Source organism: Danio aesculapii, chromosome 7 (genome assembly GCF_903798145.1).
Source record: "Danio aesculapii chromosome 7, fDanAes4.1, whole genome shotgun sequence".
In the NCBI taxonomy this organism is placed as follows: domain Eukaryota; kingdom Metazoa; phylum Chordata; class Actinopteri; order Cypriniformes; family Danionidae; genus Danio; species Danio aesculapii.
The window spans coordinates 12,272,478-12,344,566 of record NC_079441.1 but is presented as its reverse complement, the minus strand read 5'-3'; the positions used below and the strand labels follow the sequence as shown (position 1 = coordinate 12,344,566).

The window sequence follows — 72,089 nt, the reverse complement described above, 5'->3', positions numbered from 1 at the left end:
TCCGGTGAGCGCGTCAACTATAAAAACCTTCACAGTTCTGTGCACACGCACTCAGCGGAGCCTCGGAGAAGGGTATAAACGGAGGTCCGAGCCAGCTCCAAGTGGGTAGGACTTGAGCTCCAAGTGGGCTGTGAAAACCTGGATTTTTTATTTATTTTATTTATTGAGTCCTATTTAGAGTTCAATATTGTGCTTCATGAATGTCTACACCTAAACCCAACCCTAAACCCAACCTCACAGTAACCTGATGTGTTTTATTAACGTCTACACCTAAACCCAACCTCACAGTAACCTGATGTGTTTTATTAACGTCTACACCTAAACCCAACCTCACAGTAACCTGATGTGTTTTATTAACGTCTACACCTAAACCCAACCTCACAGTAACCTGATGTGTTTTATTAACGTCTACACCTAAACCCAACCTCACAGTAACCTGATGTGTTTTATTAACGTCTACACCAAAACCCAACCTCACAGTAACCTGATGTGTTTTATTAACGTCTACACCTAAACCCAACCTCACAGTAACCTGATGTGTTTTATTAACGTCTACACCTAAACCCAACCTCACAGTAACCTGATGTGTTTTATTAACGTCTACACCTAAACCCAACCTCACAGTAACCTGATGTGTTTTATTAACGTCTACACCTAAACCCAACCTCACAGTAACCTGATGTGTTTTATTAACGTCTACACCTAAACCCAACTTCACAGTAACCTGATGTGTTTTATTAACGTCTACACCTAAACCCAACCTCACAGTAACCTGATGTGTTTTATTAACGTCTACACCTAAACCCAACCTCACAGTAACCTGATGTGTTTTATTAACGTCTACACCTAAACCCAACCTCACAATAACCTGATGTGTTTTATTAACGTCTACACCTAAACCCAACCTCACAGTAACCTGATGTGTTTTATTAACGTCTACACCTAAACCCAACCCTAAACCCAACCTCACAGTAACCTGATGTGTTTTATTAACGTCTACACCTAAACCCAACCCTAAACCCAACCTCACAGTAACCTGATGTGTTTTATTAACGTCTACACCTAAACCCAACCCTAAACCCAACCTCACAGTAACCTGATGTGTTTTATTAACGTCTACACCTAAACCCAACCCTAAACCCAACTTCACAGTAACCTGATGTGTTTTATTAACGTCTACACCTAAACCCAACCCTAAACCCAACCTCACAGTAACCTGATGTGTTTTATTAACGTCTACACCTAAACCCAACCCTAAACCCAACCTCACAGTAACCTGATGTGTTTTATTAACGTCTACACCTAAACCCAACCCTAAACCCAACCTCACAATAACCTGATGTGTTTTATTAACGTCTACACCTAAACCCAACCTCACAATAACCTGATGTGTTTTATTAACGTCTACACCTAAACCCAACCCTAAACCCAACCTCACAGTAACCTGATGTGTTTTATTAACGTCTACACCTAAACCCAACCCTAAACCCAACCTCACAATAACCTGATGTGTTTTATTAACGTCTACACCTAAACCCAACCCTAAACCCAACCTCACAATAACCTGATGTGTTTTATTAACGTCTACACCTAAACCCAACCCTAAACCCAACCTCACAGTAACCTGATGTGTTTTATTAATGTCTACTCCACCAGTTAAACCCAACCTACTTGTGGTTTAAGTCCCTCCCACTTGGAGGTCACCCAACCTACTTGCGTTGTAATCCCTCCCACTTGGAGGTCTCCGTGCTGCAGCGATACCTACCTGGAGGCTTGTGCTAAGCGCACACACATAGCTCGCGACACAGACTCGCGGACACACAGCTCGTAAGCTTGCAGAGTGGCGGAGAGAACCAAACATGTTGCATTTCCCGAGTGGACACCGACAATGCCCATTGCAACAAATGCAACAGCAGAAAGACAAAGAAAAAGTTTTCGACTGCCTAGCTAAAGGTGCATCACCCACATCGTTATGCTGCTAGCAGTCAATCACATAAGGTCTCTCTTAATTAGTATACTAGTTTAATAAACACATACATTGAACATAAATAAATCTTAATCATTAAAAATGCTTTTACATTACTGTATTTACAAATATAGCCAATGAATAGCCTAATAATAAACTATGCTTATTAAGAAATTATTAAAAACAGCTTAACTCCCAAAACACTGTTAACTCATTTATCTGAATGCATTAATGAAAAATCTTAAACATTACCTGATTATTTAACTGCATTTTGCAACTCAAAGAGGGTATTTTTAACTGCAGGGAGCACAACAAACCAAGAAAGATCCTGACTTCTGCCAGAAAAAGGCAAACATGTTGATTTTATCCAGAAGAATGGTAAAGAAGAATGGAGTCGTTTTCCTTCAAACCATTATACATTCTTTTACAGGAAAATTATGGGTTTTTTTTTTCATTAAAACGTAATAATAAAATATAGTGTTGTTTTTCATTTACAACACACTAATAAAAGTACCAATAAGAGAACCGTTAAAGTACCGAACCAATAAGTGATATCGATTAAAGTAGTAATATTGTTAAAACCTTAATGATACCCATCCCCGGCCTCCAATAAAGAATCTGTGGCACATTTTGAAGCACAAAATGCAACAACGAAGACCTCATACTGCACTGTAAAAAATGGCCGTGATTTCAACGGTAAAAAACTGTAAAAATGCTACAGTTAAAAATCCGTAGCCTGGTTAACAGTATGTTTCTTTAATATATACAGTGAATAACAATAAATTGACTTTCCCAGAATTCCCTGCATGGCACATCACTTTTTATGCTTTTTGTTGACATTACTATGGATCTCTTTAGTTGTTTCCCCATCAGTTATGTACATAAGAGATTTATGTTAGATCTAATGTTAATAAACAATGTTTGTTTCATGACTTTAATTTTATGCATGTTACCATACTGGTGTTTAGTAGCTGTGTGAATGACACTGAGCACCTTCTACACACTGATTCACTTTTCTGCTTGTGAGAAAAGTTGTTTGTCATGAGCTTTGATTCATTATGTAACTTTCTCATCACCATCAGCATATGGCTCTGTTAATGTGTCTGTCTGTGTAACATAAGATGTAAAGATGTTGAATGTGAAGAATTACAGACATATTACATCTATAAATGAATGAAAAACGGTAGTTTACTGTAAAAATTTGAAATTGTTTGTACCGTATTTGTAATGGTGAAATACTGGCAACCACAGCTGCCGTTTTTTTACCGTAAATTTTACGTATTTATTTTTTACAGTCTGTTGCTCACTTTAATACTTGTTTGAAGGAAGAATGAGACAAAATTACATCTAAAACACTTCATTACTTGGTGTCTTAAGGCTCGTCTTTAAGGTGTTGTAAAAAATAATGGCACTTTCCTGTAACATTACACAGTGGTAAATGCTTTACTGTTTTAACTATTTTTAAAATGTGTTGCAAGAACCAAAATTCGTCGAATTCGTGTTTATATTGATCTAACAAACAATAAAAATCATGAGGAACATGTTAAATAATGCTTGTTGTATTGTCGGCAATGAAATACAAATCAAAGTAAATGTATAAATCAACTATTTATTTGCGTTTTTCATATTGTCCCACCTTTTTCTGATTTGGGGTTGTATATACTTTTGTTATGTATAGACTAAGACTATATATTTTTATATATAGTTTAGGGAAACTGCAGCAAGGTGCCATAACCCAGGTGAAGTTCCATGTACACATTAACAAAATATTACCACACAACATACAATACATGATTTTGTAGGTGCATCTCCCTCCCCCCTGGACTCATTTAATGACCTAATGTCTGCCATTATAAAAGAATTTCTAGTTTGATTTGTCCTGCAAATAGGAACTCTAAAACGACGTCCTGATGGCAGCAGCTGACACACAGAGTAGCTCTCTTTAAAACATAATTATGGTAAATTACCATTGGACCAGTTTGATTAAAACAGATGATCTTGCCTGCCACCTTCACCAGGCTACTCAACCTGTTCTTATTTGGCAAACTCAGATTACCGTACCAAGCTACAATGCAGAAAGATAAAACAGATTCAATAAATTCTGTCATCATAGAGGTACAAACCTGAAACCATCTAAGTTTCAAACTGTCTTTGTTGATCATTTTTATAGACCGTCTGGGTGTTCGGTTGAAATGTCAACATATTGTCAATAACGACCCCTAGATATTTATGTGTGTCAACAATTTCAATGTCCAAGCCTTTCATTTTTGTTAGGTTGGGTGTAGGAGAAGCCTTCCTGTAATCTATCACCATGTGTTTTGTTTTATTTACATTCAACTGGATAGAAAATCTATCACATCAGGAAGTGAATATTTTAAAGACGGTGACACTTTACAGTAAGGTAATGGCTGTTTTTACTCACATGAACAAAAGAACGAACAATACATTGATTACAGTATTTCTTCATCGTTAGTCAATGTAAATAAAGTTGTTCGTTGTTAGCTCATGTTAATTCATTAACTAATTCATTTTAACTAATGTTAACAAGCATGATAGTGAATAATGATAATGTAATAGTGAATGTTGAACTATGGTTAATAAATGCTTTAAATAAAAGTATTGTTCGTCATTAGTTCATGTTAGTAAATACATTGACTAATAATGAAACCTTTTCTAAAGTGTGACCATAAATACAAATAAACATTTTCTATACATACTGCACATGTGTGTATTTATATAAACATCAGAAATATACACAGTACACACAATATTATTATGTAAAAACAAACTTTTACTTTGTATATTAGTCAAGATTATTCATTAAACAGCATTTCTTACAGTAATTATTTATCTTTGTCAACATTACTTAATGAAAATTTTGTCAATCATTGTTAGGTGATTAAAGTTCACCCAAAATTAATATTTTCTCCCCATTTACTCACCCATGAGTGTTTATTTTTTTCTGTTGGACACTAAAGAAGATATTTTGCAGAAAGCTGAAAACCTGTAACCATTGACTTCAATAGTAGGTAAAACAAAAATGGAAGTCAATGGTAACAGGTTTCCAGCTGTGTTCAGCAGGAAAAAAAAACATGAACTAGGGGAGACATGGTGGCTCAGTGGTTAGCAATGTTGCCTCACAGCAAGAAGGTCGCTGGTTCGAGTCACGGCTTGGCGAGGGTTTCCTTGGGTGCTCCAATTTCCCCTAGAGTCTAAAGACATGCGCTATAGGTGAATTGGATTAACTAAATTGGCCGTAGTGAATGTGTGTGAATGAGTGTGTATGGATGTTTCCCAGTACTGGGTTGAAGCTGCAAGGGCATCCGCTGTGTAAAACATATACTGGAATAGTTGACGGTTTATTCCGCTGTGGCGACCCCTGATGAATAAAGGGACTAAGCCGAAGGAAAATGAATGGATGAATGAATGAATGAATGAATGAATTAATTAATGAAAAATATTAATTAATAGAACCTAATTGTAATGTGTAATGAACACACTGAATTAAACATGAAATGCAGCTTATTTTATTTATCCTAGCATTTTCTTTGTTCATTTGTATCTTCAAATAAAATCTATTAAATCATGTATATTCCCAGTGATGGGTTGCGGCTGGAAGTGCATTCACTGCGTAAAAACGTGATGGATAAATTGGCAGTTCATTCCGCTGTGGCGACCCCAGATTATTGAAGGGACTAAGCCTAAAAGAAAATGAATGAATGAATGAATAAATCATGTATATTCTGACTGTTAAATGACATAATTACAAGCTTTTAACATGTTTTTGCTACAATACAGGTGATGTGAGGTGGTGTCAGTCAGTCTAGTTCAAAATAAGATTTCAATATTTCGATAAACGCATGGTAAGTGTTACCCAGCGGGCACCTTGATATCAAAACAACATAAAAAGGTAAAAAATGTGACTCGAATTCAATTGACTTTCTTGTTAGACCAATTTTTGATTAAGGATTTTGAATTTAATTCGTAATAAACACGTCAAAAATCGATTACAGAACGACCTTGTAATCATTTTTTGAGGCCAATGTTACATGTCAATTTGATGTCATTTTGACCTCAAGGTAGTTAACATGAATTGTATGGATACAAAACCCAGTGAAAATTATTCATTATTTATTTATAACTATTATTTTGGTGGTCAAAATGACATCAATGTGTGGATGTCAAATAGACGTAAAGGTTTTGAAGTCAAAATGATTAGCAATTTTGACTTGTTTTTTGACGTCAATGTACTTCAAATAAAATCTATTAAATCATGTATATTCTGACTGTTCAAATGTCTTTTTTTACAAGCTTTTAACATGTTTTGTTAGAGTACATCAAATTGACGTCTAACACTGATGTCAAAAAACATGTCAAAAATTGATTTTAGTTCTATCCTGTAATCAAATTTTGACATTTTTGACGTCAATGTTAGATGTCAATTTGATGTCATTTTGACCTCAAGGTAGTTAACATGAATTATATGAACAAAATCAAGTGAAAATTTCAAAATAGCTTTTAGATAAAACATTTTTTTTTGATGGTCAAAATGGTATCAATTTGTGGATGTCAAATAGATGTCAAGGTTTTGATATGAAAACTATAAGTATTTTGATGGGGGTTTTTTGACGTCAAAATAGCATCAATGTGTGGGCGTCAAATAGATGTCAAGGTTTTGACGACAAAGCAATTAGCATTTTTGATGAGTTTTTTTACATAAATGTACGTCAAATAAAATCTATTAAACTATGTATATCCTAACTGTTAAATGTCATTATTACAAGCTTTTAATGTGAGGTGGTGTCAATCAATCTAGTTCTGGACAATCTTATTGCATATGTTGAAATGAAAATAATATTTTAATAAATGCATGGTAAATGTAACCCAGCGGGCACCTTGATGTCAAAACAACATCAAAAATGTCAAAAATTTCTCAAAACAACATAAAATTAACATCTAACACTGATGTAAAAAAACATGTCAAAAATGTATTATAGGTCTATCCTGAAATCAAATTTTGACATTTTTTTTTGACGCCAATATTAGATGTTAATTTGATGTCGTTTTGACCTCAAGTTAGTTTACATTAATTTGCTGGATACAAAATCCAGTGAAAATTTGTTATTGAAGCTTTCAAATAAAACTTTTCATATATTATAACACTTATGTCGTTATTTTGGTGGTCGAAATGGCATCAATGTGTGGATGTCAAATAAACGTAAAGATTTTTACGTCAAATAAAATCTATTAAATCATGTATATTATGACTGTTAAAATGTCATTGTTACGAGCATTTAACATGTTTTTGTTACAATACAGGTCATGTAAAGTGGTGTCAATCAGTCTAGTTCTGGACAATCACATTGAATATGTTAAAATGAAAAAAATATTTTAAAAAATTGATAAATGCATGGTAAATGTTACCCAGTGGGCACCTTAATGTCGAAACAACATAAAAAAATGTCAAAAATGTGAATCGATTTTAATTGACTATCTTGATATCAAAATGACATCAAATTATCATCTAACATTGATGTCAAAAAACAAATCAAAAATCGATTACAGGACAGACCTGTAAACATTTTTACGTTTTTGGCACCAATGTTAGATGTCTATTTGATGTCATTTTGACATCAAGGTATTTTAAATGAATTGTATGGATACAAAACCCAGTAAAAATGTTTGAAATGAATTATTGAAGCTTTCAGATAAACTTTTCTTATATTATGTCATTATTTTGGTGGTCAAAATGGCATCAAAGTGTGGATGTCAAATATACATCAAGATTGACATCAATACAATTAGCATTTTTGGCATTTTTTTAACGTGAATGTTAATTTTATGTAATTTTGACATCAAGGTGCCCACAGGGAAGCTGCTTCCACATATTTTGGGCATTATGGAAGACTAGTGATTTTGTTGTTGTGACGTCACCAGTACTGACAACAAGTCACAGTCTGCCTCAGTGACCAGAATCCACTCGTCATGCACTTTTTCTTCCAGCAACAAAGATGACATTGCGCCTATATGAAATCCGAGACGTTAAAGGGTTTAAACATTTCTATAGCAATATTTTGGCACATTCAGAGAGCATCTGTAAAGACTAGCATTTTAATGATTGTGTTTATGTGATATTCACTTTACTGTATTCTTCTCACTCTCGATATGTGTACTCTAAATAAAATCAATAAAAGAAACATGTCTCTTTTTTGCCCATTTGACATATGTTGCTTAATAAGACCTAAATAAGATTTCATGCGCATACATAAGAATATCAGATAACTTGACTGTACAGTTATGAAAGACATCCATTTTCGGAAAAGGTACTGTATATGGGCCAGAGCCAAATGTCACATTGCGAATAGGAAATATTGTATCTGCCTGTACTGTAAGTCCAATTTAAAAAATGTGGGGTCAAATATGCATGATTTGAATATGAGCACAAGTTAATTAACCTAAAGAAACAATTTGTTATGTGTTACATGTAATAGCTTACTTGTATATTTGCATAAACAATTATTAGTCCAATTTTTTATTACCTTCACAATGTTGTGCTGTTTAAATTTTGCTGATGAGACTAAAACTGACAACTTTGCTGTTCTAAATTTTCATTAGATTGTTTAAATGTTTTCTTTATTAAAGACAGAGGAGAGAGAGAATTTTGAGTTTATTGCCATATCAGCCATACAGTTGAAGTCAGAATTATTATTCTTTTTTAAATATTTCCTAAATGATATTTAACAGAGAAAGGAAATTTTCACAGTATTTTCACAGATAATATTTTTTCTTCTGGAGAAAGTCTTATTTGTTTTATTTCGGCTAGAATAAAAGCAGTTTTTAATTTTTTTGGAAACCATTTTTAGATCAGTATTATTAGCCCCTTTAAGCTATATATTTTTTCGAGTCTACACAGAACAAACCATGGTTATACAATAACTTGCCTAACAGTGGTGTAGTCCTAAAAAATAGGTGGTGTACTATTATCCACCCAATCCAAATTTTAAAAGTAGGCAAAGAAACGACGAAAGTCAATGTATCTTTGATTCATTTGATTTATATATATTTTAGATATATAGATATAGATTTTGCCGCCGTTTTATATCAAATTTAAAGGGGACTGAGGCGGTCATTTAGTAGTGTACAGGTAATCGCAAAAGTGTTAGGGGGGCTGAATGGAAATATAGGAGGGCTAAAGCGATGCCCATGCTGTTTTACAATTTAACTTGAACGTTTCAGCAAGACATCATTCAGCTGATTTATTGTGATCTTCGAAAAACTCAAATACCCAAACAGCTCGTGGAAAAAAGGACGCATACTCGGTATACGTGCGTATAGCCCCGACTACACCACTGTTGCCTAATTACCCTAACCTGCCTAGTTAACCTAATTAATCTAGTTAAGTCTTTAAATGTAACTTTAAGCTGTATAGAAGTGTCTTGAAAAATATTTAGTAAAATATTATGTACTGTCATCATGGCAAAGATAAAATAAATGAGTTATTAGAAATTAGTTATTAAAACTATTATGTTTAGAAATGTGTTCAGAAAAAATCTCTCCATTTACAGAAATTGGGTAAAAAAAAATAAACAGGGGGCTATTAATTCAGGAGGGCTAATAATTCGGACTTCAACTGTATGTCATATTGCCATGACATATTTGCCATATGTCAGGGCAAAAAAAACCCAGCTCAAGTTTACCACATTTATAAGTATCACCAATTATAATAATATTCTAACAATTAAAAGTCATCAACAGCAATGTATTAAAGACTATATTTGCTTTCAAAAATAAACTTGCACATTACAATGCAGTGAAAACTTTGAGAATGTAGCGCCTTTTTTCATTGAAAGAATGAGAAGCTGTAAAAGGTGAGCGCCACCCTGATTTCACCATATAGGACATGTTGCTGGAGTACATCTATGTTGATCCGAGAACAACATTTCAATCAGCCAATCAGAATTAAGGGAAATGTTTACCGGTTGGGTTAAATTTAAGTTTACGGTTAGATTCATGCACGTCTATTTGATTGTTATCCAACTATTCCCATCTGGTTTTGGGAATAATTCACAGTTATGGTTGGGTTAAAGGTAGGGAATAGGTATGGATTACATTTTCGGGAAAAAAAAATGTTTCAGGATCAACATAGATGTTAATCCAGGATCGCATTGTATTTAAGAAAATCATGACGTGCGAAAGGTGAGTGTAATACCTCATTTAGTTGCTAATCTACTATTTAAAATCTGTTTTAATCATCCATACAAAGCCAATTATGCACTCATTACTTGTTGAAACATCAAAGTTCCATTTTAACATGACAATGTATCCAAAATTATATACTTTATTGCTTATCGACGACAAATCCATAGCCAAAAAACAGGTGGTCCGTGCAAAGATTAGATTTTTCTTTCAAAATCTAAAAAAAGGCAAAAATCATTCGAATATTAAGTAAAAATCTAATCCATCAAGGCATATTGTACATTTTCTACTGTAAATAAAGGATTTGATGAGTCAATTGTTTTGCAACTAACTTAATTTTGACATCTTAACTCGAAAGCTGATTTTCTCAATATTTATATGTTTTTGAACATTCAAATGTCAGATGCTGCATTTAGCTTTACCTCAGCCAAGCCATATACACACATTGTTGAAAAGCTTATTTATTCAGCTTTCAGGTGAAGTAGGCTATTAATCTCAATTTAAAAAAGACACTTAGGCCTAATGAATGGTTTTGTAGTCCAGGTCAGAAATAATGTAGGCTAGGTGTAAAACATTACAAAAATAAATATGTATGAACTCCTAATGTAGCCTAGATAAACAAGTAACATGATTTAACAGGGGAATATTGATACATATAGTAGCCTATGTACACTGTAAAAAGTATCTGTTTATTAACTGTTTCCGTGTTTTATGATTCGTTTTTTGTGTATTTGCGGTTGTGAATTGCATTATGGGACCTTGAAATCTGCTCTGACGACTTTTGATGTTGAAAATGCAGCTCTACAGTTTAACAAAGTGACTTTTATTGACATTTTAATAGTTTGAAATAATATGATGTATAAGAAATAATATATAAAGAAATAAGTCTGTTGTAATTAACAGAAAATGTACTGGCAGTTTATTACAAGGTTTTTGTAGCATTATATACAACACCAACCCAGACAATATATCACTTTAATCTATTAAATGTTAATTAAAATCACTTTTTTCAACTTTTTAAGGTTTAAAGTTGTTGGAAGAAAGATCAAGGTCTCATAATGCAATTCAAAAGCATAAATAAACAGGCTAAAATAAATAAAAATAAAACATGAATTACAATATACAGAAAACTGCTAATTTACGGATATTTTTTTTACAGTTAAGCATTTTTATTATTTGCAACTTGCAATATAACTATTTATTCAAACTTAAAACATAGTCTACAAAGAAAGACAGCATGTGACGAAACAAATCTGAACTTAAAACAGACGCCGCAAAAGTGAAATTTTACTCAGAAACCCCAAAAAGGAAAAAATATTGTGTTATTCTTGTTTTTTTGCACAACAAGAACAATATCATACAAAAGTAGACGACTACAGTACTTACATTTTTTACATTGATATAAAAAGAGCAAATCAATAGAGAATAAAATAAATACATACAAAAAATGACAGAGCATATATAAATAACACGAAATTCACAGAAGAAAATGATTCCAAAATTGTATACATTCTTATAGCTTTATTATTTTTCAGATCTTTTAAACAAATAAATGTTAGATTTATCATTGGAAGTTTTTGTTTGTGTACATTGTATTTCCCAATATATAATCATTAAATTAATAAGCTAATTTTGTTCCAAAGTTTTACTACTGTAAAAGAGTTTTTACTCTTTTTCTTTTTTTTTACTGAATAGAAAACAAACAACACCACTGCGCTGAAGAGAAAATACAATAACAAAAGTTAAGAAAGGAAGAGGAAAAAAATCATTGAGAAAAAAGATCATTATAAGCTTTGAGAGACTTATTATTCTTATTATTAATATGCAGTGTTGGGGAAAGTTACTTTTGAAAGTAATGCATTGCAATATTGAGTTACTCCCCCAAAAAGTAACTAGTAGCATAACTTAGTTACTTTATATAATAAGTAAAGCGTTAAGTTCCTTTTGAGTTACTTTAGCGTTACTTTTTATTACCAGGCTGAGGCTTTATCTCTTTCAGAACTTGTTTTTTTTTTTCTTTCTTTTTTAATAGAAGAGTTCTGCACTTAACAATGCACTGTATAATCTACACCTACATTTGCCTTTAAAAACACATCAAAATATAAAATTTTTGGATAATGTTATCTGATAACTTCCTGACCCCAGAGCTATACATGCCGTATATACAGACTATTGAAAGTTTAAAGCAATGTGTTTCTATTTTTGAATTATTTGTCTTAAGTAAAACACTGTCCATTGAGATGCTCCCCTTTTCCTTTTCTTTAGTGCATTCGAGATAATTCTCTCATTGACTGTGTGATTCATTGTGACAACTTTGATTTTAATTCAGCAATTTAAAAAAAAGCTAAATAACTAAACTAAAAAGTAACTCACATTACATTTTCAAAAAAGTAACTCACATATTATTACTTATTTTTTGAAAAAGTAGTGCGTTACTTTACTCGTTACTTTGAAAAGTAATATTATTACGTAACTTGCGTTACTTGTAATGCATTACCCCCAACACTCATAATATAAAAGAGATTCAACATTGAACGGAATTTCAGCGAGGAAAACAATAAATCTAGGTAAATTTACATTGTTAGACAAAAACAAGTTAACAATAAGATCGAGAGCATGATCAATACCAGAAAAGTAAGAGATTTTACTCAGGCATTCTGGGAGGCGACTGAATGACATCACCGCATCCTCTGGTCTGGATCCAGGGAATGGGATCTGGGAATGAGAATGGGATGTGCCCCGCGGACGCAGATTTATGGACTCGGAAACAACAGTAAGTTACAAAGTTATCAAAAGCCGCCCAAAAACTTTGCATGACAGAAGCAGCTAGAGTTCTTAAGCATCAGCGTTGGCTTTTGTTTGCCAAACTTACGCTTACGTGTTTTTCCTGAGTTTGTGTACGGTCGAGCGTTAAAGACATTTAACTTTTAATGAGTTTTTGCTAGCGGCTAATCTTTGTAGCGGTTCGGCTAATCTGACTTTAGAGGAAAAGTTAAACGCATTTATTTGCTGTTATAAACTTTTAGAGACTGTCTGCGTCTCGCCATTGTTGTCATTTGTTGCGCTGGGATGTGTTTTGGGAGCACTTGCACTTAATTGACTTGCAAAGTTAACTTGTTTAACTAGTTGGAGGTGGATGAGAGATTGGGATAAAGTTGGTTTTATATTCACACATTCTGGTTTTCCTTTGATAATATAATTTCAGTAAAGTATTGTTTAAAATTCTAAATAGTTAATGACTGCTAATATGATTTCCCTATTAAAGTACAACGTTGTTTACAGAGAGTTAAATAGTGCTAACGTTAATGTTGTTTCGAAGTCATATTTACATGCTATTTCTGACCGAATGTTTAAAGTAGCATGGTACTAAACGAATATGTGGACATAAAATCAACTTATAGAGCTAAAGTTGGTTTTACATTCGTTCATTTGTGAACAGTGACATCTTATGAGACGGTATTTATGTTGTTTACCACACCACTTTTAATATTGGCATATAAGTAGCCTATGACTTTAAAACAATTAAATTGACTGTGGACAATGCTGTACTTTGATAGTCATTGGCTGCTAATATGATGTCACTATTTAGCATTCACAAAGAATGCTTTTCTGAAATTACATTGTTAAAGGAAAGCCAGATTGTGCGAATATAAACCCAACTTTACCACAATAACCAATATTACCTTAATGCTGAGTGGAAAGTTGCTGTTAAATAGTGCTAATTTTGTTCTTAAGTCATATTTACATGATATTTCAAACCGAATATTCAAAGTACCACGGTAAACTGTATAGGGAGCGTGTCACTGTTAAAAAATGAACGAATGTGCGAATATAAAACCAACTTTACCTCAATTGCTGAGAGTAAACATTGCTAGTTTATGCTTTACATTTAACGTAGCTTGTAATATTGAATCATGTTTGTGTTTTATTGTCTTTTGGTAATTGGTTTATTGCCTCAGAATATGTACTTGTTGTCTCGTATTTTGTCATTTTTGGCTCATATAGTAGTTTTGTTGTCACATGGTTTATGATGGTTAGCATAAGGTGTTCAGATTTACTTTTGTTTGTTTGTTTTTAGTCAAATAACAGTCAAAGCCACTTAAAGCTTTAAGATGCAAACTCAAATAATTATAAGCAAATTCCATTTAGGTTAGTTAAATTGTATCTTAAAGTAGTTAAGTCAATTCAACATTTATTAAATATTAATTTTAAAATTGACAAAACGCTTAAACCCCAGATGTTTACCATATATTTTTGCACATTATTGTCCACTTCACAGCAGTTGTCATTCTGTTTTGTTGTTTGTTTTTGTTGATATATCAATAAAAAGTTTCTGTTAACTGCAAATTATTTACTGGCTCTGGATGATATTGGGATATCAAACATTGCGATATTTTGTTATTCTGCAATAAATATATATATATATATATATATATATATATATATATATATATATATATATATATATATATATAGAGAGAGAGAGAGAGAGAGAGAGAGAGAGAGAGAGAGAGAGAGAGAGAGAGAGAGAGAGAGAGAGAGAGAGAGAGAGAGAGAGAGAGATAAATACAATCTCACCCGGTAACAATGCATAATTTTAGATTGTTTAGGATGATTCTGTAGGGCATCTGCATAAAATCTAATAAATACAATAAAGAAAAGGATACAGTTGAACTAAACAGTGTTTTATTGTTAACATTATTCAGGTACAGTAAATGAATAATTAACAAAAACTAAAGTTACAAATGGTACAATTTCTTATGCATGAATGCTTTTAAAATCATTATACAATCACAGGACTAAAAAACACATGAAAATGATAAATCATAATAGAGACTAGGGCTGCTCGATTATGGGATAAATCATAAGCACGATTATTATGGTCATAATTGTGATCACGATTATCAGTTGAAGTCAAAATTATTCCCCCTGCTGTGAATTTATTTTTTTTAAAAGATATTTCCCGAATAATGTTTAACAGAGCAAGGACTTTTTCACAGTATTTCCTATAATATTCTTTTTTTTGGAGAAAATCTTATTTGTTTTATTTTAGCTAGAATAAAAAGCAAGTTCAAATATTTTGAAACCTATTTTAAGGTCAATATTATTAGCCCCCTTAAGAAATATATGTATATTTGATTGTTTACAGCAGAGTTTCCCAACCCTGTTCCTGAAGGCACACCAACAGTACACATTTTCATTCTCTCCCTAATCAAACACACCTGAAACAACTCATCAGAACATTAGAAGAGACTCCAAAACCTAAAGTTAATGGGTCAGATGAGGGAGATATCCAAAACATGAACTGTTGGTGTGCCTCCAGGAACAGGGTTGGGAAACACTGGTTTACAGAACAAACTACTGTTATACAATGACTTGCCTAAGTACCCTAATTGAACCTTTGAATTTCAATTTAATCAAAATGCTTATATCTTTAAAAATATCTAGTCAAATATTATTTACTGTGATCATGGCAAAGATAATTGAAATCAGTTATTAGAAATGAGTTCTAATGAAAACTCTTATGTTTAGAAATGTGCTGAAAAAAAATCTTTCCGTTAAACAGAAATTGGGTGGAAAGGGTCGCTAATAATTCAGGAGGGCTAATAATTCTGACTTCAACTGATCATATACAGTTATTTTCCTCCCTGTAAATAATGAAAGGGAAATAAATACAATAGAATAAAAATATGAAGCAAACTGTGCTTAAGCATCTTAACTGTAAGAAAAACACTTTAATTATAGCTACAAAAGTCCTTCAGTCAGAAGCAGTGAGGGATTTTCTTCTTTTGTTGTTTGATTAATGATAAAAAACAGTCGGCAGCAGGAATATTGCGCGCTGTCACTTTAAGAGCAGTGCAGTTCTGATTAATGGTTTCACTTTCACGTGTCTTTTGATTCTCAACTCGTTTGTTTATTACATAAATGAGGATTAATATGAATAATCACCGTGTTTTGACACAAGTTTGCATGTATTTGAACATTAAAGCGCTCCACATTAAAATGACTTAAGATGTGCGTGCTCTGCTCGTCTCTGAGGCTCAGCACACACACACAACAGCATGCGATCTCTGTCACGCTTTTAAAAACATGATTGATTCGAAAGTACATCGATGAATGATACGCATCCTATGCTCCAATCGTTACATTACAGTCTGCTTTAAGTCATTTTCACAGTGCAACTGAGCTTTGCAGAGCATCAAATGTGTACAACTGGAAAGGGGGCGGTATATAATGCAATAATCCTTTATCTCAGGTAATGTTTATAATCATTAGAAGCCAAAATCAAACTGAATTTTCGATTAATTGCACAGCCCTAATAAAGACTCAGCATTGCATGTCCTGCGATGGGACTATTGCGGATGATCACGTTGCGATATCGATGCTGAAATGATATATTGTGCCCCACTCTATGTGTATGTGCTCTATTCTCTGTTACTCCATAACTATTTATTATTTACTTCAGTGTCCATAGGAAGCATTACCACAGACCCACAGAAGTAATGAGCGACCGCTAATCAGCTCAGCGATGTCTCCAAAAGGAGTCAGCCACAGTAAAGTGGAGGAAAGTGCCGTACAGGTGGCCGTCCGCGTGCGTCCGCTGCTTCCCAAAGAGATTTTGCACAGCCATGAGAGCTGCATAACTTCAGACCCAGAGGAGCGGAGGGTCACCCTGGGCAATGACCGACATTTCCACTGTGACTTTGTGTTTGAGGACAGCTCTACCCAGGAGGAGGTGTACACTAACTGCGTTCAACCACTCATCGAGGCCTTCTTTCATGGATTCAATGCCACAGTTTTTGCCTATGGGCAGACAGGCTCGGGCAAAACCTACACCATTGGGGAAGCCAGCATTTGTGAGTATTTTAAATAGATGTCAAATTATGTTTTGGGGGTAAAACGTTAGGCGTAATTTGCAAACATTTGTTAACATGAACTTTATTATCAAAGGTCCCGTGAATTTAAAATAATGTTTTTTTAGATGTTAGCAAGAGTATTGTAAAGCACTGCACCTGACAAACGACAAGTGACAGACTGGAAGCCATTCATTTTCAATGGAGAGTAGTTCCGATTATCTTCGTATGTGAAAAATTCGGATCTGATTTGAGCTGTGGATCCGTTAAAACATTTGAACTTCTGCGACTAGCCTGTATATGATCGGATGTGATGTATTTCAGTGTTGTCCAAGCTGGTCCATGTGCACAAGATGACAATTGGTACACTGAAAATAATTATTCAAATATGATTCCTTGGATTTATACAATTTTTTTACGTTAAGGGGTTGTGAACAATTTATTGGTGTTGAATTTAAACAACCAAATTAAGTTGAACATTGTTAAATTTAATTTGTTTGTTTAAATTCAACACAAATAAATTGTTTGCAACAGTTTTGCATGCAACACTTCTTTCAGTGTAGTTTTTTTTTTACTTTTTACTACGAATCAGAAAAAAAGTCTATGTTAAAAATATATATATTTCTATTTGTATATATTTTTTACATTGTCTCCACTTTTCCTCCGAATTTTTTAGGGGTGTATGGATTTCTAGTATTCATTCATTCAACCATGGTGAATGCACAGAGAATAAAGGCTCTTACTTTTGCACTTGCACTTTTTACACTCTTGTGCGACTGTGACCTGTGCGATTCACGATGTGAATCATGCATAAAATATAATAAACTTCTTAAAAGCATAGATACAGTTGAAGTCAGAAGTCTACAGTTGAAGTCTTTGAATTATTTTGTCTTTTTAAAATATTTCCTAAATAATGTTTAACAGAGCAAGGAAATTTTTACAGTATGTCTGATAATATTTTTTCTTCTGGAGAAAGTCTTATTGGTTTTATTACGGCTAGAATAAAAGCAGTTTTTAATTTTTTCAAAACCATTTTAAGGTCAATATTATTAGACTCTTTAAGCTATACTTTTTTTTCGATATTCCACAGAACAAACCATCATTATACAATAACTTGCCTAATTACCCTAACCTGCCTAGTTAACCTAATTAACCTAGTTAAGCCTTTAAATGTCACTTTAAGCTGTATACAAGTGTCTTGAAAATATCTAGTAAAATGTTATTTACTGTCATCATGGCAAAGGTAAAATAAATCAGTGATTAGAAATGAGTTATTAAAACTATTGTGTTTAGAAATGTGCTGAGAAAATCTTCTCTCTGTTAAACAGAAATTATGGGAAAAATAAACGGGGAGCTAATAATTCAGGGGGGCTAATAATTCTGACTTCAACTGTAAATACAATAAAGCAAAGATAAGAAAATGAAATTTACATTGCTTTAAAGTTTTCTGGGCGGCCAAACAGTATTCAAGCGCAGAAATTGAATAATCATATGTAAAAACACTTCATTGCAAATAGTTAAATAAAATAAATCTGTATTACAAAAGGTAGTTTCTTGTGTCTGAATGCAGTCACAGATTTGAAAAACACATGCAGATGATAAACTTTTATTATGGTTAAACTCCACAGATCTCATGTTTTTAAAATATCTCTTCCTCAAATATAGTCCAAGCATACACTCACCGGCCACTTTATTAGGTACAGCTGTCCAACTGCTCGTTACCGCAAATTTCTAATCAGCCAATCACATGGCAGCAACTCGAGCCATGTAGACATGGTCAAGACGATCTTCTGCAGTTCAAACCGAGCATCAGAATGGGGAAGAAAGGTGATTTAAGACACTTTGATCATGGCATGGTTGTTGGTGCCAGACAGGCTGGTCTGAGTATTTCAGAAACTGCTGATCTACTAGGATTTTCATGTACAACCATCTCTAGGGTTTATATCCAGTGATAGCCAGTAAGCGGCAGTACTGTGGGCGAAAATGCCTTTTTGATGCCAGAGGTCAGAGTACAATGGCTAGACTGGTTTGAGCTTAAAGAAAGGCATCTCTAAATGCACAACACGTCCAACCTTGAGGTGGATGGACTACAACAGCAGAAGACCACACCGGGTTCCACTCCTGGCTACAATTCACACAGGCTTACCAAAATTGGACAAGAGAAGATTGGAAAAACGTTGCCTGGTCTGATGAGTCTCGATTTCTACTGTGACGTTCGGATATTAGGGTCAAAATTTGGCATCAACAACATGAAAGTGTGTTTTCTTGGCACACTTTGGGCTCATTAGTACCAATTGAGCATTGTGTCAATGCCACAGCCTACCTGAATATTGTTGCTGACCATGTCCATTCCTTTATGACCACCATCTTCTGATGGGTACTTCTAGCAGGATAACGCGCCGCCATCTCATAAAGTCCGAATCATCTCAGACTGGACTCTGTACTCAAATGGCCTACACAGTCACTCAACCCAATAGAGCACCTTTGGGATGTGGTTGGAACGGGAGATTCACATCATGGATGTGCAGCCGACAAATCTGCAGCAACTGTGTGATGCTATCATGTCAATATGGACCAAAATCTCTGGGGAATATTTCCAGTGTTTGTTGAATCCATGAAGATTTAAGGCAGTTATGAAAGCAAAAGGGGGTCCAACCAGGTACTAGTAAGATGTACCTAATAAAGTGGACGGTGAGTGTTTAAGCTCAATATTGCATATCCTTCAATGTGACCATTGCAGGGACGCACATTGCGGTATCGGTGCTGAAACAATATATTGTGCAGCCCTATTAGAAAGACAAACATTGCACTTTTACATATTGAAAAAAAAACATCATGTAAAAATGCAACGTTTGTCTTTCATTAAAAGTATTTTCAGTATCGTGACAGTTCCTTTGTTTTGTAAACAAATGAAAAGCATGTCTAAGTTCAGTTCCTCACAACATATTATTATAGGGGTCTTCATCTCGAGCAGACATGATTCACAAGGCTAGGAAAGGCTTTGTCTGTGTCTTGTTAAAACGAGTTTGCACGTTCATGCTGCCAGCAACACCTCCCCCGGTTCAGTTGCCATCCTTCCACTCGCAATCTGAGATCTTGCTTTTTCTTTTTTGCATTCTGCCTCATAGAGTTATTCATTAACGTGATGTTTGCTTTTTTGGCTGCAGCCGCTTTTAGGGATGATGAACAGGGCATCATTCCCAGAGCTGTGGCCGAGATCTTCAAACTGTTGGACGAGAATGACCTCATTGACTTCTCAGTCAGGGTGTCGTACATGGAGGTTTACAAAGAGGTCTTCAGAGACCTTTTGGAAGTTGAGACGGCCAGTAAAGACATACATATTCGAGAGGACGAAAGGGGGAATGTAGGTAAGTTTGTGGAGAAAATAGATGCAAGAGCCTCTCAGTTGAAAGCAGTTGAAATTATTACTGTACTATTAAAAACTCAGTTTGAAATTTTATTCATTTTTTCATTTTTTGATATTATGTTTATATTTTCCCTCATGCACACCAAGACTATTCAATGTACATAATGAGCATATAATTATTGGTACTATTTGAATTAACTATTTTCTGTTTTGGTATACACTACCGGTCAAAAGTTTGGGGTCAATTTTTTTTTTTCATGTTTTCTTTTTTTTTTTTTTTTCTTTAAGATTTTTTTTTTCTGTTCACCAAGTTGCCATTTATTAAATATAAAAAAGGTTAAATTGTTAAATATTTATTCAAATTTTAAATAACTCCTTTCTTATTGCATGTAGTTTCAAATGAAATTATTAGTCCAGTCAATATTGCTTTTATTACTATTACCATTAATAATAATAATAATAATAACAATAATAATAACAATAATAATAAAAATAATGAATATTAGAGTGATTTCTGAAGGATCATGTGACTCTGAAGACTGGAGTAATGAAGCTGAAAATTCATCTTTAAAATCACTGCAATAAATGATTAAATTAAATGATAAACTACTTTTGAACAGTTATTTGATAGTGCAATAACATTTCACAGTTTTACAAGTTTTACTGTATATTTGATTAAATAAATGCATCCTTGGTGAGCAGGAGAAGCTGATTTTAAAACATTTAAAAATCCTACTGACCCTAAACTTTAGACTGGTAGTGTATATTAGTGCATATTAGTGTAGATCTAAAAATGTAAATGAATCTGGTGCTGGGCAAGCTAAAGCTAAATGACTTTAGTCTTGATTGTTATTATATGTTACAAAATGTAAAGGTACAAATGGAATCAAACATGTAATTTGTCAAAAATGTCAAACGGATAAAATGTGTCGTGTAAAAGAAGAAATAAGTTGAAGTAATAGACGAATGATGTATGTGGTAATGGGGTGGGAAAATAATAAGCTTGTGCTTCATCCCACTCCATTTTCGACCATGTTGAAGTGTATTTTTTTGTTAAAGATAGTTTATGTATGATATTTCTGTTAAATAAATAAATAAATAAATAAAATAAAATTCTTTATTATTTTTATAAATTTTGAAAACATTTCTACTGTCTTATATTTTTGTGGAAACTATGACACTTCTTTTGGCAAAAATCTTTGATGAATCGAAAGTTTAAAAAAATCATAATAAAATAATAATATGAAAGAAAATCACCCTAAATGTTTGAACGACAGTGTATAGATTTTCAAATTAAAGTAAGTCATTGCTTGTAGACTTGTGAACCTACACTGGTCTTACGGTTCGGTAACGATTATTATGCCATCGTATTGGTTCAATTCGATATCTCAGTGCATCACAGTGCATTGACGATGCTTTCCATACACAATTTAATATTTTACTTTACAGCACAAGAAAAATGTAATTTAAAAAAGTAAAAAAAAGTTAAAAGTTTACTAAATTGTTTAATCATATAATGAAATTATATTTTGGATCTTAATGAAATCATTTAAATGATTTAAACAATTATTTTTGTTTACATATAAGTTTTATATTTCTGTAACATTTAGCTAGTTTTGGATTTGTTTTTTCCTGCATAATTCATGCTGCTTCTAAGTTTAAAAAACTTTTTAAATGGAAGCATCTATTATTTATTATTATCAATTTTGAAAACAGTTTCACGATCTTATGTTTTTGTTGAAACTGTGATGCTTTTTTGCCCGAAATCTTTAATGAATAGAAAGAAGAAGAAAAAAAACAGCATTTTGTAATTCTCTTCTGACATTATAAATTTCTTTACTATGACTTTAGATCAAAATTAACATCTTTATTGAATGGAAAATAATAGTATAAAAGGTAATCACCATAAATGTTCGAACGACAGTGTATATGTATTTTCAAAATTAACTATGCCATTGATTGCCTGATTGGCTATTTACTAAATTATGTTTAATCATATATGATGAAATAATTAAATAATATTTTTAATCTCAACAAAATCATTTAAACGAGAGTTTATTGAATTATTATTATTATTATTATTTTAATCTATGACTTGTATATAAATTCTATATTTTTGTAACATTTCAATGACATTTAGCTTGTTTTGGATTTTTTTTTTTCTGCATAATTAATGCTACTCATAAGTCAACAAAGACTGTCTTAAAAGAAGCATTTCTTTATTATTATCAATTTAAAAACAGTTTCACAGCCTTATATTTTTGTGGAAACTATGATGCTTTTTTTGGCAGAACTTTTTTGATTAATAGAAAGTAAAAAAATAAACTGTATTTTGTAAGTCTATTCCTACATTATAAACTCCTTTACTGTGACTTTAGATAAAATGATCATCCTTATTGAATGAAAATAATAATATAAAGGAAATCACTCTAAATGTTTTAACGACAGTATATTTTCAAATTAACCTAAGCCATTGGTTGTCTCATTGGCTAGTTCAGGTGCAGTTCACTGTCAGAATGCAGTTGTTTTGTTTGTTGATGATTGCCAGGCCTTGTTCAGTTTCCTCTTCTTCCTTGTCTTTGGCTAAGCAGAACCTCAGTTTTTAGCACTAGAAAGTTTTGAATCTGGTAATCATGGAACATTATTTCTTGCACATGACCACACAGAACAAAATTGTAAGCATCCAAAGACTTGTAGGCCTTTAACTTCTCTCTTGTAAAACCCCTTGGAGTTTCAGTGAGATAATTGTATATTTCAGGCTAGATGCTTGGCCATTTCGTCTTATCCAATATCCATTGGAAAGTTACTATCGCAAATGGACCTGTCAGATGTACGCCGCTAACTTTATCGGTAATTTTGCAGAATAACTGTGCTTATTCAATTCAATTCATCTTTATTTCTATAGCGTTTTACAATGTAGATTGTGTAAAACCAGCTTCACATAGAAGATCATAGCAAATTGAAACTGTCAGTCCAGTTTTCAGAGTTGAAGTTCAGTTTAGCTCAGTTCAGTGGTGTTTAATATTCACTGCTGAGAGTCCAAACACTGAAGAGCAAATCCATCGCTGCTCAGCTCTACAGGTCCCGAGGTAGGGACAGCGGCGAGGAAAAACTTCACCAATTGGCGAAAGTGAAGAATAAAAAAAAAACTAGAGAAACCAGGCTCAGTTGGGCACGATCATTTCTCCTATGGCCAAACATCTTGTGCAGAGCTGCACTCTAGGCGCCAGGGGCTGGATGACAAGCTGTGATAATACGCTGAAAGCATTATGTAAATAATATATATAATACGAAATCAATATAACTTATTTCTAATACAACAACAAACTCTGTACCGCATTGGTCTTTCCCTCTCTGTAAATGCTAGCGCTCCTGGGTTTTTTTTTGCAACCTCGCTACGCGCACATCCTGAATGTTTACAAACTGGTAATTCGCCTTTAGGTGAATTGGGTAAGCTAAATTGTCCTTATTGTATGTGTGTGAATGAGTGTATGGGTGTTTCCCAGTGATGAGTTCCAGCTGGAAGGGCATCCGCTGTGTAAAATATATGCTGGTTAATAAATTAATAAGATTAATAAAGGGACTAAGCTGAAAAATATAATGAATGAAGGAAATCTTTGGAAATGGGGGAATATTTAGATAGGCCAAAGCAGTGTCTTTTTGTTTATTAAAGTTTTTTAAAATTTTTTACTTTAATATTCTTCTTTTTATGGACTAAAAAAGACGTGTTTTTCTAGACTGTGAATTTAAAAAATGCCCATCTAGAGTAGTTGCCTAATCTAGTTGACAAATACACTTTATTAAACGTGTAAACGAAGACCACCTTCATTCATTCATTTTCTTTCGGCTTAGTCCCTTAGTTATCAGGGGTCACCACAGGGGAATGAATCGTCAACTATTCCAGCATATGTTTTACCCAGCGGATGCCCTTTCAGCCGCAACCCAGAACTGAGAAACACCCATACACTCATTCACACACATACACTACGGCCAAAGTTTATTCAATTTACCTATAGCGCATGTGTTTGGACTGTGGGGGAAACTGGCGCACGTGGAGGAAATCCATGCGAACATGGGGAGAACATGCAAACTCCACACAGAAATGCCAACTGGCCCATCCGAGACTTTAACCAGTGTCCTCTTGCTGTGAGGTGACAGTGCTAACCACTGAGCCACCGTGATGCCTAGACATCACTTACATGCTATGAAATCACAGGTTACTTTGTCTGTATATATTAACTTATTGATTGTAACTTCAACTTAATTTGATTGTAATGCAATAATGTGCACCTTCTGTAAAGCTGCTTTGAAACAATAATTATTGTAAAAAGTGCTATACAAATAAACTTGAATTGAATCATCAGGAAGTCTTTCAGCAATCAGTGACTTCTTGTGTGTTTCCCCACAGTGCTTTGTGGTGTAAAGGAATGTGAAGTGGAGGGACTTGACGAGGTGCTGAGTCTCTTAGAGTCAGGAAAGACGGCCCGTCACACAGGGGCCACCCAGATGAATCCGCACTCCAGTCGCTCTCACACCATCTTCACTATGCTGATGGAGCAGCGGCGCGGAGGCTCTCGAGCAGCGAACGGCTCCGTGCAGATCCTCTCATCCAAATTTCATTTTGTGGACCTGGCGGGATCAGAGCGCATCCTGAAAACCGGCAACACCGGTGAACGGCTCAAGGAGAGCATTCAGATCAACAGTGGACTTCTTGCTCTCGGAAATGTCATTGGAGCGCTTGGGGACCCCAAAAGAAAAGGCACCCATATCCCATACAGGGATTCAAAAATCACCAGGTACAAATGATTTTATTGTACAGTTGAAGTCAGAATTATTAGCCGCCTGTAAATTCTTTCCCCAAGTTTTATTGAAAGAGGTGGTCCAGAATGTAATTTTAAGGCTTGGTTGTGTTTATAAGATGCAAAGCAATGTGTGCTCATGCTTCACTTGAAGGAAATCATGTTAATATTTCATAAATCTCACTTTGATTATATACAGCTACTCAGCTAACATGAAAACGACTGATGTATTTCCTAGTTCCTCTGAAAGGCCCGCCCTCAAGGGGTTCTGATTGGTCATCTGTCATAATGTGCTGCGATTCGCGGATCAACTCCATGTCTCACCCGTACAAGCACGCGCTTTTCTGCTGTGTAAGCAGTCAGTCATCATCATGCCCGCTCTCTAAAATAAAATCTGACTAGTGTCTGTAAAGAGTTAAAATGGGGTGCGGCTCCTTTAAGAGAGATTGCCATTGTGTGTGCGTGCGTGTGTGTCTATGTGTGTGCATGTGTATGAACTGTCTGTAGACGCGTATAACACAAGAAGCGCAATTTGTTGCTAAACCATTAGTGGTGCCAAACAGCATTTCCCGTTGTTTACACCTTTGCTACAACATACCGTTAAGGCTAGACACTGTACATGTCATAATCAATTTTAACAAATAAAAAATCACAGGCTACAGCTTCTGCTTGTTGAGCTGCTACTTCTTTGAGGAGATTTTAACCGAATCCAGAACTGAACTGGGAGAGATTCTGGAAGCTGTGTTTTGTCAAATCATGCTTGCTATGTATTTTATAATCCTCTGGAACATAATTAATATTGAACTGTAAGCACTTCTGTCTATGTGTCGTGTCCTTTGGAAGCCCAAATACAGAAACAGAAGAAGCCCTGTGGAAATAGCAGCGTTTGGATGGCATTTCAGCTTTTTCCTCTTGAAACACCCCTTAACTGCGCAGTGTGTGTGCGCGGTAAAAGTACGTTTGTGATCTCACTGGCCCGGAAGTATTTTTTTGTAGTCCCCAAAATTCGTTCATTGTAGGCTTTGCTTAGCTAACTCTGTAAAAACCAAGGTCTCCCTTTGCATTGAACTTTGAGCGTCTTACATTCAGAGATGCTGTTTATGTTCACACAGCTACATTACACATCAACTAAAGTTTAAAATATGATATCGTAGTGGACCACCCCTTTAATGGAAAGATTTTTTTTCAATGCGTTTCTAAACATGATAGTTTTAATAACTCATTTCTAATAACTGATTTCATTTATGTTTGTCGTGATGACGGCACATAATATTTTACTTGATATTTTTCAACATACTAGTATTCAGCTTAAAGTGACATTTAAAGGCTTAACTAGGTTAACTAGGCAAGTCATTGTATAACAATCATGTGTTCTGTGGACATTCAAAAGCAAATATTGCTTGAAGGGGCTAATAATTTTGTTTAAAAAAAAGTTTTTATTCTAGCTGAAATAAAACAAATAAGACATTCTTCAGAAGAAAAAATATTGTAGGAAATATTGTGAAAAAATTCCTTGCTCTGTTAAACATCACTTGGATAATATTTGAAAAAGAAATATTCCTGAGCGCTGCATTTCACGTTTAAGATGCATTCTGTGTGAATGTCTCGCACAAATGCTCCCAAATATATTTTGAGGTTGCATAGATAAAAATTCGGGCGCATATGCGACCAAAACAGTTGCAATTTCGAGCCTTGAAAAGGTTTTTTTTTTTTCAAGCCATGTTGGTTTGTTGTGTGAGAATGCTATTTTGCTGCTGCTCAACTTCTGAATCTCTGATTAAAACACTGACCATGATATTTTCAGTATGGTGTGGTTTTAGGAGGTTGGCATATAAAGTATAGGAAATAATTACTGAAGTACTGAGAGTTTCCTCGGCTGTGTTTTGGATTGTCATTGTCTTGCTGAAATCTCCACCCTCGTTTCATCTTCATCATCCTGATAATGTAGATGTTATCCTGAAGCAGCTGATATTCATTTACAATGACGAAGGGCAGGGCGTTGCTGAAGAACTAATGAGAAATTTCAGCTGCTGTCTGGGCTTTCACTGCCTTTCTAAACCTCCCTTTCTTCATGTGTTCAATACTTTTTCCTTGCGTCATTTTATTTTGTTACGTATAACTTAATTTCTAAACTACTTAGATTCATTTACTTTTCATATATGGATTTATTTGGTTGTTGCCAACATCTGATTTACAGCACCATTATAAATAGGTTTTCTGAGAAAAATGGTGTCATGTTCAATACTTATTTCCCCCACAGTATAACATTGCATTGGCATCTCCAAAACTGCAAGCCTTTATATTGTAAATCTGTGTGTTTTGTCAGGATCTTAAAAGACTCTCTTGGAGGCAACGCCAAAACCCTGATGATTGCCTGCATTAGCCCTTCGTCCTCCGACTTTGATGAGAGCCTAAACACACTCAACTACGCCAAGAGGGCTCGTAACATACAAAACCGGGCTACAGTCAACTGCCGGGGGGAACCAGATCGCGTCGAGGGACTTGAACTCCAGATCAAAGCGCTGAGACGAGCTCTTGAAAACCGCCAGCGCTCTGAAACCCGCATTATTGCACGATCCGACCCCGAGAAGAGACTTCGGCCGTTTGAAGTGGATGTAAGAAAGCTGCAAGCTGAGAGCGCCCACTATAGGACGTGCACCGACTCTGCCTACAGGCTTTTAACAGAGCTGCAGGGTGAAGGAACTCTGAATGCAGGGCAGATCCGGCGGGTTAAAGAGTGGCTTTGTGGTGTTGAGGAGGAACGCAGCGGTTTGACCTCAGCATCAGGACTCGACAGCGGCATTGAAAGCAGCTCTACTGAGGACAGCACTGCGCTAAAAAGGGGACGAGCAGCACTGAACAACCAGGTTGGCTTCAGGCATATCCATTTTCAAATATGAATATTTTATAATCAACAATTCATCATGAAAAGCCAATTATGATCTCTAGTCAGGTCATTATTTCTAAAGCATTAATTACACATATGGGCAAATGTCATGAGGTAAACTATGCGGTTATCTGCGTAATTCTCACAGCAGTGGGATTTGTTTTTGCTGAAGGATCTTGTGAAGGAGAATTGGAGAGGAGAGCGTGAAGACTACACTTCCCAGCTGCAAGCCCAGATCCAGCAACTCGAGCAAGAAAACACTGACTTTTTAGCTGCTTTGGAAGATGCCATGGAACAGTACAAACAGCAGGTGAGGGAAGGATTTTCTGCAGCTTTAGTTTTAAAGATTTCACACTTTAGAATAATTGTCCACTAGTTAATGTATTTACTAATATTAACTAGGTATCAGTAATCTTGTATAGCATTTATTAATCATAGTTTAACGTTAACTAATGTATTGTTAAAATACAAAGTTGTGCTTGCTTGCTTAATGCACCTTGAGTTAATATGAACTAACATAAACTAACGTTATTTAACTTAAATAACATTAACAAAGATGAATAAAAACACCATATTAAATGTATTACTAATAGTTTGTTCACATTAGTACATACATTAAATAACATTAATTAATAGACCATGTGTTACCAGATTATTTATTTTTAGTTTAATTCCAGAGTTGGACATTAACACTGTTTTAAAGTCACGTAACAGATTTATATAATAGGGTGACGCGGTGGCGCAGTAGGTAGTGCTGTTGCCTCACAGCAAGAATGTCACTGGTTCGAACCTCGGCTGGGTCAGTTGGTGTTTCTGTGTGGAGTTTGCATGTTCTTCCCGCGTTCGTGTGGGTTTCCTCTGGGTTCTCTGGTTTCCCCCACAGTCCAAAGACAAGCGGTACATGTGAATTGGGTAAGCTAAATTGTCCGTAGTGTATTTGTGTGAATGAGAGTGTGTGGGTGTTTCCCAGTGATGGGTTGTGGCTGGAAGGGCATCCGCTGCTTAAAACATGTGCTGGATAAGTTGGCGGTTCATTCCACTGTGGCGACCCCAGATTAATAAAGGGACTAAGCTGAAAAGAAAATTAATAAATGTATATAATATAAAAAGAGCTTAAATGTTGCACACTTCTGTTTAAAATACTAAAATCCGATTCATATACCAATGTTGCTGTATGTTTTTAATGCTGTAAGAGTGGTAAAATAATGAAACATTTATAATGTAATGTGTATTTATATAGCGCATTTATCATTTATGGTCATACACCCTAAGCGCTTCACAATCATGAGCGGGGGTCTCTCCACACCACCACCAGTAATGCAAACTGAATTTTTTTTGCAAGATTTCAGGGTCACATTATGCTTCAAAAATCATTTTAATAAGTTAATATTCCTTTTAAATAAATATTTCCTATTATTTTAATGCATTCTTGCAAGTTTATTTATGTAGCACATTTAATACACAATGGTAATTCAAATTGATTTACATAAACAAGAATAAAAGAACCATAAAATACTAGTTTAAGAAAAAATCAAAACAACAAAGAATGAAAATCATTTAAAATGTGTTAAACAGGTTTTAAAAGAATGAAAAAAGAAAAGAAAGACACAATATTGCGATCTGTCAGACGTATCACAGTGCTCATTCAGTAAAGGCACAGCTAAACAGATGTGTTTTCAGTCTTGATTTGAATGTGCCTAATGTTGGAGCACATCTGATCATTTCTGATAGCTGATTCCAGCAGCGGGGGGCACAGTAGCTGAAGGCTAATTTACCCTGCTTTGACTGAACTGGAATTTCTAATTTCCTTGATCCTAATGATCTGATAAAAATGTTAAAATTAATAAAACGTATTACTTAATTTTAGGGGGGAAAATAGTAACCCAACACTTTTGAAGACTTTTGAAGTTATTTCATTCATTCATTTTCCTTCAGCTTAGTCCTTTTATTCATCAGTTCGTCACAGCAGAATGAACTGCCAACTTATCCAGCATGTTTTACACACCCTCTCAGCTGCAACCCAGTACTGGGAAACACCAATACACACCCATTCACACACAAACACTACGGTCAATTTAGTTTATTCAAATTCAGCTAAAGCGCATGTCTTTGGACTGTGGAGGAAACCAGAGCACCCGGAAGAAACCCTTGCCAACATGGAGAGAACACGCAAACTCCACACAGAAATGCCAACTGACCCAGGATGATGTTATATAACTAACAAATTAGGTAGTGATGGTGAATTTCACACATCTCTCTCTCTTCTGTCTTCTTTTGCGAAGTAATGGAAATGCAAATCTTATTTGCTGAAGTCGCACTGTTTTTAATTCACAAGTCTATTTGCTAATGAATCATTCTGAATCAACATCATATTTAAAAATCCTTAACCAGTAATTACAAACTGGAAATGTCATAGCAATGTGATGGAAATGCGTTTGTTAAAATGAGTGGAAACACTAATTGGTTTCTAAACATAGTGTTGGGAAATTGATTTGCTATCCCCAAAAAGCTCTCATGAGACTAGACATTGGCATATTCATTCAGCTTTTTGTCTCTTTTTGTATATTTTACAGAATATATTTTACCCACAGAAAAGCAGACAACAAAGCTAAGCAGTCAAGCGTGTAAATAGATGATTGATCTGTGCTTAACTCTGTTGTTCAACTTGGCCAGTGTATGCTTAGATTTCATTTGAACTGATTGATATTTTGCAGACATTATTACACAAACACCAGTTAAGAGAGCCAGTGTTGTGCTTGTTATTTGTGCATTAATACAATCTGTGTTTATGGCATCTATTTGGCTACACTGCAAAAAAATGCTTTTCTTAGGGTGTACTCACACTAGGCACCGTTGCCTTGAACCGTGCCCGGGCATGATTGTCCACCCTCACCTCTCCCCCTCGGCCTGCACTCGCACTGCAGTTTTTTTTCCGGGCCTAAACACGCTTACGTCATAGATGATATGATGGTTCCGTTAGGAAGAAAAGTGCTCTTGCTCCGTATAATGGAGATTGCTTTAGTCAGAAATGACAACAGATTAAGATTTAAATTAATTTCAATTTTAATGTTACTGGTTAATGCATTTACTTGACAGATTTCATTCATTAATTTTTCTTCTGCTATGTCCCAGGTTTATCAGGGGTTACCACAGTGGAATGAACCGCCACTTACTTGACAGATTTATGTATTTAAATTTAGGTGGTTTGTGTTTTATGTTTGGTAAAATAATTTCTAGTAGCATATTTAGTGATTTTTCAACTAATTACACTGTCTTGTCCCAATATGTGTGTTACTAATTAAATTAAAAATTCTTAATCAAAAAGAAGTTTAACCAAAACGTAGCAAAAATAACAGGGATTAAAAATGTAATCCCTGGTGCCCCCCACTCTCTCTCCCCAAAATATAAATCAAAACACAACCACTGAGATTTAACAAGAAAATATGATTTATTTTACAGAAATAAGGAGCAAAAATAACATCGGGAGGGGTTCAGCCAAAATAAATGACTATTAACCAAACTAACTAAATTAGAATAAACTTCCCTGGAAAGTAGATTATAAAATAAAATACAGAAAACTTACCTCCCTACTGACAAACACAGGAGAAAATGAAATAATAAACAGAAGGCACCAAACCTCCCTACCATACTCCAAACCAGGCAGGGAGACCGAAAACCGCGTTTCTCTGGTTAGAATTAACAACGTCACATCGGCATCTTACAAAATGCCACATAAGAGATATCAGCAATGAACACTCATTTTATCACTTGATCAATAATATCTCCACTGAGATTAAGCGGGGAATCGAGAGAGAGCATGGGGAGCCATCGAATCCATGCTCTCGGAAGGTTTAAATACAGCCGCCGCCAATCCCAGCACCAATCATGATCCCATCCAACGTAATCCGCTGCACCTGCGAATACTTGGAAATAAGAGAGAGCGCGAGAGTGAGGGAGAGAAAGAGAGAGAGAGAGCGCGAGAGAAAGAAACACCACACACACAAGCCTACACTACAACAACTACTCGTAACAGGTGGATTTAGAGGTTTTTGCAAAAAAAGCAGTAGTGGATTTAGCTGGTTTTGACACCAAAGAAAATCTTCCTTATTAAAAACCAGAGAATTGTCTGGTGACATTTAAAAAAAAAATCATTTTATTTACTAGCTATTAACCTTTTCATTATCTATAAAATGACACTTCTGAACCTAATCAGAGGAGCCTGATAGAAAATGCTCATTTACAAAAAAAGAGGTCTGATAGATTTAGAGGGTCTTCAAATGTAAACCATTTTATCTGTAAATTTTGAAAGATCTACTACCATAAAGTAATGTTTATTACCCTTAAAACAGTAATATCACATATTTTCCCACAAGGCTCTAACCGTATGTTGTTTTTCTCTCTCTTTTTTTTTTTTAATAGAGCGATAAGCTACAGGAGCAGCAGGATCTAATAGTAGAGCTTCACAGTCTGTTAGCTCAGCCTGGTGGAATGGGCTTTCTCCACCTGAAACAGAGACCTCACACTGCTCCTATCAACTCACTACTGCAGACTCCAGACCGCCTCACTCCTCCCTGCGACTCTGATGTGGGCAGAAGCCTCGCCAGACAGGTAATTGATATGTTTTGATTTGTCTCACAGCATCCACGACCGCAAACACAACATCGGCTTTCATTCGAGATACCATCCACAGCTGCCGCCACCTGGGCTGAGCTGTTAGTCACGCACAAACACTTCAGACATTTGCCCCACACGCTGCGTAATTCTGTGTTTTGACTTCACCCACGTGCTTTCAGATGCAAACTATTTAGCAAAGTAACACTGCAAAGTCTTGACAGTCAATTATACATTTTGTCTTTTAGCCATTTAGCATCAAAATAAAGTGATGCTCAACTAACGTTTCCTAAACCTTACCTTAACTAAAATTACAATGAAAACTGATAATGTACAGTTAAAGTCAAAATGATTAACCCTATTGTCATTTTTTGTGTCTTATTTAAATATTTCCCAAATGATGTTTAACAGAGCAAGGATTTTTTTCAATTGAGGTAAGTTTCAGTTAAGGTAAGTTGGTGCTAAAATCTGAAGGACACCAGCCCAGCAGGACTGAGTTTGCGCACCCTTGGACTAGGCCAAGGCTATTCAATTAGTTTGTCATGGGGGCCAGTTCATGAAAAGCATCCCAAATGATGGGCCGGAGAGATATGACTTGCAATATGAGTGATGACACAGCAGCATATAAGAGCCCATATGCTGTGTTTTTCCTCCTTAAGACACCCACGTTGTATTTTTCTACATTAAAACGTTCATATATTGTATTTTGAAACTACATCAGAATCAGAATCAGAGAGAGATTATAATATCAGTGCAATGCACATAATATCAGTGCATTGTACAATGTGGCTTTTTTATTTAAGGTGTTGTTTATTGCTGCTCAGTAACCAAATACAGCACAAAATAGTCATAAAAAACAAACAATATTTCTCTTTTTGGACTTAAAAATAAATGAAAAAGTTTTTGATTTAAACATGAGTGATAATTTTACAATGAAAATAAATGACAGAACAATAAATAAATAAATAAAAATAAGAATAAATAAAAAAAAGTATTTTTCTAATGTTTAAGCTTTATATTAGGTAAGTATTTAAATGAACTGTTATTATCATCTGCGTTCGTATATACATAATCATTTTAATAATTTTCAATAATTCGTCTAACATATTTTTTGTTTACATTGCACTGAAAGCCACGCGCAACTCTCTCCACTACAGCATGAGATCATTTTTACTGTGTGCGCCTGGAGGGCACGAGCGCGTCGGTCAGCTTGTGAGCTGTGTGTGCACCGCTCCCAATATGCACACGTCTCCAGTGGAAATATTGAACTTGCGTGCGGAAAAGATGCAATATGTGAACGACCTGCTGCTATAGTTGTCCAGTGTGCATGCGTATTAGCCTCGGTATAAGCTCGGAACTTTAAACAATCACAGAGGTTGCATAACTTTTTAGTTGCAACAGTTTTGTTGCGTACAACAGAAACGCGGCATTGAGACGTCTTTATGATTAATTATCCATAATGAATTAAAGAGCAGTTAATGGTGAAATCGGCTAATTATTGCATCCTTATTAACGATATCAGTGCATAGTACAAAAGGCCTTTTCTACAAACATATCCAAATGCTTTTTGGCTGCTCGCGCCACTCGCTTAATGTCAGGTGAGTCACACTCTGCGTAGCCTTCAACTGCAGATTGTGCTGTATTAAACAGACGCACGTCACTTCATAACTATAGCGGCCATTTTGCGACTGAACTAAATTTACTAAAATTAACTAATTTCTACTTTGTCACACTATTTGGAGGGCCGGAACATATTGCCTCAGGGGCCAGGTTGGGCCCGCGGGCCACCAATTGAATAGTCCTGGCCTAGGCAAACAGATGTGATAAGAGTGAAGATGTGTTTTGTTTTGTTGTTTTTTTTTTTGGCAAAATGCAGCAATTACTATAATTTGTAAAAACAAAAAATGTGCTGGACAAAGAATAATTGTGATTAATCACGTACAAAATAAAAGTTTGTATTTACATTATATATGTGTATGTACATGTACTGTGTGTGTGTGTGTGTATATATATAAATACACACATGCATTCATATATTTGAGAAACTTTTATTTAATTTATAGATATAAAATATATATGTATATGATACAACATATCTAAATTTAAATGTCTGTAAAAATTTTCTTGTATAGTTTTGTTTTTATTTATGAGCGTGTATTACATGTACATACTAAATGTATTTAATACAGCGAATATAATGTAAAAGCAAACTTTTATTTTGGATGTGATTAATCTTTGTCCAGCATTACTAAAAATTAAATAAATAAATAAATAAATAAAGTGTTAGTTTTAGACCCTTGTTAAGACCTTTGTTATTCTCCTTTGTGTGACCTGTTTTTTAGCTTGACGTCGGTGCATCAGTAGACAGCAGTTCTCTTTTAGAACAGACCCAATGGGACAGCGGACATGGAAACACTCACTGTGAAAGCTCTAGGAAAGTGAATAGAGATGAAGATGGCCACGTGCAAACCACTAGAGACAAACGCAAGTATGGGAGATGATATTAACAAATTTCTGCTGATCAGATATTGAGTTTTTGGGGGTTTTTTCTTGAGTAGGTGCTAATGGTCTAATCTGATTCAATGATTTATGCTAAGCTAAGCTAAAGTGCTCCTGCCAGACATGCAGATCAGTTGAATGAATTCAAAAATGGAAAACTCATCTGTTTAAAAACAATGAATTACTGATGTCCCACTGAGAAAAAGCTAATCTCCATAAAATCTCGACAGATCCATCAATGTAACCTGGACAAAAAAAGACATTCCAGTTCTCCAAGCACCTTGTGGTGGGACCAGGACAGCCCTTCCTCAGACACTAGGACTCGGTCATCCTCCAGGCATGCAATTCAACAGACGCACGTGTGAGTATTACAAGCCTTCAGGCAGGGTCTTAGAGTTACACAGAAGAGGTCTTACTCTAATTTCCAGCTTTCGGATATTACTTTGATTAAGTTTGATTTGCTTTGCTTGGTTTTCCAGCTAACAGCAGCATTGGCGAGAGCTCGGTGTGGGAGAGCGTGAGAGGTTTTGGAGGAGAGTTTTGCTCTGATCGAGGACTTCTCCAGGCTCAGCAGAAGATCAGAGAGCTCTCTATCACCATCCGCATGAAGGAGGAGCTGATAAAAGAGCTGGTCAAGACAGGTGAGGCACAGCGAAAACCTAACTGGCAAAAATTGAAGTACTAAAATATTAAATAAGTAGTCAATATTAAAAGATGTTTTCAGTGCTGTCTATAGGATTTGGCTTGATTGGAATTCAGACCTGGTCTATTTTTTTTGTGAATGTGCAAGTCTCAGCTGCTATAGTTAGAAGAATATTAAATGTGTGGCAGGGATGCCAGGTCCCAGAAAAAAAAAATCCATCTTAAAGCAGACTCCAAACCTACTCAAAATAAATGAAAATTAGGCCAGAATATCTACAGTCAAAATACAGACAAAATCAATCTTTTTTTATTGTGCATGATAAAGTATGTAGATGTTTGGAAATCATAACTGATCTATTTTTTGTGAATGCATCTTAGCTGTTATAGTTATATATGTAGAACAGGGGTGGGCAACCTTTTTTTCAGCAAAGAGCCATTTCGGATTTTTTTTATGAAATGCATTTTTGTAAAGAGCCATTTGGATATATATATATATCAAAATGAGTTTTTAAAAATGCATTTGCTACTGTAATACTATGAATGGCTAAAATTATTGCACAACTCAAAAATAAACAAATATGAAGCATCACATGTTGAGCAAGTCCATGAATCTCCCCTGGCTTGCATGGTTCAGGATCTGTAGAGCTGCGCATCGTTGGATTTGCTCTTTAGTGTTTGGACTCTCAGTAGTGATTTTTAAGCCACACTGGACTGAGCTAAACTGAACTGAACTTAAACACTACAAACTGAACTACATTGTTCCAATTTACTATGACCTTTTATGTGAAGTTGCTTTGACACAATCTACATTGTAAAAGCGCTATACAAATAAAGGTGAATTGAATTGAATTGAATGAAGAACAATTTAGAGTATTTTTCTTTTCGCCATCACCACTTATTAATGTTGTTTGAATTTAAGTTACCATAGAAATGTAAGTTGTTTGCTCTTTATTTGGTGTCGCAATACAAGTTTATCCACATCGCCACAAACGCACATTGGTCGAAACCTCCTTTTATTGTTAACTGAGTTCCTATTCATTGTGCTGTATAAAATTACAATTTAAAAGGGGATTGTAGTTTTATTTTCGATAGGAAACTGATGTTTATAGTAGTGATGGTTATAGTTTTTTAAACGGTAGAATAATTTTGAAGACAGCTGGAGAGCCACATATTTTTGGTCAAAGAGCCACATGTGGCTCGAGAGTAATAGGTTCCCTACCACCGATGTTAAAGAATATTAAACATGCGGCAGGGTTGCCAGGTGCCAGAAGAAAATCCTTAAAATCTTAAAGCAGATTTAAAACCTACCCAAAATAAATGGAAATTAGGCCAGAATATCCACAGTCCAGTCACATTTGAAGAATTAAAATTCAATCTTTTTTTATTTTACACATTAAAATAAATAGGTGTTTGGAATTCTGAACTCATCTATTTTTTGTAATTTGCAATCTTTTATTTTGTATGATAAAATATGTAGATGTTTGGACTTCAGAACTGATCTTTTTTATTTCTTTCATGAATGTGTGAGTCTTGGCTTCTATAGTTCCGTAAGTAGGAGAATATTAAACATGTGGCAGGGTTGCTAGGTCCCAGAAAAAAAAAATCCATCTTAAAGCAGACTCAAAACCTACTCAAATTAAATGGAAATTAGGCCAGAATATTCACAGCCCAGTCACATTTGATGAATTCAAAATCAATTTTTTTTTTATTTTACACAAAATATTTAGATGTTTGGAATTCGGAACTGATCTGTTTTTTTGTAATCGTGTGAGTCTTAGCTGCTGTGATTACATAAGTAGAGGAATATTAAACATGTGGCAGGGTTGCCAGGTTTCTTTGATTCTTTGATAGATGAACAGTCAATTTTTTTTAGAATCAGAATCAGTTTTATTGCCAAGTGTGCTTTTATTTGGAATTGGTGAAATTGTAATCGTTTCAATGGTCACTTTAATGGGGTATATGCACAGACTTTTAATTTTCAGCCAGCCCAAGCGCTTCCATTACACAATCACCACTTTTAAGATCTGATTTCTTTAAAAATCAGTGATCTTCACTGTCTTATTGATATACGGTATAAAAGGTGTATCATGTCTTTAAAATATGAAAATTTATTTTACCCCAGTGTTTTCATTGGAGTTTCAGCCTGCTACTAATGGTGCTGTCGTTTACACTGTCATTTAGCTCGCTTTACGCTTGAACAACTAAAGCCCTGCTTACAAATTTGGGAAATCCTAAAAGATTCCTGAAATCCTGGGTTAAAATCTGTGATCTTTGATCGTTGGTTTGACATGTTCACTGACAGCCGCTTAGTGCCCGTTGCGATCAGATTTTTCCTCCGATGAAGTTCGTTCAGTGTCAGAAGATTTCAGACACTTTCCTGCAGTGTGACAACAGCTGCGATAAGCGTCAATTCAAGAACCAATAGGAGCTCCGAGTTTGATGATGCAATGCATGCAACAGTTCAAATAACCGGTGGGAAATGTCAAAACTGTTTTTTTTCTTCCTGGTTTTATTATTGAGACACGCCGTGTGCAAAATTGCTGCTACAGATTGTTTACGTTTGCTGCGAGGAATCATTTTAGAACACGGGATAGTGAAAGTGTCACGAGTGGATGACATCGAACTCCGGGGGCGTTTTCTTTCGTGTTTGGCGCGTTTTCATTGTTGTTCAGTCTGACTTTATGACAGCTGAGATCTTGCAGTGTGACATGGGAGCCATGTTCATGCAGTTCAACATGCTACAATCATTCAGGATTATTAAAAATCGCACAGTTTGAGCCGGCCTTAAATGAATGCTTAAGTCTAGTTAACTGATTGTATTTTAATTACAATGCAACATTGACGCTGTTGAAGGAACCTTATGAAATTAAAAATAGTCACATAAACCTTTCTCCGAAAGTTTGTCATTGGCTGAAAACATTAGCTGCGCATATACCCCATTTAAATAAATGCAAAACAAAAACAAATTATAATAATCATGTTTCTTTTTCTGCATAGGTAAAGACGCTCAGGCCATGAACAGGCAGTACAGTCGTAAGATCTCAGAGCTGGAGGCCGAGGCGGAGCAGGCCCGAGTGGAGCTCACAGAGGCACAAAAGCAGCTGCAGGAGCTGGAGGTTCAGGGCGGCCGTGATGCCGCTGACCGATCCAAAGCTCAGGAGTGCAGGAGGAAAATCGCAGCTGCGCAGAGCAAAGTTCAGGTCTGTGTCTGGCAGCTTTAGATCGCCGAAAGGCATCATTATGGAAATCCTGTTTGAGTGATGTTTGTCTTTAAAGGTTTTAGGGTACCAAAAAAGAAATATTCCAGAGATGATATAGAGCAAGTAAAGAAAACTCTTGAACACATCAAAACATGGTGCTGTTGGCTTGAAATTTTCTCAAGATGTCAGTAACAGCCAAAGTAATCCATACATACAAAGCAAACAAAAGCAATTAGTTTAGAAATTACATTTTGTGTAATAAAATAAAATTACAAAGGGAAAAATTATTGAACACATGAAGAATGTTTAAAAAAAGAATGGAAATCCCAATTATATTACACAACAAGTTTTGCATTATTTTCTTTAGCTTTATTTGTTTGGATTTTTTTTTAATTGCTAAAATATTAGTCAACAGCTTATTTGTCAATATTTATTTTTCCCGCTGTATAAAATTTTAATTATGCAAGAAACATCTTATGGATTCTGGGATCATTGGGTGTTTCGGGTTTCCAACATCATACACTCTCACCCAGGCGACCTAGCCGGGGTTGATCAAGACCTTACTTGTGTCCCAGTAGCAGTCCATGGATCAGCGCCCCTTAATACAAAACCACCTTGTGGCCTTCTCTGCGGCTTCACTTGTGGATGAAATGGCTTTTTTCTTTGCCACCCCTATAATGGCCAAATGACTGAGGACTTCGCAAAGTGAACTCCCTGCAAAGCCTCTACAGCCAACTTCTATGGGCTCTGTTACGTTCCTTCCCCTTTTTGTCTAGGGGTGGGGAAGGAAAATAACAAAGTAAACTAAAATGTATAATTCAAGGAAAAGAAGAACAAATCATTTGTCCTCATTTGTAAGTCGCTTTGGATAAAAGCGTCTGCTAAATGTAAATGTAAATTAATGAAATATGTATAGGTTAAGCAAAATTGAGGAAACACTTCAATCCTCTGCCTCAGAAATGTGAAACAACCACAAGAGTAAACTTAAATCTTTTATTCTCAGTAAATCAACAATATAAGAAGCTCTTCAGGAGAAGGATTAACCAAAAACAACAAACAAAACAGGAACTAGCTTAGGAGGAGTACTAAATAACCAAGTTCAGGTAAAAGAAAAGAAATAAAACAACAAAGGCTTTCCTCATCTCTCTTACAATGAATGAACAGAGTGAAACGGGTACAAAAAAAAAAAAAAAGGTACCCTCTCCCTACGACCCCTTTTTTTATATCAAAAAAGTTAAATCGGACAAAGAAACAGTACAGTTACCTTTTAAATACCACACAAAGAGTATATTTAAATAATAACTAGGAAAGCAGACACCCTGCCTGTAAGTTCCACAACACAAGGCAAACACCAAGTTTCTTCAAAAGACAGAAGTTGAATTGGACCCAATAGCTCAATAAACTTCTCACATCACACAACAGGTCAATACCTAAAAGTATGCAACAAACACAAGTCTGGAGAAGGGGAGAAGTGAACCTCCCTTTGGGTTGAGGCACACAGCTCTTTTGTAGCTGCGTGTCACTGCAGCACGCTCACAATGATGAGCACCACCTGGGCCTAATCAGCTCTACCTAGCAAGCAGGCAGAGAGACACATAGGAAGAGTGGGAGAGAAACACACAACATAACCACTCCCAATGGGCAGTAAACACACAATAAATAAACAATAATAATAAATGCATCCAGGGGATGCAACAGCTCATAGAAAGTTCTCCAGTCTCTTTCCTGCACTCCTCCACTAGTTCCTGGTACGTAGGATGTTTCCTCTCATTGGCCTCCTCAATATGCTCTTCCCAAGGCACCATAAGCTCCAGAATGATTAGCTGTTTTGAAGCTTCAGAGGTAACTATCATATTTAGGCAGAGACTTGTTACAATGTGATGAGGGATCCTCACTATTTTTTTAACCCATATCTGGGTCAATTCACATCAAAGCTCATTTAGAAATATTTTAACCCGTGAAAATGATGACGTGTTCAATACGTATTTTATACCCACTGTATAATATTTCAGTAATTCTTAGCATTTTACGGTACATATTCTGCAGTTTTATGGAATACAAATTCAATGCAGTTCATAATTTTATCAAATTCAAAGCAGACTAGATTTTGTCAGTAAAACTGTAGATGTGCACGCATGCTTTTCAGGTGTTGAAGCAGAAGCAGCGGGACACTGCGCAGCTGGCCTCTCTGTCTGCTCAGAGTGAACGGCGCGTGCAGGAACTGGAGAGAAACGTGCAGAACATGAAGCAGCAGCAGGACCTTCTGCAGCGCCGTCTGCGTGAGGAGAGTCAGCAGAAGAGACGGCTGGAGACCGAGATGCAGAAAGGAAAACACAGAGTCAAGGTGATTGTGCAATTGACTTCAGTGTTGCGTTTGCTCAGTATCAGTGAGGAATGGGGAACAGAATTGGGGGTTTAAAAAAAGGAATTTAAAATGAAGCTGGATTTCAGTTGAATTGCAGAGGATTGGGAATGATTTTAAACATAGGGTCTGGTGGTTCTTGTTTATTTTAATAAATATATCGGAAACTTTTTGGAGAGATTAATCAGGGAGGATACTTTAAATTGTTCAAAAGGGAAAGTAAAAATTAGGGTTGGGTACCGAAACTCGGTGCCATTATAGCATCAAAGGCACATAGGTACGCGTTGTCACACCATCTCTAAACATTTAATCCTAAACAACTTTGAGGAATGCAGACAGGTGATGTCATGTTAGTTCTTGTTGCTTAGGGAACGTACGCACGCAATGCACGTAGGCAGTACAGCGCATTCGGTTTGTGAGAGCGACTCTCTTCAGATCAACACGCATGATCACGTTCATCAAATTTGCTTAAACCAAGCGTTCTAAAGCGTATTTTACAAGCAAAGATTCTGACACAGCAACGTGCACACTTGCTCTCTCTGTCGGTAACGGTGCTGTGCGCATTAGCCCAGTTCCCCGCATTCGTCAGAGGTTGACGCCCAAATTGACACAGGTAATAGCGATTTGAACACTTTTAATATAAGAAGTGCTCGGCTATGCAGAGACCATTATTAATCAGAAATCTAGTGTACATAGTTTTACGTTAGGAAATTTAGTATTCAATTTACAAACAGTCGGCAAGTACCAAAGAACAGATGTAACACATTGATCAAATGTAGTTTTCAGTCACGCTCATGTAAGTCATATTCAACTCGTTTAGTTTTGCCTTCATTCATTTTTGATGTCCGTCTTCAACACATGATTTATTCACAACACGTTTAAACATAATAGTTTAGCTAATTTCTAATATCTACTTTTTATCTTCCCCATGCTGACAGTCAGTGCATAATATTTTACTAGTTATTTTGCAAGACAGTTGTATTCAAAGTCCCTTTAAGTATTTTATAGTTTTTTTTTTTTCAGATTAAGAAGTAATTTAAAGATTTGATCAGTTAACTACGAAAGTTGAAATTAGTCAAATTATTTTGTAACTGATTTGTTGTTTATCAAAAAATATACAGTAAATATTTCTTAAGGAGGCTAATAATACTGACCTTATTTTTATTTTTTTTATTAAAAACATATAAGAAAATATAAGAAAATAAACAATAAGAAATACGACTTATGACTCCAGAATAATTATTTTTTAGGAAACACTGTGAAAATGTTCAGAAACATTATTTTAAATGAATGAGAGGGCAAAATAAATTGACTTCAACTCATCAAAAAAAAAAAAAAAACGATACCCAACCCTAGTAAAAATATTTTGCAAAAGATTTCTGTTTTAAAATAAACCTTTCTACTAGCTTTCTAGTACAATTCTACTTATTATGGGGAAGATTTTAATCATTGACGTCACAAAAACATTAAACAGCAACTGATGATGATGATGATAATATTATTATTATTATTATTATTAAGATAATTAAGGGACCAAATTAGCATATTAAAATGGTTCTATGGATCTCAATGACTACCAGATTTTAACATTCTTCAAAATATCTTCTTCTGTTCAACAGAAAACTGAACTATTTTACTTTTAAATTGTAGTGTATACAATACAAAACTTACCAAGCAGATTTACTTTAATAAAATGTAAGAATTAAGGTATTTTCTGTCTCTTGTGCTTCTGATTACTCCTCTTTCTTTGAATAGTGCTGTTACTGCTGTAGAAATTTTATATTTAACAGTATGTATATATATATATATATATATATATATTTATTTATTTATTTATTTATTTATTTATTTTTATTTTATTCTATTTTTATTTTATTCTAATTTTTTTTGTAGTGTTTATTTTATTTTTTTGTAGTGTTTATCACAGATTTTCTTTTATAAAACCATGTTCTGTTCTGTTCTGTTGTGTAAGGGCCAGCATTAGTCATCATCTTTTCTGTGTTGTGAACAATAATAATCTACAGAGAAACTGCAGCCTCTCGGTTATTCTCATGGTTCAATAGAGAATTATTTACTAAGCAGTCTCTTTCTCTTTCTCAAAGGAGCTGGAGATAAAGAACGAACAACAGCAGAAAATTCTGAGGATTAAGACTGAGGAAATCGCAGCCTTCCAGCGGCAAAGGAGAAGTGGAAGTAACGGCTCGGTCGTATCACTAGAGGAACAGCAGGTGGGTTCAGACAGAGAAGCCAAATTGTGCTCCTTTTTATCAAACCCTTCCCACAGCTATTACCCAGCATTATTTTTAGATCTGTTTACTCAGTTGTGGTGTTTAATAGTTTGACTGACGTTTGAAGGAGTTTTATTATTCTCTCCCTGAGGACAAGGGTACATTTCAGTAGCTTATTTCAACATGTATGATTTGTTGCCTAAATTCCCTCTTAGCCTGGTATTGGCATGCGATTTATGTTATTGATTCTAGAACAATGTATTTGCTGGTTGGCTGGGACATGGTTGTGAATTGATTCCCACGTATTGAAGGTCCCATGAAATTAAAATAAGTTTTTTTCACGTATCAGTATTGTTCGTTTTTAAGATAACTATAAGCTAGTGTGCTCCAAAACAATATTCACATTTAGAACATATAAAACTGATATAAACATTGTAAAGCTTGTAGTTTGTCACATCTGCCTAAATGGAGCAACTCTTTTTTTTTTTTCACGTCACCTCACACTTTACTCATCAAATCATAACCAATCAAATGCTCTCTAGTATTTGCCATGCCCCACCCCTTTTAAGATGCTTTTCATTTGATCCACTTGAGCTCAACCACTCTTCTCGGCAGAGCGATGATATGATTATAGGTTATATTAGGCAATAGAATAGGTTGTAATTGGGGTGAAGACGCACACAACGGGGGTCTTAAAGCTCATTATCAACCCTAGCAAAGTTTTTGTAATGTTGTCCGATAGTCCACTTTGGAAGACATTGGGATGCTTATGACTGTGTTTATGAAAGCGGCTGAACTCCTTTCAGATTAAATGAATTATGTTTATTTTGATTTCGAACTAGCCTATAACGTGGAGAGATGACTTGTTGAAATGTGTGTAATGATTCCAAACGAAGGTCTAATGTTACTGTCACTCCTGAAGTGGAAGTGATTTTAACATTAAACTTTTTCAGAGAACTGTTCAGTGAAGCAACGCAAATAATGCATATAATCATCGAATATATTGTTCCATTTAAAATGCTGCTATGTAAAAAATAAGTAATAATAAATATATATTATATATATATTTATATACAATGTTATACAGTGTGTATATGTATATGTATATATATATATATATATATATATATATATATATATATATATATATATATATATATATATATATATATATATATATATATATATATATATATATGTATATGTATGTATATATATATATATAAATAACCGGCTTTAATGAGGAAAATATGTCATAACAAAATTCCGTTATCACAAGAAAATACCTTTGATCACATTATTAAGTCGAAAAGAAAAATAGCCTATAGCAGGTTAACTCGTGTGTGACAACATTGCGTCACCGTGAATGAGTTGGCCTATCTGGTTTCGGATTATAAAAAACAAGCCTTTATTCGTTTTTGTTTTCTGGTGAGTTTACTTTTTGTTCATTCCTTCATTCATTTCCTTTTCGGCTTATTTCTCTTATTAATCTGGGGTCGCCACAGCGGAATGAACCGCCAACTTATCCAGCATGTTTTTACGCAGCGGATGCTCTTCCGGCTGCAAACCATCTCTGGGAAATGAATTTTTTGTTGTTCAAAATAAAAAAAATTAAATCAAATCATTTTTGAATTTTGCTTTTTCGTTTTTTACCATGAAAAAGAAAAACGCCTTGTATTTCAATATTCGTTTTTTAATTTTCAAACGAAAATTTAAAAAAAGGCTTGTTTTTCAAAATCCGTTTCTAAAATTAAAATCCAATGACCAAAGGTACACGGACCCTGCACAAACATACACAAGTTGACCTGTAAATCCAACAATAATAATAATAATACATTTCATTTTTGCAGAATATAGCATTTTTAAAAACACTTATAGCAAAATGTACCTCTTTCCATTAGGTCTATTTTAAATTCACAATTTTAATTTGCACAATTTGAAAGGTAATGGCAACGCAACTGTTGGCTGTTGGTTTCATGCATTCACACTGCTAGCGACGTGTAGCATCAAGGTCACTCTCTTGTCAATGGAGAGCTAGCACCTTTTTTCTGAAGCATGTAAGTCTGTGTACAATATTTAATAAATGGTAACATTAAAAACATCTGGTTGAGCAGAAGATAGAGGAGCAGAAACGCTGGCTTGATGAGGAAATGGAGAAGGTTCTGGATCAACGGCGTGGCCTTGAAGACCTGGAAGGAGAGTTGACCAAGAGGGAGGAGATCTTGGCCAAAAAAGAAGCTTTACTCTTGGAGCGCAGTGGCCTGGAATCCAAAAAGCTTCGCTCTAGCCAGGTCTGTATGAATTCTGTGGCTTTACTTCCCCACATTATAAGTCTGTATTGACATTATTCTGCAATGCGGAAGTAAGCTCTTTAATGCAGTTTGTTTTAGATCTTCCATTTAGTTGTCTTTGGGAGAAATGACTGAGAATAACAAACGAGAGAAAATGGTCAAACTGCTTGATCTACAGACAAGTGTGTTTATGACATAAAACCAAAAAATATATAGTTATAAAATCATAACGAGCTGTTTTAAGGCTAAAAGTGAATTGAAGTGAGTGTGACCAGAAGTCTCTAGCCAATAAGGTTTCAATGGCTGCGCCTGCTCGTGAGATCAATCGTGAGATCAGATGACTGATGTGATCAATACATTGACATGCTCTGTTATCTCTGCAGGCTCTTAGTCAAGACCTGTTAACCTTGTCGAGCCGGATTGAGTCTCTGGAACGGGAGCTCACTGAGAGGAACGGTCTTCTGCGTAGTGGCAGTGCTCAGGACTCCCAGCAGATCAGACAGGAGATCTCCAACCTTCGGCAGGAGAAGGAGCTGCTCCTCAAACAACGAGTGGAGCTGGACGACAAACTGAGGCAGGGCAACCTGCTCTCTCCTGAGGTGAAAATCACATTAGATTCTGAACTTCTAAACCAACGTTATTTAAAATTAATGCATGTGAATTTTGGGCTTTTTCAGATTTTAGCTTTAGAAATTCCTATCTGCTTTGTTTGCTTGGTTTCATGTGCTGTTATAAGTTTTAGACTCTTTTAAAGCATAAAAGTACCCTAATATGTTTGCAGATATTTAAGAAACATGCTGAATGAACATTCTTGTTTATCTGATAAACAATGCTGAAGTGAGATATTCTGCTTTGAAAATGTGAGTTACTTGACTGAACGTCTGTCTTTGTTTTGGTTCTTTTAACCTGCCCCCTGCCAGTTTAACCAATTATATTTCAGCTCTCCGTTTTGCCGTAGTGGAAAACTACACATATTTCATTCATTCATTCAGAAACCCTCTCAAATCATGCACCCGTGTCCAAAATGCGACCTCTGGTGGACAGTAATGTTAGCAGACTCCGCATGAGGCTATTAATTAGCAAATTATATAAATATTACGTAAACATTAGGTGAGCAGGTAACATTGTAACTCCGTGTCCTAACAACACTTTGCAGCGATAAGCAATTTGGCTGTTTGCGCCAGACGAAACGTGACAGAAATTTAAATACAGCCATTCAGAAGCACAGAATAGTGCATTCACTCATGCAATGGTAAGGTTTATATCTAATTAATACATATTAAACCTCTTTAACATTATTAAATGTACATGCTGAATCACTGACATGTGATGGTTTTGAGTCGCATTTCTAAAGTTCAATTTCAAACTGTTTATTTTATTTTCAACATCCGAGATGAACCATCTGCTGCTGCTTTCAGTATATGGCAATAAATGTCATGTAAAATGGCATTCAAACTTATTATTAGCGTTTAATACTGAATAAAGCACATGAGGTGTACCTGAGGCGATCGTTATAAGTTTTCTGTTATTCAGCTGCAAGAAATAGAAGTCGTTTCTTATGCTGCGTTCACACCAGAGACGGAAGAAGCGCCAAGTGCGAGTGATTTACATGTTAAGTATTCGATTCGCACGAATGAAATGTTCAGTGTTTTGCACGATTGATGCACTTAACACGCGTGTCGTGTGTTTCGCGTGAATCACTCGAGTTTGAAAATCTGATCTTCAGCGGACATTTGCGCCGTGTTAACCAATCAGGAGATTGCTCTTGTGGGGGCATAGCGCCTGTTGCTGGTGTCCTGGGGGAAAATCCTCCTGCCAACACCGACAACAGTTCATCAAACTGGGCTCGGCTCAGTCAGAAGCACTGCTGAAAGCTTTCATCATCGAGGTGTTCTCGAGAAGTTTATGAAGGAGTTTATGAGCTCACAGAGCTGGGTGGACCTCTGAAAGGTGGACTCAGACACTGCTCCAATCGAATCAAAGCTGTTTTTCAGCCTTTATAAAGCAAATAAACACAGCTATTCTTGAGCAATTCCATCAATCCTCAATCTGGTAACCTGCGTTTGCGTTTGTTTTGATCCAGGAATGCAATACCTGGTTCAACCACAGGGTTTTAAACTTGCATACAGCACCATTAATAATGTAATTTACCACATTAGAAGCTAGTTCACACAGAATTTGTCTTTACATAAAGTAGTTGTAACACAAAAATCTCTTGTGTGAATATCATTCTTAAAGTCCTAGTTCACCCATTATCTCGCTCATGTGGTTTTAAACAGTGTGTGAATTATACATTGACGATCAGGGGGGTCAACTGTTTCGGTTAGTTTGTGTTATACATGCTTCAGTCATTTATGTATTTATTTTTACTTACATCTAGTTCATTAAAAAACGTATTTAATTTTTCAGCGTTTTGAGGGAAATGTAGTGTATTCTGACCTACAGTGTTCTCTGATTAGCTATTTCAGATGTTACTGTAGGTTAAGCTACAAACTATGCGTCTAATTTGATTTTATTTTTAGGCTAAATATAGATACAAACACCTATCTTACGAGAAAACTAAGTCTTGTGAACACGTTAATTGGTGCTCTAGATCTGCAGCTTTCATACGTTTTTTTCTCAAATAGACTGATTGGCGCAATTATGCATTAACAATGGTTTGAACCGTTATAGGGGTGATCAAATTTAAATTTATATTATGTATTGTTTTAATTATAAACATTACTATTTAAAATACAGGTCAGAGTGAAATATTTCTTAGCATTAAAAAAACTGATGCCCTATAAATCTTTTTTTACCTCCTTCAGGGGGCATCAAGTGTTAATTGGGGGGTCAAACTCCCTTGTAGTTCGCACCCTGGTTTTAAACCTTTTGGAGTTTCTTTCTTCTGTTGAACACTAAAGAAGATGTTTTAAAGAATGCTGGTTGCCGGCATCCTTCGACTTTTCTAGTAGGAAAAAAATGACTGGAAGTCAACGAGTGACAACTACCAACAATCTTCAAAATATCTTCTTTTGTGTTCAACAGAAGAAAGAAACTCATATGCCTTTGTAAATTGCATATAGATGAGTTCTGTGTTTTCAGGTTTTCTCACAGCATCAAAAATATTTGAGAAAACTTGAAGAATTTGTCATCACATTTGATGTTTCTCAGTTTCCAAAATCAATCTCTCCTCATGCATGTTTGATGTTAATATGCACGGGTGGTTTTTTGGGGGCTTCTTTCAGAATTTTACAATTGTTTTACAAATATTTTATAAGTTCAAATGTCCAAGCTAACTTGGATTGAACACAGTACATGACTTTTGCACAGATTTGTGGCTCAGTTGGAAGTATGGAAAGGCCTGTGCTTTGAGCTGACTTTGGGCAGTCAGAATTGACAGATTTCTCACAAAATGATGCAGTGTGTGTTTGGCACAAGCTTGGATTTTGTAGCTCCAAACTATGATTCCATTGATATTTTGAGCCTGTTTTTTAACATTATGATGTCTCCTAGCAAAAAGGAAATGTTCAGAATGAGTTAAAAGTACACTGCCTGACAAAAGTCTTGTCGTTGATCCCAGTTGTAAAAGCAAAAAATAATGAATTCTAGTTGATCATTTGGAAAAGTGACTGAAGGTCAATTTTTCCCATGAATCATCTGTTGAACTGCATCCCAATCATCACAAATACTGCAGAAGACCTATTGGAACCTGCATTGACCCACAGAAATCAGTCAAGTTTGGTGAAGAAAAAAATCATGGTTTGGGGTTACATTCAGTATGGGGATGTGCGAGAGATCTGCAGAGTGAATGGCAACATCAACAGCCTGAGGTATCAAGACATGTGTGCTGCTCATTACATTACAAACCACAGGAGAGGGCAAATTCTTCAGCAGGATAGCGCTTCTTCTCATACTTCAGGCTCCACATCAAAGTTCCTGAAAGCAATGAAGGGCAAGGTGCTCCAGGATTGGCCAGCCCGGTCACCAGACATGAACATTATTGAGCATGTCTTGGTTAAGATGGAGGAGGCATCGAAGATGAATCCAAAGATTCTTGATGAACTCTGGGAGTCCTGCAAGTGATTGCAGAGATGTATGGATGCAGTCCTCCAAGCTCATGGGAGTTATACATAATATTAATTCTTTTTCCACTGCACCATGACTTTATATTCTATACTGTTAATTATTTCTGTTAAGTGACAAGACTTTTGTCTAAGCAAAGTCAGACCTTACTGTCCTAATTAAATAATGAACAATCAAGACATGATTATATTTTATTTTGGTAAAATAAGCGTAATCTAGAGGCCTTTACCTTTCATTTAAGCCACTTCTGATTCCAAATAATCAACTAGAAGTTATGGTGTTATTTGTTGTTCCTAAAAGTTGGATAGGCAGCAAGACTTTTGTAACGAAGTGTACAATAGTGTGCAATCCCTAGATCTTTAGTTTGTGATTTTCAATTTTTCAACATTTCAACAATTTATAATCACACGCCTGAAACTTGTCTATAGCGCTTGTTCACTGCTGCCCTTATAGTTGTGTAAATTGCTTCCTTGTCCTCATTTGTAAGTCGCTTTGGATAAAAGCGTCTGCTAAATGACTAAATGTAAATGTAAATGTAAATGTTATAACATTGGCAAGTGTATGATGTATGAAGTGTTTTGGCATTTTATATTGATTGTATTCCAGACATAAATGCTTTAGGTTTTTAAAGTATTCTGACATTTTCAATTCTGGAATGTTTTTTTCAAAGCTATGCCTTTGAATTTTTTAATAAATCCAAGTCAAATCTATGCTTTACACCATACAATAGAACACCGCAACACTCAGTGGATGTTTTTGCTAATGAGGCTTTTTGTCCTACCCAACCAAGTCAACGATATGCATTGAGCAACAAAGGATTCTATTTTAAGAGTGGTTTATTTTTCATGCGACATTGTGACTGGAACAACAGCATACAAATTATGGTAATTATAATCTCAGGTAATGACTTTAATATCTGATATAATAGTGCTTTCTTTATTATTTAAAGAGTGTCATTTGTGTTTAAGTATCATTTTGCGTGACTTTTAAACACTAAAATGCGACTGGATAAATAACTTATCTTTAAAACGGCATGAACGTTCAGACTGTGAAGTTGAAGTGTACAATGTGTGTTGATGTGTACAATATTTTAGTCTGCTACAGCATCTCAATGTGTCTTTTTAATGTTAGTTTTTTAAAATATTTGTTAAATTAATCATATATTTATTTATTTGCAAGTGCACACTCTTTGGGTTCTAGTTGTGTCTTTAGTTTTTTTTAATTGCGTTTTGTGTATTATGGAAGGCATGTATTTGTAGAGTATTATTTTTGCTTTGTGACGTGTTTTAATGTTTTAAAATTTTTTTGTAATTTATCTGTTCTAGTTACTTTATTTTAAAGGAGGAGGCTCTCTATATATGTTTGTGTTTTTCTGCATCTCCCTGCACGGTATATGTTGTACTCTTTTGTTTTGTTTTGGATGTATTTTGATTTTTGCGTAAAGTAATCTAAACTTGAGCTAAAAGAGAGAAATAAAATAAACTAAAGAGAGAGAAAGACCAATAAAAACATTGGTCATGCGCTTGCAAACACATTCTCACACACACACACACACACACACACACACACACACACACACACACACACACACACACACACACACACATCTAGATGATTAGGCACACGGCTATACCACAGTGGTATTTGCAGGGTTAATACAGTCATAGAAAGCCTAGAAAAGTCATGGAATTTTGACATGGCATTTTCCAGGCCTTGAAAAGTTTTGGAAAAAACAGAATAACCCACAAGGTTTTTGGAAAAGTCATGAAAATTACATTTACATTTAGTCATTTTGCAGACATTTTTGTCCAAAGCGACTTAAGCTGCGGTCACACTAGAGCTTGTGCTTGCAAATTCTGTTGTACGGCGCTGTGAAAAGTGAGGGGGTTAAACAATATGATTAGATATTAATAAAAGTGAGCGATTGCTCCATATTTTATATTTCTTTTTTTTAAATGATCTTCTATTGGTCTCACGCAATTACCTGAGGTGATTTCGCAGGTAAGGGTTCACCAAGCTTGAACATTCGAATGCAATGACATGCGAAACTTGTCGCACATCTGGTCTGCCGCATTTGCATGCCTATGAATGGAAGTCTATGGAGCGAAAAGTGCAGTGTGATCACAGCTTTATAATAGAAGTAGTTTTACCTACTATTACTATTTTAACAAACTATTAAGATTATCTAAAATGAGTTTGACAAATGTCTGTATATTGGAATGGAAGTTAGTTGTTCTTTTTTTTTTCTTTGCCAAAACATGCTCTCACATTATTAGTGCTTTGTAAGCATCATCTATTTTACATAGATATGAATATAAATTAAAACTATTGCATGTTTTATGATATGCTGTAATAAATTTAAACGTTTCTTATGATTTACCACGTATATGTAGACATTACATGAAACATTAGGTCATGAAAATTGACTTGAAAGTCCTGGAAAACTCATTTTTGTAGTAAGAAAGTGTATGAACCGTTTATTTGTTTTTTTTTTTTTGGCCCTTCATACAAAAAAGTTTTGGCACCCCTGCTCTAAAGAGAACTGGGTGTCATCTGTGACGAAGCAGGGGAAAGAAGATAAAACCTGGTGTCTAGTTAGCCTTTGCGTCACCCTCTGCAGCAACCAGTGTTCCTGTATGGCTGTCGGACCTGTTCTTCGCAAAGAGTCAAATCTTTTTGGAAGTAAAACTTGTAAGACTGTCTCTTGATCACCAAGAGTCTCTTTATTTGAAATTGCCACTACAAGACTTTTCCATCACTTAAAGAGATTACTAATTACATTTCTCTGAATCTGTTAAGTCAACTAGAATAAATAGGACAATAGAAATGTCCAAGCCAAATGTATGCTTTATAATTTGTTTAATTCTTTTTGCACAAGCATGTTTGCATAGTGTTCATATTGCATGCATTGAAGTTGCACTGTCCTCTTTTATGCAACAGGAAGAACGAACACTTTTCCAGTTGGACGAGGCTATCGAGGCTCTGGATGCTGCTATAGAATACAAAAACGAGGCGATCACCCAAAGACAGCGGCAGCTGCGGGCGTCTGGAAGCATGTTGACCCAATGGGAGATGAACCTGATGGCCAAACTCACCTACCTGTCTGCATCTGAAACCAGAGCTCTGCTTTGCAAATACTTTGATAAGGTCAGAAAACATCCTGGTTGCTTCATATAATCCAGACAAGTCTTGTTTATGAACTTACATTATGGCACTTCTTTGTGGTGTTGTGTTTTATTGGAGGAGGTGTGATCTATTATCGTTTCAATTGGCAGACCATCATAATGCAACAGCAAGTCCTTGTTAAACGATAACAACACTGTCACTTGCGCTGTTTGTGTTTATCACAGCAACACGTTCGCTGCTAGCATGTGTGCTCACATTTACACAGTTTTGGCAAATGCAGACTAGTTTATAATAACATACAGTTTATAGCTTTCTCACATTGATTTCAAATCCGTGCTCCCTTTTAATAAAGGTTTAGCTGTTTATCACGTTAAAGAAAGTGAAGACTGTGTAGCTGAGTGACTTGAACAGCATGTATTGTGAAAAGCTCTTTAAATGGACTGTTTTCATAAGACTGTGATGACGCGTTTAACTGTCATCGGTTAAAAAAAGTATGAAGATTTGTATATATTTATTAGTGATGTCCAGATCCAATCACGTGATCAGAAAATGGGCCCGATCACGCGGTATCAGACGTTACCTACTGGTCAGGACTCGAATATATACAGTTAAAGTCAGAATTATTAACCCCCCCTGTTTATTTTTTTCCCCAATTTCTGTTTAACAGAGAAAAGATTTGTTTAACACATTTCTAAACATAATAGCTTTAATAACTCATTTCTAACAACTGATTTAATTTGTCTTTGCCATGATGACAGTAAATAATATTTGATTAGATATTTTTCAAGACTCTTTTATACAGCTTAAAGTGACATTTAAAGGCTTAACTAGGTTAATTAGGTTACCAAGGCAGGTTAGGGTAATTAGGCAAGTTATTGTATAATGATGGTTTGTTCTGTAGACTATCGAAAAAAATAGCTTAAAGGGGCTAATAATTTTGACCTTACATTTTTTTTTTAAATGAAAAAATGCTTTTTATACTAGCTGAAATAAAACAAATAAGACTTTCTCCAGAGGAAAATATTCCTTGCTCTGTTTAACATCATTTGGGAAATGGAAAAAAAAAAAAAAATAAATAAAAGGGGCGCTAATAATTCTGACGTCAACTATATATATAAATATATATTTATAAATATTATAGAATGAAGGAAGGGAAAGGAAAGGAAAGGAAGGAAGGAAGGAAGGAAGGAAAGAAGAAAGGAAGGAATTGAAGGAAGAAAGGAAGGAAGGAAGGAAGGAAGGAAGGAAGGAAGGAAGGAAAGAAAGAGATACATGGTTTCCGCTACATTCATTCTTCCATGGCGGGGCGACATGCCAAAATTCATCCCGCCACGGCTACATTACAGCTTCTCATTCAAAACAATTTATTTTTTTAATAGCGGATGACAATCGCACCAAAACGTATTAAAGGGTAAGTGAATTATAACCGCGTGAACTTTTCTGTAACCGACCGTAGTAGTGCTGTGCGTCATTTGTTTAACCCTTTAAGGTTACGTGCTGAATGACTGACAGGTGTGTGTGATACGTGAGGCCAGCAAACACGACGTATAGCTGTTTCAGTTTATTTCAGGACGCATTAATGCCGCTCTGTAGGTCTATTGGAGACATTAGTAAGTATTCCTAGCAAATCTAATAAATGTTGGAAACATACTCGTTACATAAACACACTAAATCACACCTCAGCAGCGTTTATTTGAGAGCGCACAAGAAGATCTGCACTCAGTGTTGCCAGATAATGCTGACTGTTTCCAGCCCAAAAGCTGTCGATCACAAGCGTTTATACACTGTTCTAGAGTATGTATGCGAAGAACGGGGGCTATGGCATCTCTTTGGGAGATCAAAACAGGTTTATGAGGGCAGACTGGGGCTGGCGGGCACACCGTTGCAAAACCGCTCAAATTTTCACTACGTCACTATGTCACTTTTTAGCCGCAAAAATAAATTCAAAACTGCCCAATCTGGCAACAGTGTACTGCGCTTGAGCAGTGCGTATTTGAGGGCAAGCTAGAAGCTTTGTGCACGAGCAGAGGAAATCGGTGCGCAAGCAAAGAGATTCGCATGCTGTAGGCTATTGCATAAATGAGATCTCGACTCGTAATACTGCGCTCACGACATTTGTCATTGAAATAACGGCACAGGTAGTTAGTAGATCTGTGTAAAAAAGGTCTGCCGCCACAGCTGGAAAAATCCTAGAGGAAACACTGATATATATATATATATATATATATATATATATATATATATATATATATATATATATATATATATATATATATATATATTCAAATTTTTGAACACATCTATAGTTATGTGGTGGCACAGAGTTAGACCTCTTTCTTGACTTCACACAGAAACAGCAAACTGCTGAGCCGGCATCGCGATCTTCTGCCCCGCCCCCGTCACAGCAGCAACCCGCTCATGAAAAATACAAATTTTTACTCCCGTTTACACTATTACATGTTGGCATTTTAAAACGTTTACACTATTATAATAGCATTTTGGAACAAAAACGATCCATGTCCACACTGGTGTTTCACCTAGCATTTCTGAAAAGTCTTCCTTTCACACTATAGCTGACAACACGCATCATGTGACCACACACAAACGCACTCTGTCATGCGCTGCAGCTTATGCGCGCGTCTGAGTTCCAGCATTCAGCAGGTGCTTTGAGCACAAAACCCCAGAGAGCAGTGTAGGTCGTACAGTTTATCAAGGATGTCCCATTGGATCGCGTCTCACTATAGTTGTTAAACGTGATATTTAATTCATCTTGTCTCTATCTAACGACTCTTCTGTCTTTTAAATCTATCAGCTAACGTGTCACAGCGTCAGTACACTGCTTCAATCTTTTACTTTCACGCTTGTACTTAGTAATGTTAGCGAAAACCTCAGATACTGCTGGTTGGTTCCTGTTGGTTGCGCACCATTTTTACCAACCAAGTTTGGAAAAAGTAATTTGTGAGTAACTTATCTTTATTTATGATTTGGTTATGGGTAAAACTAAGACCATGCGGGTCAGTTAGTTGAAACGGTAGGCTGCAAATAATTCATTTGTTATGAATTAATTAATTATTCATAAATAATTAAATCACCGCTGCCTACAACGATGACGCCATCGTCCATCACGATGTTTCACATTAGACATCGTACGATGCCAAATTGGTCGACATCGCTCAACACTATTGTTGCAGGGATGCTATTGGTTAAATTCCGGCAAAGTAGAACACGGAAGCAGGTTAAAGCGGAAAGCGCGTGTATGTCTGCCTTCCGGAGGTATTATAAAGTTGATGACAACAACATGTCCATAGCAAACTGTAAGATATGTAAATTTGGGATTGCCTGCCGGGTATTTCAAGGTGGTTTTATTTGTTTTTATATTATGTATTTATATATATATATATATATATATATATATATATATATATATATATATATATATATATATATATATATATATATATATATATATATATATATATATATATATATATATATATATATATATATATATATATATATATATATATATATATATATATATATATATATATATATAAATATATATATATATATATAAATATATATATATATATATATATATATATATATAAATATATATATATATATATATATATATATATATATAAATATATATATATATATATATATATATATATATATATATATATATATATATATATAATTTTTTTTTTTTTTTTTTAACTGTTCCACTAAAGTCCTAAAGTGAAGAATTTGTTTTTATTACTTGACTGTTCAAGCTACCTCACAGAAGTGCTCTGTTTGATGAATGTTAAAATAAGGTGAGTTAAGTAAAAAATAAGGAGCATCCTGGATCTGTTTCTTTGCTCTTCTTTATTCTTATTTTATGTATTATAGACATAACGGATCGGGTTTCAGTATCGGCAGATACTCAAAATCAAATGACTCAGACTCAAGGGTAAAAAAGCCTGATCGGGACATCCCTAATGTTTATGTCTGTAATATATCATCTTTGCATCAAATTACAAAAAAACGCTTTACCGCTTGTGTGTGGTGTTTCTAACGCAGTGTGTATGTGGCATGACAGTACATTTGACATTATTCTCTCGTCTAGCTGCCGTTATCAGTCTCACACTACTTTTTTCTGGAAGTCTTGATAACACCATCGTGGAGTTTTTCTTTTATTATTTCAGCAAATAGAATTGTAAAAATGATTTGTTGTACTCATCCATTCACTGCGCTCTACGTTTACCCAACAATGATGACTACTGCTACTGAGAAACCCGGAAATGTGAAAAGGGTCCATTGGGAATTGAAATATATGTTTATTCACTTGACCTCTAGCGAAGAATGTGTGCGTAATGATGCTTTGTGTGTTTTGTAAAGGTTGTGTCTCTTCGTGAGGAGGAGCGGAGGCTGCAGATGGCTCTCGCTGAGCTGGAACTGAGAGTAGAGGAACAGCAGAACTTGGTCGGATGGTTGGAGGCGGCTCTAGAGAGACAGCAGCTTGAGGCAGATCGCAGACTCACGCAGCAGCAGAAAGAGCATGAGAGAAACATCCAGCTACTGCTGCAGCAGTGTAGAGGTTTGTGTCCTGATGAAAATGTATGCCTTGTTTACACTAAGAGGTACGATTTAGTATGGGCCACTCTGATCAGACTTGCCATTAAGGCCCTGATGTACTTTTTTTTTTGAGGGCAAGAACATTTCAACCATTATCAATGTTTGCTAGATTGCTCCTAAATAATTAATGGATTGTTGTAAGAAAAATATCTCTCGTTTGTCATCACATTTGATGATTTGGGTCACACAATTTATATTTTGCGCTTCCAAACTTCTGTTTAAGTCCCAATGAACTGGAAGCTGCTATCAGTATTTTTTTTATTGTGACGCAGTTCCAAGAGAAACAGAATATTAAATGAGAAAACAGTGGGCGTGGCTTGTTTTTTCGACTGCCTGCTGATTGGATGTAGTAAAGTAGGCATTTCATTCAGAAAAATCGGGAATGGGGTTTTAGAAGAGTTATTACAACCTAACAGACACCTGCTGTTCACCATTTCTGCTTGTTGTCAAAACTGACAGCGTGGTTAACTAGCGTGGTAAAGTATGTTAGCCACGGCCACTATCTCAGACAGACGTAATCTAAGAATTGAACTGAAAACAAACAGGAAGTGCATTTTTAGATTTTAATTAAAGATTAGAAGGACAAACAATTTTTTTCTTCTTAATGACATGCACAGATGAATTATTCATTTCATTCATTTTCTTGCTGGCTTGGTCTCTTTAATAATCTGGGGTCGCCACAGCGAAATGAACCGCCAACTTATCCAGCACGTTTTTATGCAGCGGATGCCCTTCCAGCCGCAACCCATCTCTGGGAAACATCCACACACACTCATACACTACGGAAAATTTAGCTTACCCAATTCACCTGTACTGCATGTCTTTGGACTGTGGGGGAAACCGGAGCACCTGGAGGAAACCCACACGAACGCAGGGAGAACATGCAAACTCCACACAAAAACGCCAACTGACCCAGCCGAGACTCGATCCAGCGACCTTCTTGCTGTGAGGCAGCACTACCTACTGCACCACTGTGTCGCCTTCAGATGAATTATTCACCACAAAACTAGTAACATGAGCTAACAAAATCATATGGTTAGTTTTGATTTCTTAGAGACTTTGAGGACACATATGACCCGTTTCCACTGAGTGGTACGGTATGATACGGGTCGGTATGCTTTTATGCCTGTTTCCACTGTCAAAAGGTACCAAAATTCGAACCGTACCCAGTGCCGGTCTGTAGGGTTGAGGGGCTCTAGGCGAGATAAAAAGAAAATTGGGCTCACTTGTGTAAAAACACTGAGAAGAAAGCACAAAAATACAATTTTAATATTATTTATTTTATTACATTAATATTAAAACGTTTCCCAGTGATGGGTTGCAGCTGGATGGGCATCCGTTGGATTAATTGGTGGTTCATTCCACTGTGGCGACCCCAGATTAATAAAGAGACTAAGCCGAAAAGAAAATGAATGAATGAATAATATTATAACATTTTTAATATTATTAATTTAATATTCAAGTTTATACATTTTTATTGCTGTAACATATTTAACCTTTACTACATATGTACAAATATTGACTCATATTTAAAGAAATAAGTTTGCATGCCAGAAAACAATCATTTAAAAAGTATATAAGTATATAAAAAGTATATAAGTTTGACATATAAATATAAAACTTGAATCAACTGCATTTTTTGTAAATTAATAACATGCAAATATATACATAAATAACTAAACCTGCAGGAGACATTTTAGCTTGTTTTTACACAGATTTACACGAACAAAACTTTGCATTAGATGTTGGACAGTAGGTAAAATTTGATTTTGACAAAATGAGGGAGGAAACCTGTGTTTTTTCAGCAGTGTGAAGTGGGATAGATAATTATTTGATCATTTAATGAAACATGCTGAATGTGGCCTATTTTTTTTCCAGGGTTTCCACGGGGTCTTAAAAAGTCTTAAAGTCTTAAATTTAAAAATCAAAATTTTACGCCTTAAAAAGTCTCAAATTGGCTGTTCTAGGTCTTAAATATTTTTGCGCAGGTCTAATTTTTCCGATGTCCATGTAACGCTTCATCTAATGCTCATTTAAATTCTTTTTTGTTGTTGTTGCTTGGTTTTCGTGGTGTTGTAGTTCTTTATTTCACTAGTCCAAATGTAATTAGCGGTATTACAACTACAAATGAGGCCGACATGCAAAAGCCAATCAGCTTTCTGTTATTGAACTCAGTGCACGCGGCGAATGTGACCTCATCGCTGTGTTTGCGGAGGTCTGCTTTGTGTGCGCACGAAAAGATTTCGGCTGGCGGAGCTCACAATTTTTTGAGACTCGTGCAAACAGTTTGCGCGAATCATGTCGTGCGTTTGATTTGAGATGAATATGAAACACTTTGAAGAGATTTTGTCTGAAACAGGTATAACTGTACAGATATCTTTATGATCCGTCCATGCATGATCATAGGGAGTACCAGATGACCAATAATTCTTGGCTATTAATTGCAACAGCCATGGGGAAAAGAGGATAGTTTTTGTCAAAGTTTGGAAAAACCTGGGGGATAAGTATGTTAAAACAACAAAAAAAAGAGGCCAAGCAAAAGTGGAGACCCAGGTGGTTTTAATATTACAGAATATGTTTTTCCACCATTCATAGGTTTTACACTGATGTATATATTGCAATTTTGATTTTAAATCAATTTACAAGTTACAAACTAAAATGAAGTAACAAATTATTTCTTTAATAACTGGAAAGGAATATATGAACCTATCAGTTTACAATATACTGATGCCCTTTTTTTCTAGGCTTTATTGGTGATAAGGGTCAGGAATGTTGGACCATTATTGCCTTTTTAGCTTATAAGTAGAGGACAGAAACTAGCCAGACAGTAATGTGTGAATTGTGAAGTGGGCAAAATAAAAAAATAAAAATCTGTATTTTTTTAGCAAGTTTACTTTTTTTGCTTTTATTATTGCCATAATAAAAAATATAATTGAATTGAACGTTCTGTTGCCATTAATATTTAACTTTATTTGGTCAAACTGTCTGAGATATGAACAAAAGCAAGTGATGCATCAAAGTCTGCTTTAAGAAATCTTGAATAGTTATAAAAATCTTTAGAATCATTATAATAAATTATAAAAATAAAAAAGAATTATTATTTTTTAAATCTTCAATGATATTAATATGACATAGTTCCGGAAACTTACTACTTCACTGTTTATCTGTCAGATTTTGTTGTCTCTTTCTTTTGACTGCCCCTGTCATTTAAAAGAATATCTCAATGGCGAACGCGTCAAGTATAAAACCCTCATCCGTTGTGGGGTGCACAATGCAGCACCATTCTTAAGATGTTTGTTTGTTTTTTCTGTTGTTCAGTAGTGCATCTAACCTGTCTTTAGTACTGTTTAATCTGCTGAACGTCATTGGTTTACAGAGAAAGGTCACACAGTGCGTGTACAAGCAGGAGATTGAAAACAAAGGAAGCGCCATTTTGAATACACAGCCGAGACATTACACCATAATAATATATACGTATAATAACTAGCCATGGTTGATCTGAGCTCAAACAAACTTTGTCATCATCTTGATGAACAGGCACAAATCCATAGACCTTATCTGTTAACGATTAAGCATGGACATTTAAAGGATGAGTTATCCTTGCGCTTACGTGGGTCCACGACTTCAAGTGTGTGCAGTGTACGTTACCTTATGGAGTCACTCTTATTGCATATTGGGGACGCATAAAACCCAGTTATGTGCGATTCTTTCATATTCACGAATCCTGCCTTTTTTATACTTGATGTTTAACTATGGGTGGGTCACGGGTAGATAAGATCAATAGCCATAAATATGCAATGCATACTCTCATTTTAAAAATCACGCGACCATCTCACAATGTTTAAAAATAAATAATCTTATTTTTATTAAAACAGAAGTAATTTAGCAATGCCACACCATTGACAAGCCAACTGCAGAGAAACAAAGCAACCATCGCGGCATGTGCAGTGATCACTTTTTGCCAAGTTCAGCTCTTCTTTTTTGCACTTGATTATTCTGCATTTAAAGTTAAAAAAGCAATAATGAATAGCCCTACAAGAGTGTAACCTGTGTGTGTGTGTGCGTGCGTGCGTGCGTCTTTTATCAATGAAGCCGCTCTCTTCCAAAACCAAAAGTTAATTTAGATGAGCCAATATCTAAAAAATTGCAGTAAAGTAACAGACGTGCGGCCACACATTGAATCTGAGCTCTGATCTCATCTCGCTGTCACTGTCATCCAGACATCGATAAGTAGACGCCACACAAGTCAAGTCGCAAAACTGAGGCTGGTACCAGCTGACAGAACAGCTGAAGCCTTTGCGAAATCTATCAAAATACAGCACAGAAATTAACAGGCATAAATGTCTGAGCCAAAAAGTCTATCTGTAGGATATCTGTATAAACGCAATCAGAGCCAATGTTATGTAGAAGTTGTGTCGCCTAATAATTATATTAATTCTAATAAAATGAAAACCAAAATAAACAATTCATTTCATTTTTCATTTGCTAAAAATATACGGAAACAAAAAAAATCAAAGGGTGGAAAGTTTGTATTAATGTGTTTTAATATTAATAAAAATATGCTCAGCCTATTTAAGCTTAACGGTTATATACGCTGCCAATAGGCATGCCATTTAAAAAAATATTCTTTTACTGTGTACTGGGTTATAATGTATACAATAGAAACTAAATGGAGCACGTCTCGCTGTCATTTAAAACATGCAATTCATAACACACCAGAGCTGTAGGCCTGTGTATGCAGTGTGTAAACTTACAGGGCGGTGTTGGTCAATAGTCATACAGCGCACCACGTTATTGAACTCCAATATCTCTGAGGGAGATTATGTTACCCGATAGAAAATATTAACTTGAAAGATTATAAAAACAAAAAGGCATTTTAAAAAAGGAACAACACGCAAATCACAAGTAAAACTGGTCCCGTGGACAGCACTTGTCATCTTGCGAGTGCTGCGTAGTGTGTATCAGTGCGTGTCAACTGCCCCTGGGTGAGAGAGAGAGAGAGAAAGCACGCGCACCAAAAGCAAGATCATATTGTTATAAATATTCCATTAACAATACTTATCGAAATATTTATACGTTTACATGAAGTGTTTATTGAGATTGTGTGATCTGTATAGGCTGTCTGATCTTTACAGAAGTAAACTGACGCGCGCGGTGTCAGCAGTGATGTTCAGCTCTGATGAGCTTTTATTCAGCCTGTAGTCTTTAGATTTTTTTACATAATGTTCCATCACTGAAAATTTCTTTCATTTTTTTATTTATAGTTTATAAATAAAATGAGTGCTAGCTTGTTTAGCTGTGATCATTATGCAAGGATCATATTTCATATTCAGTTTATTCTTCAGTACCCTAAAGATTCGTTAATAATGTATTTTATAAACTGATTGTTTATAAAGACTAAGCTATTAATATAGGCTATAATACATCAGGCTATTTAATACGTTAAGGCATTGAAGTCAAGTAGGACAACAAATCACACCCATGCAGTGAATTAGTGTTGAGTGGTATCAGCCTTTCATGTTCGATACGAGTATTTTAACCAAGTATCGACCCGATACTGGTATCGGTCCATCCCTACTTTTAGCAACCTAAAAGATGAACAAACTGCCATGTTTAACTATTATTGTCGCCTTTTGGACTATTATGAACTCAGAATGACGGAATTACTTTACAAGATGCTAACGTTGCATATGTGCTGGTAAAGAATAAAAATGAGAGGTTTGTGCTGACTGTATATGTTTTGTATCATTTATGAACCCAAATAAGGCCTGAATGTAAGTTTTGGGTATTTTTTTATTTGTAATTGGGAACATTTCATGTGTTCATAAATGTTTTATATTTTATTTAATCGCAAATGTTACAGTATGCTGCAGTAAGCGATTCTCATATGATATGTGAACGGTACTTTTAGTACAGTAGAGACACAAGCCTGATAAAGGTAAACTGTATTGTATCGTACTGTACCACTCAGTGGAAACTGGCCAATAGTGGTCAATTTTAAGACTGTACTGGACACCAAAGAAACGTTTTGTCTGTAAATTATCGCCAAATCTTGGAACGTTTCTACATATGATGTGGGAATGTGAGAAGGTCTATGAGTTTTGGGAGATAATTTCATCAATATTGTCTGAAATGATGGGTCATAAAGTGAATTTTCCTTTTGTTCTATTGTAAATTACATCTGGATTTTGTATGGCCTCTCATATGTAAAATCAATGAAAAAAAAATGTGACCAAAACATCTTACAGTATCTTTTAAGGATAACAAAGATAACAGTGTGTTTGGACTAACCTGAGTTAGCACTGGATATGTTCTATAATCAGGGATAAATAATGGCTTCATAATTCACTGGAGCACTGGAGAATGTACGTCTGTTTTTTATTGCAGGCATAGAAATATTTCTGAACCGCTGGTGTTAAAATATGAGACAATCCTCTTTACGAATTCACAAATCATCATGAGCAAATAAGGTGAAAGTGTTGTCGATTTATTGTGTTTCCAGAGCAGATGGATGAGGGTCTGATGGGGAGACAGCGGCAGTACGAGGGCTTGATCCACAACCTCAGCAAAGAGCTGAACTTCTGCAAAATAGCCAATCAGGAGCTGAACATCAAACTCAGGGAAATGTGTGGCCCTGTAAATCACACTGGAGAAGAATTCAAAGGTGAGAACAGCTGTTATTCTGAAGCCATAGTCGTTGTAAGTGTTCGGATTTTTTCTGCTATTGTGTTTTTTGTGTGCGTGTCTAACTTTGTTTTTAATTTAGTATATGTATGTATGTATGTCTGCATGCAATATAATATAATATAATATAATATAATATATTGTAATATTGATAATTTAACAAATCGTTTCATTTACTGCAAATTTTGTCACTTTGTTCACATGGCTGATAATTGAATATTAATTACATGATGTCACTGCGCAGTTGACTTACTTCCAGCCAATCTCTGCATTGCTGATCATGATTTCGAACGCCGATAAAATTCATAGCAAACACAGGCACACGTCACAAGCTCAGATCTATTCATCCAGATCATTTAATTTAATTATCAACCTAATTTGAAGAACCAAATTAGCCAGAGATCAGAAATCAAGATTAAAAGATCCAGGATCTGCCAAATCAATTAAGCGAAGCATTGACCCACACTCAAAACAAATAATTTTGCTGTTTGCTTTTTTTTCCCTTCACTTTCGTCAATTGGTGAAGTTTTGTTCCTCGCCATTGTCAACACTGGCTTGCTTGGTTTGGGACTCTTCATTTTCTCTTCATTGTTTGGACTTTCAGCAGTGAAAATTAAACCACACTGAACTGAACTAAACTTCATCTCTAAAAACTGGACTGTTTTTGAACACAAAATATTTCATGTTTTGTCTAGTCAACTTCATTTCACTTGTAAATATACATCATTTCCTGCCATTCAGACCTGCAACACATTCCAAAAACAGCTGGGACAGGAGCGGTTTAGGGCTAATAATCAGGTAAACTGGTTAAATAATGATGTGATCTGAAAGGTGATGTCAACAGGTGATTGTAATTATGATTTGGTACAAAAGCAGCAGAAAGGTCTAGTCCTTTAGGAGTAAAGATGGGCTGAGGATCTCCAGTTTGCCAACAAATACATGAGAAAATTATTGAAATGTTTAAAAACAATCCTCCTTAAAGAAAGATTGAAAGACATGTGGATATTTCACCTTCAACCGTGCATAACATCTTTAAAACACTTAACTGTTTTATGTAGAATACATTTAAATTTGTAAAAACTAATAAGTTATCTTAATTCCTTCATGTCGTCCCAACACAAATCAATTGTGTGGAACCCTCTCTCTTTGTTTATTATGGGTGTTGTTAATTTTTTCCCTCTGACTCTTTCCTTCAGGTCTGAATTGCGACAGTCTGCTTTCAATTGGAGCTCAGAACAGAGTGGCTGAGGATGTAAAGACTATCATTGACGCAGAGAGAGTTCAGAAGTCAAGAGAAGAGATGCGAGAGCTGGTAAATGCTCCTCTACCGGCCACATGGAGGCGCTCTTCACTCCCTACAGAGGACCAGTACAGCATGGAGGAGCTCCAGCAAAGAGCGGCCTGTGAACTGCCCAATAACCGAGTTATTCAGCCTGGTATGAATTCCACACACTGGAGTGGGTCAACATCACTTCCCGTAACGCGACCGCGGAGAGAACCGAGGAGATCAAGCCTCAACACAGCACCACTTTATTCCAGTTCAGCAATAATAGATGTCCGGAGAAATCCAGTATAGTATAGGACTTTGTACATAAACCAGTAATTAACCATTTTCAGAATATATTTTCTTCTGATTCATTGCTTGTTGTTTACACGTTAATTATCAGTCGTTTTTTAAATGCGCTGTTGATTCACTCGGTCATATTTCAAGAAGTTTTTTAATCGAGGTTTATCTTGGACACAATATTTAGTGAATGGCTTTTTATTTCATAAATGATGGAAATTAAAAAAAGAAGTTGTCTTGACTAGTGTTGTAGTACTTGGGACCGGTTTTAATCTTATTAATTTTTTTAAGGTCTTTGGCATCGATTTTATCTTGATTTTAATTCAAGACTTGACAAGAACATCACTGTATGGCAGGCCATTTTTACATTTAATCAAAAAATAGCATACCAGTGTGCATTTGCATGCTACTAGTACACTACCTTACAAAAGTCTTGTTGCCTATCCAAGTTTTAGGAACAACAAATAATACCATTTGGTATCTGAAGTGGCTTATATGAAAGGCAAAGGCCTCTAGATTACGCTTATTTTACCAAAATAAAATATGATCATGCCTTTTTAATTCTTTAATTAGGACAGTAAGGTCTGACATTGCTTAGACAAAAGTCTTGTCACCTAACAGAAATAATGTACAGTATAGAATATAAAGTCATGCTGGAGTGGAAAAAAATGAATATTGTGTATGACTCCCATGAGCTTGGAGGACTGCATCCATACAGCTCTGCAATGACTCAAATAACTGATTAATAAAGTCATCTGGAATGGCAAAGGAAGTGTTGCAGGACTCCCAGTTCATCAAGATTCTTTTGGATTCATCTACAATACCTCCTTCATCTTACTCCAGACATGCTCGATAATGTTCATGTCTGGTGACCGGGCTGGCCAATCCTGGAGCACCTTGACCTTCTTTGCTTTCAGGAACTTTGATGTGGAGGCTGAAGTATGAGGAGGAGCGCTATCCTGCTGAAGAATTTGCCCTCTCCTGTGGTTTATAATGTAATGGGCAGCACAAATGTCTTGATCCCTCAGGCTGTTGATGTTTCCGTCCACTCTGCAGATCTCTCGCACACCCCCATACTGAATGTAACCCCAAACCATGATTTTTTTCTTCACCAAACTTTGCTGATTTCTATTAGATTCTTGGGTCAATGCAGGTTCCAATAGGTCTTCTGCAGCATTTGTGATGATTTGGATGCAGTTCAACAGTTGATTCATCAGAAAAATCTACCTTCTGTCACTTTTCGAAATTATCAACTAGAAGTCAAGTTATTATTTGCTGCTCTTACAACTGGGATTGATTATAAGATTTTTGTCAGGAAGTGTCCTTTTTGTTTTTTAGATATTAGTAACGTTAAGTTGTAAGTGTTTATTTTTTAGATTTTAGTAGATTCCTTACAAAATAGTTTATATATAAGGTATTATTAATTAGGTACTAGTACTTTTTCATACGCCAGTACTTGTACCTATTAAATAGATACATTTCTCTAACATAAACATAATATTGAATATAGCGGTGACATGGTGGCTCAGGGGTTAGCACTGTCGCCTCACAGCAAGAAGATTGCTGTGTTGAGTCCTGGCTGGGTCAGTCGGCATTTCTGTGTGGAGTTTGCATGTTCTCCCCGTGTTCGTGTAGGTTTCCTCCGGGTGCTCCGGTTTCCCCCACAGTCCAAACACATACGCTATAGGTGAATTGAATAAACTAAATTGGCCATAGTGTATGTGTGTAAATGAGTGTGTATGGATGTTTCCCAGTGCTGGGTTGCAGTTGGAAGGGCATCCGCTGTGTAAAACATATACTGGAGAAGTTGGCGGTTCATTCCGCTGTGGTGACCTCTGAATAAAAAAGGGACTAAATGAATTAATACTATTCAATATGCACTAGTAGCTAATTACTGCTAGTATTGAACAAATAAATACTAGTACTTAATTTAACTGGTACAAGCGTCTAATAAGCACTAGTGTTAAATGAATAAAGAATCTTGTCTATTTTTAAAGCATGGTGTGCTAAATGAAAAACTACAGGTATGTAGTTACTAGTCGTAATTGTAATACATAATAGTCGAAATTGGATAATTGAGATCTTAACGACAGATCCAAAAATGTCAAATATTCCAGTAGCAATGACAGCATAGATAATAACAGACTATAGAATACACAAGACTTGTCACTCGTATAGTTTTAAAAAGGAAAAAGTGTTATGGTCAATGTGGTGAATGAAGTCCTGACTTCTTGTATAGAAGCCAATTATTGATCGCTATAGGATTCTCAGAGGGAGGGGCTTGGACCAGACGTGAGTTTCGGCAGATTTTGTGCGATTTGAACCTTAAAATGTAATCAGAGGTAAAATATTAAGTGAATATAGTGGTGTCAGTAGATGGCTAGATGTTCACCATCATTTGATTTGAATCATTTGATTTGAATCAGTGGTTTGAAACGCGAGTATCAAATCGGCAAGGTCATGTAATCTCAGTAGATAGTGCCCCATTTTGTCATCGCTGTTTTGAAAAATTGAGCAAATTCAATGGTTCTCCAATGTGAAATACCATTCCACAGTCCCTATATGTGGTTTGTCGAACACTTTGAAACAGTGATTCAGTTGCTTTAGTATCTATTAAATTAGCAGTAACTTTAAAGAAAAGGAATTAGTAGGACCTTAAGGATAAGCACTAATGCTTGTACTTAATGGAACAGATCAATACCAATACATTTATAGAAAATGTTAAGTTGGCTTGCTATTCAACCATGTAGTTCATAAATCAGATATGTTTTGTTTGGTTTATAGGTTCAATTATTACTGTATCGCTTCAAATGCAGTCAGTAATGTATTTCAAATTCGAAGTTGGATCATATCAGAATGTCACCAAAGTACATACAAATGCCCACAGAACTCAATACTCTAGCTTAACCTTTATGTATTGTTGGGGATGTTTTCATCCACTCTGGGGTGATTTTGAGTCTTAATTTGGCCATAACTTTCTCTGTGTTTCAGCTAGCAGAATGGTTTTTGGTGACAACTCTTATTTTGACACATGTTTGGAGAAAGCGCTTTGCATTAAGAAAAAAAAAAAAAAACAATAGACTGTGAGCAAATGTATTACCCTTTTCTTATGTTCGGGATGAAAACTGCTGTAAAAATGCATCATATATGTTTTTTTCTAATTTTCTTTGCATGAATCTGTTAATCAACCTCAGTCCTGATCAAAACTACTCAATTGTTTAGAAAAATACAGAATTTTAACTCTTTAATTGGCAAATTCCTAAATTATGGCACTGATTTGGTGGGGGAAAAACACACAAAATAACGTTTTTCAATATAAAAAGTATTTGTGGACTTGATTTTTTTTTTACCTTTTATCAAAGTCTTGAACGTGAAACAACATTGCCTTTGATGCATTGTTTTTGGTTGATTTTCATTTTTTCTCCCTAATTTACTGTTGGTTGCTGTTTTACCCCATTGACTTTCATTATAACCACATTTGTTTGATTGCAAAACCATGACACCATGTAATCATGCAGTTTTGATTGTTGGTGGTTTTCTCTGTTGGGAATTTTTACTGTTGGTCATCAGTTGGCACCATAAACTCTTTAGATAGGCCTGTGCAAAAATAAGCTTAGTGTCTGGATGTTATATGGAGTATAACAGCAAAGTGTGTAAGAGTGACCTTCATGCACTTACCTTGATGTGTTCGAGAAAATCAAAATGGGCATCTCAGCTCTCAGAACTACATGGAGTAAACAAAAACAGAGACTGTGTATTTATGCACCATCAAATGTGGTTATAATGGAAGTCAACTACTTTTTACATTAAAAATATGCCATTTTGTATGTTTTTTTTTCACCAAATCAGTGAGATAATTCGTGAACTTGGCAATTAAACAGTTGTGATTATCTAAACAATTTAGTAGTTTTGATCAGGACTGAGGTTGATTAACAGATTTATGCAAAAACTATTTAAAATATTTATCTGATGCATTTTTACAGCAGGTTAATATCGAAGTAGAAAAAGTGCTTGTTTGAGGTATAATTTGTTTACTTGCAGTACATATATTCAATATCATCGTTTTTTTTTTTTTTTTTTTTTTGGTGACTTCGCTGCTTTTAATATTTAAGATTTCTTTTAATTTTTAATTAAAATGTAAGATTTTAATGACATTAATTACCCAGTTAGTAAATTTGAGTCTTTCAGATGGATTTGTGAAGATTATTATTGTTGTTATTATTATTATTATAAATTTATAATTATAATAATTATTATCATAAATTTTGTTAAAGTCTTGACTTGATTTCAACATGGTCTTTGCTTGTTTCAGGTAGTCTTGACTATAGCCTTGAAATTATGTAATTATATATCTCCTGATCAACCCTGAGATGCAAGACTCTAATCTATGATTTTATGTGTGGGAAAAATCTAAAGTATTATTATTATTCAATTTAGGCTTGTCTTAATCCCTCGAATTATTGCCTTGATCGCAACTTGGTTTTTATTAGTTTTAGGTAGGTAGTCTTAATAAATATATATATATATATATATATATATATATATATATATATCCTGATCAACCCTGAGATGCAAGACACTAAGCTATGGTTTAATGTAATTTTAGGTGGGGGAAAAAAAATTCGAGCCAGCCAGGAGTCGAACCTAGAATCTTCTGATCCGTAGTCAGACGCGTTATCCATTGCGCCACTGGCCCGTCTGAGAGATATCAGCGGAACAAAAGGTTTTTGGACCGTACGTTGCAATATGTGGCCAAGATATGATGGTAAAAACTGCCAAAATTGTGTGAAACGTTATGTCGTAAACATAAATTTGTAAACCGAGATTTGCTATCATCATCATCTATAATCTGCTATCATCTTTAGCTTCTGTTCTACGAAAAACAAACACAAACAAAAGCCGTCTTTACGCTTTTTTACCGTGTTTCTTAAATATTACTATCAAAATGTAATTGTAATGAAGCAAAGCTCTTGGTAAACCACAATAATTTCGTTTTTGGTGAGTAGGCGATCTTTTGTTGGATTGCGCTCTCTTCTGGTTTATTTGTGTAAATGATATGACGTGAAACAGGGATAGATTAGCGCCCTCTGCTGGTGCAGGAATGTATTACACTACTCACGCTTTACCATACAAGGTGTGACACGTGACTTTAGCATCATTTTCATCGGCCTCGTGGCCTAATGGATAAGGCGTCTGACTTCGGATCAGAAGATTGCAGGTTCGAGTCCTGCCGGGGTCGAAGTTTTTAGACTTTGAGAACAGCCGTGTGTTTGTTACATGGCGATGGCGTCGTGTAAACATGCTAGCAACAGGATATATTTAAGATTTAGATTATGATGTTTTTTTTTAACTGAGTTTTTCCTTCCTATCATATTTCTACCATTAGGCTTGCGTTTTTATGCTGGGGTCTGGGCAGAAAAAAAGTTATATTTAAATGTGAAAATAAATAATAAATGTTTTATTAAGATATATAAGCACATTTTTATATATAGAAACAAACTAAATAAGACTAGATTAAAGTTAAGAAAAAATGAAACGTGGAAGTAGATCAATATTGTTAAATTATCCGATATTTGCTAAAAACAAATTAATTAAGAATATATACTATATGTGAAATCACATTCGTTTTTTTTTCTCAACTGAATTATAATGTAGGCTACAGATATTGAAATTATTCTGTTGAAACTGATCTATGCACCATAAAACCCTAAAGGTTAAGGTAACTGAAACATTTGAGGAAACCGATTGCAACAGATCATTTCAGTTCAAAAACTAATCCTTATGAGTACTGTGAACTTACTCCATTTGAGTAAATGAAGCAATTTGAGCACAGCAGAACCCAATAAATGGAGAACTCAAACCAAATGAGTACTGTAAAACCCAATGTTAAGGCAACTCAAACCGTTTGAGGAAACCGATAGCAACAAACCATTTGAGTTAAAAAAAACTAATCTGTACGAGTACCATGAGCTTACTCAATTTACGTTGAAGTAATGAGATATTAAATTAACCCGTTACCTTCAACACAGAGTTCAAAACTCTTTTCAAATAAGTAGAATTGAGTTTCAGTAAATTTGATCTCATTTCGTTTGATAAAGTTGACTGTTGTGTTTTAGTGTTTACAG

At 35.3% G+C, this 72,089-nt stretch overlaps 1 protein-coding gene and 2 non-coding genes across 3 annotated transcripts; 2 read left to right on the top strand and 1 right to left on the bottom strand.

Moving 5' to 3' along the window:
• The first annotated feature begins 12,863 nt into the window (after nucleotides 1–12,863).
• kif7 (kinesin family member 7) lies at nucleotides 12,864–66,186 on the top strand. The gene is made up of 19 exons (XM_056461055.1): nucleotides 12,864–12,935; nucleotides 16,629–17,019; nucleotides 20,184–20,384; nucleotides 24,792–25,179; nucleotides 27,509–28,049; nucleotides 28,242–28,379; nucleotides 32,489–32,677; nucleotides 35,023–35,168; nucleotides 35,410–35,540; nucleotides 35,659–35,820; nucleotides 38,819–39,021; nucleotides 41,168–41,365; nucleotides 43,486–43,611; nucleotides 45,726–45,902; nucleotides 46,286–46,501; nucleotides 52,908–53,114; nucleotides 57,480–57,678; nucleotides 64,219–64,380; nucleotides 65,597–66,186. Exons 2-19 carry the CDS (start codon nucleotides 16,692–16,694, stop codon nucleotides 65,974–65,976), a joined length of 4,092 nt encoding a protein of 1,363 aa, XP_056317030.1. The 5' UTR covers nucleotides 12,864–12,935; nucleotides 16,629–16,691; the 3' UTR covers nucleotides 65,977–66,186.
• Nucleotides 66,187–70,587: 4,401 nt separating this feature from the next.
• trnar-acg (transfer RNA arginine (anticodon ACG)) lies at nucleotides 70,588–70,660 on the bottom strand. The gene has a single exon. It is a non-coding gene; the product is annotated as a tRNA-Arg (tRNA).
• A 470-nt stretch (nucleotides 70,661–71,130) lies between these two features.
• On the top strand, nucleotides 71,131–71,203 carry trnar-ucg (transfer RNA arginine (anticodon UCG)). The gene has a single exon. It is a non-coding gene; the product is annotated as a tRNA-Arg (tRNA).
• The last annotated feature ends 886 nt before the right edge of the window (nucleotides 71,204–72,089 follow it).

Excerpts from the sequence above, each read along its gene's own strand:
- kif7 (XM_056461055.1), top strand. The coding sequence starts at position 16,692 with ATGTCTCCAAAAGGAGTCAGCCACAGTAAAGTGGAGGAAAGTGCCGTA. Across the intron at positions 20,385-24,791 it reads GGACGAAAGGGGGAATGTAG|TGCTTTGTGGTGTAAAGGAA; the intron begins GTAAGTTTGTGG and ends GTTTCCCCACAG. Across the intron at positions 35,169-35,409 it reads ACCACTAGAGACAAACGCAA|ATCCATCAATGTAACCTGGA; the intron begins GTATGGGAGATG and ends AAATCTCGACAG.